General features: G+C 43.8%; 1 protein-coding gene across 1 annotated transcript; it reads right to left on the bottom strand.

Moving 5' to 3' along the window:
* Positions 1-27223: 27223 nt before the first annotated feature.
* Positions 27224-56884, bottom strand: WIPI2 (WD repeat domain, phosphoinositide interacting 2). Its single transcript, XM_067534359.1, has 12 exons — positions 56672-56884; positions 51369-51451; positions 46126-46295; positions 45134-45230; positions 44311-44408; positions 43730-43822; positions 42829-42899; positions 37204-37311; positions 36082-36246; positions 34911-35018; positions 33603-33733; positions 27224-32678 (listed from the first exon to the last, which is right to left on the bottom strand). The coding sequence occupies exons 1-12, from the start codon at positions 56743-56745 to the stop codon at positions 32566-32568; spliced, it is 1311 nt and encodes a 436-aa protein (XP_067390460.1). The 5' UTR covers positions 56746-56884; the 3' UTR covers positions 27224-32565.
* Positions 56885-72089: the final 15205 nt, after the last annotated feature.

Here is a 72089-nt window from a genome sequence, read left to right as displayed (position 1 = left end):
AGCACCGAAGCAGCTCTGTCTATTGTAGGCATTTCTGCTGTGTCCAGCTCCATAATATCTCGATGCTAAAGGTCCATCCCTATTAGACAAGAATCTCAAGGTCAACGACATGCACAAAGAACGGAGCATAGAGGGCTACATGCCTTTCGGCCATGCCCAAACAGCACAGGGGGCTGCGTTCTCTTGTGATTCTAGTGAGGGATTTTGCTGTATTTGCATTTCAGTCACCATCCTGCAGCTCCCTGACATTCAACAGGGGAGAGTTAAGAGAAGAGCGTCTGCTCTCTGCTGAGATTGTAGGCTCTTTGTTACGCTCAAAATATTTCAATGCCGGTGCTTCCATGGCAATTGTATTTTAAATTCCTGAAAGCTCTTCTGGTGCCAGTCACCCGTAGCCATCCTGTCCTGCCGTTCAGCAGCATTCTGAGTGGAGCACTTACTCAGAACACATTAGTGGTGAATTTACTTAGCTCTGTAAACAGAGCCCTGAATTTCTACCAAGTCTCCTTGATTTAGGTCCTTTCTATTCCTATGATCAACTCCACCTTGCTTGGTTCTGGCAGAAGCCTGGTTAATCTCTGGGAAATAGGAAGAGGATCATTCTGACCCTTCGATTTATTTGGATGAAAACACTATTGGATTGGGATTAGACCTGAGAGAAGAATCTGGTCCATTGTGTTTCACGGATTATTTTTTTCCCCTCTTTCTAGCAGAATTCACTTTTACTGATTAATAAAGGGCGGTTTTTCAGCTGTAGGTATCAAATTCTACGTTCCAAATGCCACCCTCCATTTATGCTGATGTGTTTTGTTCTCATTTAGCCTGATCAGTCATTTGTAAGGATCAGAGCAGAGCTGATTTCCTTAATGATTTCAGAGGCAGGAAAAAAACTTCTCACCTTTTGAGTGCCACTTGGCTGAAGGTAAGGAATGTTTCCGCTGGTGGGAGTGCTAATTAGAGCCAATTATAACTTGAATGACCTGCCTAGGCATTCACAGGCCTGGTGGAATTCACAATGAAGGTTTTTTGCTTTTATGCAAATGTCTAATTTGGGACGCTCACACTTTTATAAATCTTTGTGTCTGGATTGTTTGCATAAAATGATTAAAAGAGGGGATTACCCAAGGTAATCTTTATACCCGAATTCCACACATCACCCTTCATTTTCTGGGCACTCTGGTGAGCCCAATTTAGTTGCACCAACCCTTTTAGGCTCATGAGAATTCCATCGCGCCAGCGCGTGATTTTCAGAAGGACAGCCATGCTTTCACGTGACAGACGCTGTGCCGTTATTACAGCTGTGCACAACTGGCCATTTGCATATGCACTTGTCACAATTCCACACGTAGTCATTATAGTCTGTGCACGCCACTTACACGCCCAAGTGGATGTCTATTTGCACACCTAACCTTCCAAAAGAGATAAGATCTCTCCAAAATCATTTCACCCATCAGCCTCCAGGTGATGGTCTTGAGATATCATTGAGTGGGGCATGGGAGCTGTCATTTCCGAGAAGAGACTGCAAAGAATTGGACAGAACGGCTGAGCCTGAGAATAAGCAGCATGTGTGTATATACACACATACACTCAGTAGTTATATATAGTATTGTGAGTTCATATCTTCTGCATCAATTCTCTATTGGAAATGGAACACTGTGCGGCAAAGAAACTCAGTGTGCAACCCTCTCTTTCAAACTGTTCCTTTAAATAGCATCCTCTGACTTCAAATGCTTTCCCAGGAGTGTGCTCCTCCAGGGCAGCTCAGGCGAGTAAGCAGTACACACCAGGAGAAAATACCAGCGGCTCTTCAACAAAGCCAGTTTTGCAGAACGAAGTCTGAGATTAAACAAGAATGCAGTAGCTTGAACACAGCCGCGCAGAGTTATTCAGGGATTACTGACGCCTGCAAGGAGCACAAAATATCCAGAGAATTTGTTAAATGCAATTCACCTCCTCTGCCTGGGTGTTTGTCAGAATCCAGTTCAGAGGGGAACAAAAACCCAGTTCAAACCAGGAGCCATAAAGGCTTGTGGCATTAACTGTGTGTTTATCCTGGGCTCGCAGTTGGCTTTGGACCCAAGAAGAGACTGGGATGAAACCAAACCCCAGATCTTAACCTCCCTGAATTTTGGGGCTGGTTGGGTAAGGGCTGGATGACTCTTATAACCATAATGAGCCAAAGTAAAACCCCAGAATGGACACACCAGATCCTCATCCAAAATGTGTGGCTCTGGTCCATCTTCAGTGACAAGTGGAAATGAGCATGACTAGTAAATGCAAGGCTTTGCTGTTTAGCTGAGTTCTCTAGCTGTGCCAAAGCATTTCTTCCCATTATTTATCAATGATTATTACTGTTTTTGTATCATCGGAGCCCTGGTCATAGACTAGGATCCTCTTGTGTTGTACAAACAAAGAACAAAGACAATCCTATCCCCTCCCCCAAATTATGCCTAAATTATTTTAGGTCCTGCCTATGACCAGAGATTTCCTCTGAGTCTGGAGTGTCCTGGGCCCCTCAACCGCCCAGCAGTAGAACACTGGGGACAGGCACAGTGTATGGGGCTCATGGAGAAATCCACGTTGCAAGTTAGATGGAGGGTCCCTGCCCACGACCACAGATGGCGAATTAATGAGACCGAATGAATGGAAAGTCCTGTTTATCTTTCTGACATACTCGTAATTCACCCAGAATGAAGGTCAATGCTCCCAATTAGTAGATAAGCAGAATCCAGGCTGCCTCCCCATACCCTGCAGACCCACCAATATCGGCCACATTTAATTTTGGAAAAATCCTGGAGCAGGTCCTCGAGGAATCCATTTTGAGACACTTGGAAGAGAGGAAGGTGATCAGGAACAGTCAGCATGGATTCGCCAAGGGCAAGTCATGCCTGACCAACCTGGTTGCCTTCAATGATGAGATGACTGGCTCTGTGGATGTGGGGAAAGCGGTGGATATGATATATCTTGACTTTAGCAAAGCTTTTGATGCAGTCTCCCACGGTATTCTTATCAGCAAGTTGAAGAAGTATGGCTTAGATGAATGGACTGTATGATGGATAGAAAACTGGCTAGACCATTAGGCTCAACGGGTAGTGATTAACGGCTCCATGTCTAGTTGACAGCTGGTAACAAACAGAGTGCCCCAGGGATCGGTCTGGGGCCGGTTTTGTTCAACATCTTCATCAATGATCTGGAGGATGGGGTAGATTGCACCTTCAGCAAGTTTGCAGATGACACAAAGCTGGGGGGAGTGATAGAGACACTGGGCGGTATGGGTAGGATACAGAATGACCTAGACAAATTGGAGGATTGGGCCAAAATAAATTTTGGGGGTGGGGAAGGGGCAGTGGCATACTGTGGGTCTCCAGTGCCCGGGGGCAATACTTATATTTGCAGCCCCCATTGTGGGGGGGAGGGGGATCTTCAGGTCCGTTTCCTGCTCTCCCCCCATTCCCTCCCCTGCTGTGGGGGCGGTGGGGAGCAGGAGTGGGGGAGAGTGGGAAACGGGCCCGCAGACCCTCGCCCCTGTGGGGTGCTGCCGTTGATGGGGGAGGGGCACAAATGTAAGTAGGAGTGGGCCACTCGGTGGCGACGTGATGGGCTATGCCCTGGAGCCTCGCCTTTGGGTGCCCGGACCCTGCACAGCCGGGATTCCCGCGGCTCCCTCCTTGCAGTCAGCGCGGGGGCGGAGAGGCCAGGGATGTCAGCGTGCCCCTCCTCCCCCCCTTGGTATGCCCCTGGGAAGGGGCATCTTTCTCCCCTTATCAAAGAACAGGCGAAAGACAAGAAGGAGCCCTCTCATCCCGCCATTAGGTGTTACATGAAAGCTTGCCAGTTTATGTGATGCTGCTGATATGGTGTCAGCTGCCCTGCCCGCAACACAGTGCTCACAATGCAGTAAAACCTGACCTAACCCTTCCTTCCTCATTGCTGCCTTAACTTACCATCCACCCAAAACCTCAGCCTGAGCTGGCTCCCAGGCTTGGCTGTTCCTAGGGTTTCGCAATGGTTATTTCAACCCCTGCTTCCCTCTGCATTAACTCAGTGCCATTCTATGCCCCTGAATTGCAACAAATCAGACGTACCTGGTCTGTCTGCCAAGGTGAATCAGCAGAAGTGCCCTGCATCTGTGGGCAGGGTCCTACCACCTGACACCCTGGCATATGGAGCAAACTCAAAACAGGAGTCACCATGGTCTTAAGTATCTAGTGATGCTTATGCCCAGCCAGCTTATGGCTCACCGGTAATTCTTGGTGACACACTGACAAACTCTGTGCATTCCCAGATAAAAGCGCATGTGTCACAGTAATACATTTTACACCTCTGTAGCACCTTTCATTCCAAGAGATTCGATGATGCTCTGGACATAGGGTATATACAAGGCCAGCAGCACCACTGAATCATACCCCCCCCCCCGGAATGGAGGGGGGCCAAACAAGCCAGAAACCACTGCATTGGACATCTGAACAGCCTTTCTTCTCCCTGGCTTTTCTGTCTGCAGAGCTGTCAGACAAACAGAGAGAATATGCTTTGGGATTGCTATTTTGTTTCCTCAGATCACAGAACAATGCATTTCAGAGCTGCATTTTTTATGCTAAATACCACCAGTCTGATCATTGTTTGAAGAGCGATTGCATCGAATCCTTGCTCTTTCTGGAGCCTGGAAAGGCAAATAAACCATGGCCGACTTCATCCAGTGATAGTGTCCCAGTGGAAATCTATATCATCCACTGGCATGATAATGCATCAGCCGATGGCACAAATTCCAAGAGTGGCTAGGACCTGTACACTAGGAACTTACCAGGGAGCTGACCAGTGCCCTATGCTTTCTCATTTAGGCAGATGCTAGCTGTAGAAAGTGCGGCTGTCACATGAGTGGAAGAATGGCATCAAGGAGTTCCATATGTGCACCAAGATTTTCATACAACAACTCCCAGCGTGACCCACAGGCACTCATTGGAAAGCAAATTCTCTCTGGGATCTGAGACTCAAGCAGGGGTCCTCATGGAATGTGTTGACTATAGTGTCATGCTTAGACTGTAAGTTCTTTGGGGCAGAGTACTCTGTGCTATGCGTTTGTACAGTACCTAGCACAATGGCACCCTGGCCCCAAGGTGCTACCGCAATACAAGTAATAAATAATGGTCACCAGTAACAAAAAAACAGCTCTGTAGCTGAAATTTAAGGCCAACACTTATACAGTGAGTCCAGGGAGAGAAGCCAGGGCTGCGCCTATGAGTCATCAGGACACGTAGGGACATGCCTGTGGTCAGGGGACTGCAAGTGCTTTTTTCTGCTGTGAGCTTGCATTTGAAACAAGCCACATGGCAGAGCAGAGACTATAAAATGCAGCTGCACCATCTCTATCTTGTCTTCATTCCTGCTTCCTACTTCTGGATCAATTCATCTACAACTGAAGCTTTGAAACAAAGGACTGAGTCCCATCCAGGTACTGGCTGTACACCAGAGGAACTGTACAAGCCTGAAAACTCCCACAGTTCTGCTGAGAATCTGATATATATGGACTTCAAAGTCATTTGTATGCATCTGATTGCTTTGACTGTTTAACATCTCTCTTCTTGTTTCTTTCTTTCCTTTTATAATAAACCTCTAGGATTGGCTGGCAGAATGGTATTTTGGGTAAGATCCAAACTTATATCGATCTGGCAATGTGGCTGACCCTTTGGGGATCAGGAGAACATTTTGGTAAAGGGAATAGAGTTTAAATAACTTATCTCTTACTGGACTCAGTTGCTGATTGGGAGCTAGAGACTGAAATGCAATAAAGGGGGATGTGTATTTCTTGTTGTAGCGACTTGATAACCAGTGTGGGGAATAAGGAGCACTGTTTGTGACTGGTCAGGGAATCTAACTTCAGTGTTACCCACCAGTTCTGGGAGAATCTGCTTTACTTTTTCATCCTACCCTGACCTTGGTATTTTCAGGAGGGCTGCCCTAGGCACGGACGGGTCACAATCAGAACAAAGTGAAGAGGCCTCTTGGAGACTTCTTAATGCCCTGGTATCTGGCTGCTCAAAATTAGCTGTAACTTATCCACTTCCAAGCCCCACGCCTGTGGAAACTTCTCTCCCTTTGTCTCACAGATATTATGGAGCACACAGCATGCAGTGATAACAATGGGGATATTTGCTTTCACTGAGGTCTAACCTTGTAAGCAAACTATGCCAGCAACCCTTTAAACACCCAAAGTCACATTCCACCACCATTCTGCACTTGCTTATTGCTGAACCACTCCTTACTGCTGTCCAGGGGGATGGTTTCATGAGTCACAGGAGTAAGGGGCAGTCTGGGTCTCCCAGAATCACTATTGGCATTTCAACATCATCAATGGTTATTTTACAATCTGGAAAGAAAGTCCCTGATTGCAGCTTTTTGAACAGACCTGTGTTCCTAAAGATGCGTGCGTCATGTGCCTTTCTTGACCATCCACGTTGATGTCTGTGAAACACCCCGTGATCCACCAACACTTGCAACATCATTGAAAAGTATCCCTTTTGGTTTATGTCCTCTTTGGCAAGGTAGTCTGGTGCCAAGATAGGGACATGAGTGCCATTTATCACCCCACCGCAGTTAGGGAACCCCATCATGGCCAAAGCATCCACTATGTCCTGCATGTTGCCCGGAGTCACTACCCTTCTTAGTAGAAGTCAATGAATGGCCCTGCATACTTAGATCACAACTCCAAATTGATTCCCCACTGATCAGTAGCAATCTGGCTTTGCAAGCTTCCACAGGGTGATTGCCACTCGCTTCTCCACTGTCAGAGCAGGTCTCATTTTAGTGTTGCTGCGCTTCAGGACTGGTGAAAACGCTGCACAAAAGTCCTGGGAAGTGGCCTTCCACATTCAAAAGTTCTGCAGCCACTGCTCATCATCCCATAGCTGCATAATGATGTGATCCCACCAGCCAGTGTTTGTTTGCTGGGACCAGAAACAGTGCTTCATGGTGTTCAGCTGCTGCACGACTGCCAGCGGCAAGCAGAAATTGTTTCGTTCTACGACTTGAATGACATTGCAATGTTCCATGCGACAGGCTTTCAAATAAAGGCGTGAAAAAGTATGGCTTGTTTGCTGTTGATATCAGGGTAGGGAGGGAGGAAACTGCATCATGGGAGGCTAAAGCCATGTTCCCATTCCCCCTGCAACAATGTTTTGGTCCCATGAGACTTTGCAAGCCCTTCCCAAAACCCCTTGCAGCTAGTTGCACAGTGGGATAGCTACCCACGATGCACTTCTCTGTGTGTTAATGCAAGTGCTGCTAGCGAGGACGCACTCCGTCGACACAATAAGCGTGGTGCGGACATGCTCGACTGACTTAATTACTGCGTCGGCTGGAAGTCGATTTAAATTAAGTCTACTTAATTTTATGGTGTAGACATGCCTACCTCAAATAGCCACAAGGAGCCTGTAGTAATGGCAATAAAACTAGAGCATCAAAAACAATGTAGAAAACAACCAATCCAGGCCCTTCTCTAGAGCTTCCCACTTGTGAATCTCAAAGTACTTCACCAAGAGTCTGCCAGGGATGAGCCTCACAGATAAATGGGATTATCCCCATTCTACAGATGGGAAAACAAAGGTGTGGAGAGATTAAGTGATTTGCCCAAGACAGTAGCAGAGCCAGGCCTATTACCCAGATGTGATGGCTTCTAAATCTGTGTTTCAAACACTAGACAATGCTAAAAAATAAAATTTCTAACCTGGCCGATACTGCTCATAGAACTCCTGTGTGTGTCACAGCCATCAGCACAGTCACTTGCAGCACCACACGTGCGTGCACACACACACACATGCACGCAATAGGAATATGTTGATAAATGAACAGAAAACACCCAGAGCCTTTTTTGTGTTGCTGAAACTGATTGGCATCCCTCACTAATTAATACAAGATGAGTAGCTAATTCAGAACCTTGATTACGGCTTTGCATAATTAAAAATAAAATGACAATCAGCAGCAGGAGAAGTGGAAGAAACCTGCTAATCAGAGACGGTGTCTTGATGGGCTCAGTGCTTGGGCTCACTCCTGCTGATCAAGGCTATTTAAAGAGTTGGGGTCAGGAAGGAAGACTGGCTTTGAAACAAAACAGTGAAGAGCTTGGTGACATATAACAACACTCTGCCCTTTGCTAGGGCTTTACAGGCCAGGCCCTCAAAGCACTTTACAGGCACTTATGGACGTAGCTTCAGAGGAACTCCTGGAGGCACATTACAGATGGGGAAACCAAGGCATGAGGAGGTTAAGGTGATTTGCCTAACGACAAGTTAATGGCACAGCCAAGAACAGGTTTCATGTTACACGGTACCACTTGTGTTAACCCCCTTATGCGTAACAATCCATCCCAACTTGTATTTAGCTCACACTCTGATTTCCTTCCCCAGACCTGAAGAAGAGCTCTGTGAAGTTGTACCTTCACCAACAGAATAGATCCAATAAATGATCTTTTAATAGTTCATGGGTCTTTGTTCTGCAGAGAACTCACAAAACATGCAAACAGGTGCTTCAGTGCAGGACCATTCCCTTTGAAGCATCTGGGCTAGATGGACCATTGATCTGATCCAGTATGGCCATTCTTATGTTCTTAGGAAATCATAGTTGCCCACCACGTTATATAGACATTCGCACATACTGTGCAGCAAAACACATCCTAGCAACGTAGCTGGAGCTGGCACACTGGGCTCAGTGATAAATCAGCCAGCCTAACATGCAGGATTTTAAAAGTCTGAAGCAGCCTTTGCTGTCTCAGCCAGCCTACGTCCAATCTCATTTGAAAACATGTCTTTTCTCCCTTGCCTATGGCTCTTATGTTCTCTTTCTCCCTTGCCCTCTCTCGCTGCTGTTAATTATTAATTAACAATGAAAAGCACTTTGGGGATGCAATTGGTGTGAACGCTACAGCCCCAAACCAGTGATTGGTTCATCCAGGTAGACCTCTGTGCCCAGAGAGAGCACCACTGACTTCAGGAGGGGGTCCCCCCCACGCCTCTTGGATCCAACTGCAGGTCTGAGGGCTAAAATTGTGTTGTATTTATTAAAAGGGAATCAAGGAGCCTGAATGGCTCCGGTGACGGGTGCTGAGCTGTAACACTTGTACCTGTTAGCTGCTGGTTTAAATCCAGCCCTGATCAGTAATGGGTGAAAACTATTCCTCATCTGTTGGTGGTTTGGCCATTGCTGGCTGTCCTGCTGCGGTGACTGTTTAACAACAGACTTCTCTGGCTGTTGCTTCTTCTGTGTTGGACCATCATGCCAGGGTTTCTTGTTTGTAGCAGGCCTGACTCTCGCTAGGTCTTACACGTTTACTCATGTCCTCGCTTCCCCCACCGCTCAGAGAGGGTGAGTCAGAACTGAGCCTGAGTAACAGAGTAGATCAGGTTCCAGAGAAATGGGAACAGCAACTATTGCGGCTGGCGTAGCTCTAGAACTCATCATACGCAGCAGCACTCACCTAGTCCTCCACCCGCGCGGTCTGCGCCATTTGCATGGAAGCAACACTGTGGTGACCGGCTCCCGCTAGTGGTCCCCTGTCAAGCCAGTAGAGAAGGGCCTGGGAAAGGAACCTTGACTGAAGTCCAAGCGGTGCTCTGCAGAAAGACTCCAGCAGGCGCTGGGACACCTGGGGCAGCTCGAGTCATCTTTGCTTCATTCCCCGCTCAGCCCATCTGAAAGGCCGTTCAAGGCTACTGTGCCCGACACCGCTCACTCTCCCCCAGTCTCCCTTGTGGCTTTGTCTGGAGGGCAAAAAACCTTTGCTTGTCCGGATGGCACTTGGCCTTGCACCAGACCTCCGAGGCAATTCGTTTGTCCCCAGCCTGCTTTCCATCAGGCTCCCAGCATTGGCAGGTTCTCTCCCTCAGACGTTATTAGACATGCGCAGCTTGCAAAGGATACAGAGTGCAGAGGTCGCTTCCGAAAGAGACAACACCGCCCTCATGCTCACATCAATGTACAGCCCAGGACGTACTGTGCATCCCCGTGGGCTGGGGGAGGGTAGAGTCGCCCAGGATCCCATTGAGGGGGTCCCGATAAGCCACACTGCCAGATATTCTGGTGTCACCTTCTCTGGTAGTCTTGAATGGTTGCCATGAATCCCACACCCATCAGGAGGTGAGTCAGGGAAAGGGGGTTAGGGTGAGGCTGAGTGAGGGTCACAAAGGCTGGGGGTGTCACTCTTCCTAAGGAAAGCAGCTCCCCCCAAAGAATTACCCCTGGTTTAGGTCCAGCCTGGTACAACCGAGCCTCCACACAGCACCGATCTGGAGCGAACGGCAGCTTTATAAGCACTGACTGTGGGTCGCTCCAAGCTCCTTTCTCCTAGCACCGCCTGCGTTCACAAGGAGCTGACAAGGAATGGGACAGGGCTTTTCAGGAGGAAAAAGTAGTGATTCAAACAATGGATGCATTGTTTCTGCAGCTGGCCACTGGTGATCAGTGGAACCAGTCGTCTGTGGAGCTGCTTCCACTGCAAATGGGGAAGCACCAGTTAGTTCTTCAGAGGGTGGTGGCCAAGATCTCTGTTAGCATACGCCAACCTCTCTCTGCACCCTGTGTAGCTGCTTCACATCTTTCTGTCTTGGGCACTTCTTCGGTAAATTCAACTGGGATCCAAAACTTGGGTGACGCCAGAAGTGAATGAGTAGCAAACACACGGGAGGACAGAGTCAAACTACACCAGAACCTACAGAAGTTAGAGCAGCAAGGCCTGGAGCCTACAAGAGGTGCTCAGGTTCTAATAAATACTAAAGTCCTGATTCCTGAACCTAGAGAGGAGAACTGAATGACCCAGAAACAGAAAGTGGGGTTGTAAGCAAAAAGCATCACCCAGTACTGCAGTAGAGTGGGATTACTTTCATCTTGCCCCTTTAATACTGACCTGCTAACATGTGATATTACTGAGCATTATAATCCAGGGCCCCAAATATTCAGGGATGAGAGAAGTCAAAATTCTCCAGCAAGGATTCTTGGATTCTGTAGAAGCTTCGGGTCCATTTTTTAAATTGAGGATTTTATTGAGTTAAATACAAAAATGCATAGTACAGCCAGCACAGTGGTCCCCATGCTATTTCATTATTACATTCCATTCATTGATGCTGTCTCCACAGTTTTAGTTTTCAATAGTCCCCAGATTGTCATCATTAGGTTTCAGAATTAACAACCGATTGAGATCAAGGGGGTGGTTCACACCTTTCAGAGCCATTGTTTCAAGCTACCTCCATGGTGGATTCTGGAGCTGCAGAATCTAAAACGCACAGGGCCCTGGCTATAATGGCCACAGGGAAGGTGTGGGCTCAGGGTGGGAAGGAAGAATGACCTGAAGTAATGATGCATGTTTAAAAAAATAGGTTGGAAAATCACAGCAAACATAACAAAACAAAAGGAACCACAGAGGATGCTGGGTAACATTATGCAAAATGCCAGGCTGATTTCTTAAAAATCCCCAGCTCTGTCAGCACTATTGATGGGAAAATCTGCTTTTCTGCCTCTCTGACAATTTGCAAAGTAGTCCCCATCCTGTCCTGCAGTTCCAGTTTTCCTTATTAACGTATCCAGACATCTTTCAGGGTGGGGCAGTCAGTCCCCATAACTAATGTGTCAGTCAGCTCTGTCACCAGGAGTGCACCTGGCGGACAGGAGGATTTTACCCTCTGATTTCTCCACTGGGATCTTGGCAGAACCCCTTCTGCTTTGCAAACAAGCCACTGCAGGTTTTTTTGTTCTCCTTGCTGCCACCACACATATTCTGTCTGCCCGCCCCTTTCTCTCATGCTCACTCTTCGACAAGAAATCCTCCTATACATTTTAATGCCAACGAGTATTAATGCATCTAACTGCCCCCTTTGAGCTCCTCCAATAGCTGAGTGACACACCAGGAAATAGACCCAGACAGGTCTGGCCTCAGTTCCCTATTGAAATTCCTTCATATATCAGGAAGATTACAGTGCAAGGAGAAGAGGCACTTTCAGCAGAACCTTTCCATCAAAAGAAATACAGCAACAAGACAGGGAGATTTAATCAGGAGCTCCACTAGCAAAGACAACTCATAGAAAGTGGCTAGCGCTGAAGAAAAGCCTTCCTTTTCCAAGATCTGGTCCTGTCCCCCAATCTCACTCAGTCAGGGCATGCATGAAGTATAATGCTTTTTTGGAGATGTCAGTGCTATTAACACACGCAGCGCATTAAACGCCTTACTGAGGATTTGCATAAGTTGGGGAGGGAGGAAGAGCATTGAGGAAAGGTTCAACAATGGAAAACCGAATGTGCTAAAGGGCTTAAAAAAAACTGATAAAGGAAATAAACCAGTTAAGAGAATACATTACTCGCACACCAGTTTATTCAAATCCTGCTTTACTGGAAATCCTCTTAAATGATCACCTGATCATGTGTTAAATTCCTAATTGAATGATCTGTTCCTTACATATTCCTTTAGACACAGACACACACCTGGCAAGTGGAGGAGACCGATAACGTAAAGATCTGTGGTGCTCAGTCTTGGTGGGAGGAGTTGTCCGAGAGACAATTATAAGAATTGTTTTGGTGAAACTATCACTAAATTGACCAAATGTCCCGAATGGCGGGAGGCAGTCTGAAAAGCTTAGCCACGCTGAAAAGAAAAGGGAGAAGATTATAAAATGCAGCGATGGGCCAAATTTGCTGAGTTTGGATCTGGATCCTGATTCTACTCTAATCCACCCAAAGTTTGGGAGCATTTGGATCTTGTGCTCTGAGCCATACCCCATTAGAGAGACAGGCTTACCCTAGGAAATTCAGGATGCAAAGCTCTCATTCAGTTTGGCCCCATCCTCAATATAGCACTCCCATCTTTAAGGATATGAATTTTGTGTCAATGCATTGCTACTTGGCAGCATGGCTAGTAATCTGTCCTCACATAAGAACCTCAGAGAGGCTTTGGAAGGGAACATGCCCAGCTCTAGTGATAGCCTCAGGGCCACCCATGGGAGAACACGCTCTGCTTTCATTGGCAGAAAACGAGATCACCCTCCAGCTACCAATGGCCTTGTCCTTAAAGGAAAAAACACGTCTGCCGCCCATCCACACCGCCATCCCAGCATGCATGTGTGTCCCAGCAGATAGCCATCCCCAGGAAGCTGTCTCAAAGACTGTGCTTTTGTAGAAGTTAAACACATTATGCACAAACTTCAGCGACCGAAACACCGTCACCTGCACACACAGAAAATGAGCAAAGACAACGGCACTTAGCAAAATTAAATAAAAAAAAATGTATTCAGCAAAAAGCCGCACCCCAGATTTTACAGCCATTAGGTAGCAACAGCGCCAACTCGGCAGCTGCTCAAGCTAAAAAAAAACCCACTGTCAGGCAGCCAAACCAACGCAAAGCAGGCTGCCAGTAACAGGATGAAACACACTGACCACGGACAGCAGTGGGAGACAGCATGTAACCATGAACACCCTGGGGTTATAGCAGAGGACGTATACACCTATATCCATACCCTACTTGGGAAAGGACGTATAGCAGAGGACATGTATACCTAGATCCATATCCTCCTTGGGAAAGGATACCCTCTGGCATTCAGCGGTCATTGTTTTACACCAGACCCTATGAGATGCTGAGTCCCTCCTTCCCGCATGGTGGAGCACAAACCCCACTGACATTGGGGCCCATGGCCTCGTCTAAACCTCTTCAGCGTCTCCTTGAGACAAGTCTCCTTTTCCCTTCAAAACCCTCATTTGGAGAAGAGAAAAATCAGCACTGGCTCACTGAAATGCAAATCCTTCTCCACCCTCATATAGCATGAGAAGTGTTTCCCAGACACTCATCCAGATTTTCATTCCCCCTTGTCTTCACCCTCTGCTGCGTTGCTCTGTATCTAATACTTGCACATGGCAACGCTGATCAATTTGATGAATCCATTCTGGAAAGCTACTGAAAACACTCAGGCTTGTCAGCAAACACTTGAATGCCAGGGAGGAATTGATGACCAAAAAGCAGATGGGTGACACCTCTGGATCTAGAACTGGAATAAGACGCAGTGCCATCAAATCAACATACTATTCTGCACCAGCTCCAAAGACCTTCCTGATATTGGAAACAAACCCCAAATGAAAGCTTCCCTGGGCTTGATACCCACTCCCAGAGTGCCTCCTAGCCACGACGTTACTTTCATTTCATAGTGGGTCTAGCATACATACTGTCTCCCCAAGAGCTTCACTGAGTTATATTATACAGTTACAGAGAAGCCAGGGAAAGAGAGGAATCCAGAGGTACACACATGGGAGAAGAGCTATAGGTATTTATTTGACTAGTGGGCCCGTGCACCCCTAGAAGAATCAGAACTGCTCAGCTATGAGCCATTGCCTTGTACTACTAACCAATACGACAATCAGTTGCGGAGGGGAGTCAAAGATTTTGCATGCTATAGATTTATATTGAGGAGGTTCAACACCAGCTATTTTTCGCTCTCCGGAGATTCATGAGTCTGCTCCTGGGAGGCCTTTATCAAAGCACATGTTTAAGTGAATAATAAATTATATAAAGGGATTTTATTGATCCTGCCCTGCTGCCTCAGCGAAGAGGGACAGCTCCTGTATTGCAACCGCCCCCTACTTCCACAAATAAGGTAGGACAGAGCTGGGAGCAACCCCGACTGTTTTGTCTGGTCTCCAATTAGTTATCATGATTATTACAGTCGTGTCTAGGGGCCAACTGAGAAGGAGGCCCCATTGTGTTAGGGACTGTGCAAATACGGTCTAACAGACAGTCTCTATGCTGAAGAGCTCACACACTAAATAGACAAGGCAGACAAAGGTTAGGGGAAAAGGACACGACAGACAAACAGGTTAGTGCTTCCCAGTCCCTTTCATTAGAATAACAGCAAGTACAGACTCTTTTATTTTTCAGGATTTCCAGTAGTCTTGTTACAGGCACCTTTCCTTTTCATTTTAGGTCTTTTCAAAACCTGCCATAACCCAGGAGTAAAGGAAAGCCCCCTGCTCAGCCTCACTGTCTGCCCCTTGCTCCTTCCACCAGCAATTTCTCTGTGCTCAAGGGGGAATCTTAACTATTGAGTCACCTTGGGGAAAGGCTTCCCTGGTCTGGGCACTGGGACTGCCTTTCCATCAGTAATAGACCTCCTGTGCTGTGGAACTAAGTGTGACTGAATATAGTCCGTATTCCCACCCCACACGCTACTGTAATAATCTTTGTACAAAATATGCCTTGTGTGGTATCGTTTGAAAACTAATATCTCACTGGTCAATAGTATCATGATGAAATGTGTGTAGCAATATTATATGTAAAGGTATGAGTTCCCTCTAAATGATAGTGGTAGCACATGTTCAAACCCACGTAGCCCTGATTAGGCAGGACTGGTCAAGCAGGTCTTAAACACAGGAGTGTGCGTTTACCTCAATTTACGTATAAGTTGTAAACAGGGTCCTCAGACAGTGAGAGGGGAAAGACAGGAGACAAGGAAAATCTGTATTTCAGCAAACAGAGGTAAGAAGAAACAGCATGCATCCCCTCTCACTACTAGACATATTGCCTTCTTTAATGTTTGAATTAATTTTGCTTTGAGGGGTAACCTTCAGAAACATGCATCACAAAGGGGAACTAGACTATAAAAGTGAGGGGCAAAAACACCCCAAGTTCTCTCTTCCTATCCATCTCGCTCTTTTCACCCAAGAAGACAAAAGAAACAGCCACTGGACTTTGGGAGCAGACCCTAGACTGCAAGTTTGGTCAGCAATGTTGGTGGAAATGTCGTAAGGGACTTCACCATGAACCAAGTCTAGTTTGTTAAGTTTAGAAAGCATTTTCTCTCTCTCTCTTTTTTTTTTAACCATTTCTGACTTTCATACCTTATATTTGTATTCACTTAAAACCTCTCTCCTTGTAGTTAAATAAACCTGTTTTATTCTTTAATTGAAACTAATCCAGAGTTGTGAATTGTTTGGGTAACTTCATTTGAGGTAGCAGACAGCTGTATGTTGATTCCCTTAGGGGGGCAAAGGACTTTATAGATCTGGACTATTCAGGAGCGGGCTGGACTGTGCAGAACACACATTTTTTTTGGGGGGGAGGGGAATTCTGGGACTGGGACTGTGTTCGGGTCACCCTGCAAGTAGTAACTCAGGCTGGTGGAAGCCAGAGTGTGGCTGGCCAGGGCTGCAGCTGTACACAGAGACTGAGGGTGTGACCTGCATGCTGTTTGTGAATGGCCCAGGTAAGAACTACAGCAGCAAAGCATTGTGAGAAACACAAGGTTGCAGGGCAGGTGGTGACACCCCCCCCCACTGGTCTGGGTTGCACCCCAGAATGTCATACTGAGCTGGATTGTGATGGTGTTGAATGGATTAGGCAGGAGGAGGGGGGCCACGTAAGAGAAATCACTCTCTTTGGATACAATCTCCCACCAGAGGCAGGGAGTGGAAAACGAACTGGGAAGACAGGATTTTGGTGAAAGCATCTCTCAGAGAATTGCCTGAGTACAACAGCAGGTTCCTTAAGGAGAAACAGTGCCTGTGTTTGCTCTCACACTAGTGTACAGCAGGAGTAACCCCACTGAAGTCAATAGCTACCTTGGTGAGAGGAGAATCAGGCCCACAGTGTGTTACCAAATTTAGTTACGTAAGTCCCAGCACTGTCCTCTTTCCGGCGACTTGTTCAAGGCCTCTCTTCCCTCCTCTTATCTCTTGTCTTTTTTCTGCCTGTCTTTCTGCCCCTTCTGCCCTTTTCCCAGCGAGGACTGGCTCTATTACGTCCAGATGTCCTTCCTTCCCTGACCCCCTTGCTATAAATAAAAGCTTCCCTTGGCATGCAGAAGGTGAGTGGGGAAACGAGGCTGGCATTTGCCATAACAGTCAAACCACTGCTGTATTTTAAAGAAACAAGAAGAGCTAAAATTAGCCACAGGCTTTTTCCCAGAGATCAATTTTCTATCAGGCAGTCTGGTTTCATAAACAGGATTTTTTTCTTGTTCTCTCTCTCTCTTTTCACAGCGTCACAGAAAGATGATGGTCTGCCCATCACCACCACCGTGCATGTGTTCTAAAGCAAGTAAAACAGCTTCATCACTACAGAAACACTTTGCATTTCTATGGCGCTTTGCATGTAATTGAATATCCCAGAGTGCATCTGCTAATGTAAACTCTGTTATCAATCACAGCCAGTGGCGAGGGTTGTGTGTGTCTGGAGCAGGTTTTACTCTCCAGTGAAATCACCTATCCTTCTCCAGCCGGAAGAGGTAAGCTGGCAGAAGAAAAAACAAACCACAGCCCCTGGCAACGAAAGGTTTGTGCCTCTCTCTTTCAGAGCAGAGGCGCTGCTGGGGGCTTTTTATCAGACACAATTAGATTGTTAGGGCCAGTAAATGAGGCAAGTAGGAATGATCAGACGAGAAGGCTCTCTGATGAGTATTCAAAGTCCCTTTCTCTGCAACACCCTTTTCTTCACCAGACAGCAGACTTTGGCTTGCGAAACATTATCGCCAGGGTAGAGGGACAGCCCCTGCGTAGCTGAGGTTCCTCACAGAGGCAGGGTGGCCATTGCTAGAGTCAGGCACTCTGTTTGGCACAGCCTTCCCTCTTTGATCTGCTGAAATTGCTCGATACCTTCAGCACTCCTCGGTGGAAGCCATGATGTTCTACCACCCCCATTGGCTAGTCATACACAAGCTAGAGGGCAGCCGCTGGCTTCTGAACATGCTTTACCAGCAGGTGCCATTTCTGCAGAGAACGGTTTAGGTTGTACACATACCTGACACTTGATGTCACACCAGAGATGTTGGTGACGTGCCTACTGATAGATTCATGTCCCTCTTCAAAAGCAGGCTTCCCAACGGCCCAAGGCAGCTCCTATTTCTAATTTGCTGGCATGCTGGCAGTGTTTGCATCTGTACTTGGTTCTAGATTCCTTTCCAATACAGTCTCCTCAAACTCCTTGGAATAGCCAGGGAATCTGAGGGTGGGAGACAGGAGCTGTCAAAAAAAAAAAAAAAAAGCCACCAAATGAAATTAATTTAGAGAGAATTTAGTAACCTATTTAAAATGGGGGAAAAATGCAAGGAATAGTTACACACTGACCTCTTGAAATGCAAATTGCCTTTCGCCTTGGGACACATGAAAGGCTGTTTCAAATATGAAATTTTACCAAGTCTTTCTATTCCCCCGCCTCTTTATTTTTTGAATTGTTTTCAGTGGAAAGGAGAACAGAGGCTCAGTGTGACTTAGCTTTATTTGCTGTCTTTGCAGAGTAACCGTTTGCTTTGTTCCTTACTGCACAGAGCTCTTCAAAGGCAAACCTCTCGCCGCCAGCAAGGGCTCCGGGCACATGCCAAGCCACGCAGCACTCAGCCGAGGGAGCTCAGCAAACCGGCGTGCGCCGTGGGGTTTGGTCCAGTCGATGCGACAAAGGGCCACCAGCAGCACAGATGGAAAGATGAACTGGAAGCTGGGGGAGGATCCTCTCATTCCCAGCCTGGGATTCTTGGCAGCAGGATGGTGAAACTGGAGGGCACAGAGAGGCTGATGTTGCTGAAGAAAAAATGTCACGTGGACAACAGGGGAATAATGCATTTTTATCATGGCTCTTCCCCACCGTATCCGAGCGCCTTCCATCCAAGACATGAAGCATGCAATAAATTAATAAATGTCGGTGGAGCAGGCGTTATCTCCATTGTACAGATAGGTGAAACAGGGCAGAGAGAGGCAGTGCCACTGGATCACGCTCAGACAGCTAGTCAGAGGCAGACCTGGGAAGAGAGGCAAGATTATTAGTAAATACTTCCATTGCCATAGCACCCAGAGCCCCCAATCTAATTGGGACTCCATTGTGCTAGGTACTGTAAACACACAAGACGACAAACCGAGTCCTGTGCTTTTACCATGAGAACATGCTCCTCCCTGCCTCCACACCCCGCAGTGGCTTGGAAAGGAGAACCTGGTTATACAGAGCAGAACAGGTGAGTTATCCCTTATTCTTTAAAAAAAGTCACAGAATCTTTACCTCCTACCAGAGATGTTTAACTTCCCTTCTGAGCAGCTCATCTGACGAGCAGCACCCTCTGCTGGCAGACGCCATAAACTCGGTGTCCTTGTCAGTCGTGGGTAGATGCCCAACTCCTAGAGTTAAGCATGAATACTTCTGATGAAGGAGGCCCTCCTTTAGGGCAGTAGTGGCACTAATCCTTCCCCCTTCCACAGCGGCAGTTAAACATTACTGCTCCTTACAGAGGATAAAGCCTCGTACCAATATTCGACCTTTAATGTGCATATCACAGTGTGACAGACTGTTCCCCTATATTCATCCTTTTTACAAGACATGGTAAGTTCTTCACAACATATGCCACGAGAGGGATCATTTGAAAACTCATATCCTGCTGAACATTATTCTCCTGGTAAAATATGTGTATCACCATTGTATGTAAAGTTATAAGATTCTACTCTATAACATTGCTGTAACACGCTCCAAGTTTAGAAAAACAGACACAAACCAACACCTTAGCCAGGTGTCAACGAAATCAATTGGACAATCAACTAGGTAAGTGGCCATTCTTCGGCAGGAAGAAGGGTGTAAGCAAGAACTTGACATATTGACAATAGAACAACTTGGGGTTCCCGTGTAAACAGACTGGCTCTCACCTGAACCCCAGCTGGAGATAATCCTCAAAGAAGGGAGAATGGTATAAGAATAGAGCACAAACACAACACAAATTATCTCTCCCTCCACACTTCTCTGCTCCACTCCTCTCTACTCATGGCAGCAACAACATCCAAAGAAATACTGACTTGGGGAAGGGGTCCGGGTCTGGAGGCTTTCAGTCAGTAAAGATTGTAAAGAGCATATGGTGAGAAAAGCCTTTGCTTTGAATGCATTTAGCTTGCACAGTTAATACCAGTCTGCGTTTTATCTTTTATTTTCTTTGTAACTAATTCTGCCTTTTATGGCCCTATACTTGTAATCACTTAAAATCTCGCTCTCTGTAGTTAATAAACTTGTTTTATTGTTTTATCTAAATCGGTGTGTGTTTGGAATGAAATGTTGGGAACCTTCACTTAAGCTTACAGAATATGTGCATATCATTTTCCATTGAAGAAATGACAGACTTTCTATGACCTTGTGTTGTCCAGAAAGGTGCTGGGCAGTACAAGATGCACATTTCTGGGGGACGGTCTAGAACTTGGAAGTTGCTGATGTCACCGTGTATGTATGAGTGACTGGTCAAAGCATTCATGTAATTCAGCTGGGAGTGATTTTACATGTTAAGAGAGCTGTGTGTGAGCAGGACCAGGTGTGGTTGCTCTTACAGTGATGCAGTGTAAAAGGCATCCCAGGTTGGAGATTTGAGGGGACACAGCTGTCCAGAGTGTACCTTGGGGAAAGTCACACAAAGTCATGCTACATTGCTGGTATTGCTATAGGTCATCAGGGTGAGGCTACAAGTGTCTTCATCTACACCTAGGAAGGTAGTGTGGCCTGGGGGCAGGAGCACTGGGCTGCAACCCCCAAGACTTGGGTTTTATTCATGGCTCGGGCCTGCTGGTTGACCTTGAGCAAGTCACTTCCCCTCTCTGTGCCTCAGTTTTCCCATTTGTAAACTGAGGGATACCAAACTGACCTCCATGGTAAAGAACTTTGAGATCTATGAATGAAAAGTGCTCTAGACAAGCCAGGTGTTATCTCTGCTGCAGGTAGTCAGCACTGTACTCAAAGATTGGGATAGACGCTGTAAATATATAGTGATGTGGCTGTGTCCTTCAAACATCAAAAGAAACTGCACCTAGTGCTAACTGGGCTGCAGAAACAAACAGCAAATACCGGCTTGCACCGAGAGGGTAAAATCCTGGCCTTGTTGAAACCAATGGCAAAGCTCCCTTTGACTACAACGTGAACAAGATTTCACCCCACACTCCCTTTATGCATCTATATCAAAGCACCCTACGCAGAGGGGTATTGTTCCAGTTTTGGAAACTGACGGACAGTGAGATGAGCAGGTAACATAGAACAGCAAGAAAGAGGGTCAAAATCCTTGTTAGCCAGGCTCCATTGAGGGCTGTGGAGTTGTCAGCAGAAAGCAGGGTCATCAGTGCTTGCAGTGCTGCATTCTTCCATATCTTCTACTAACACAGAGAGCAGCAGGTTGCAGGTTTATGTTCCTTGCTGATGAGAGAAAGTGAGACATTTTCCTCCTGTGGTGCTAGGAATAGCACTTGTGTCCTTGGTCCCTGAGTTCTGTGCCGCTCTCTCACAAGCCTCCTGTTGTGATTCTCTCCCGACATTACCCTTGGCAAAGCTTCTCTTTGCTCCTATGATGCAACCACTCCCTTCCCTTCTTTTACAAGTCTCAGCATCCATCAGAGAGCCCTTCCCAGGGAAGGTCCTTTTGTGAGGCTGCAGTCGTTTTTGATCAGGAGTGTTGTACCATCTACTGGCTGTACAGCGAATTGCTAGACAGGAATGGGAAGATCTAATTAACAGCTCATTAACAAGTTCCTATGAAGTCCTCTAGCAATCACCACTATCTTATTCAGGATCTGGAAGGGCACGTTTCAGCAGGGCCTTCTCTTGTTGGACTAAGTTATATTAGGTTGTTGTATGCAGTGTTGCTGGATGTTAGAGAGACAAGGCAGGTGAGGTAATATCTTCTATTGGACCAACTTCTGTTGGTGAGAGACACAAGCTTTCAAGGTTACACAGAGCTTGAAAGCTTCTCTCTCACCAACAGAAGGCGGTCCAATAAAAGATTTTACCTCACCCACCTCGTCTCTCAAGTTATATTAGGCACATTTTTTTTAACCTATTTGGTGCAGTTTAGTAACAAGATCATGAAATGAAATAGGATGTTTGCAGCCCTCCTACCCCAACCACCAGTCAGTAGAGAGGGCTCCTTCTAACCCCAGCCCATGGTATTTGTGACCAGCCTGGTAGGCCTTATTTTCAACCCTACCCATTTTTACAGATCAGGTTAAGGGAAAAACCTCCATGGTTCAAAGCCCCAGGCTATGAAACTCCCTTTCTATCTATGTCCGCCAGATTCCCCTCTTCAAGGCCCAATTGAAGTCTTTTGAATCAGGTTATATTGTCTTTCATCATCAACATTTTTTATGCATTGTCATCAAGACTCTGGGCACATAATATGCACAGTGATTATTAAAGACAATTACCGTCTGCTAGTTGATTGACTTCATGCAATCATGATAGCCAGCCTTACAGCCAGATGTGAACAGATGGCTTGTCCTCCAGTTTGGGGCTGTTGGGTTTTTCTTAGTTCTTTGAGCCGAGTGGCTACTTCTCTCCTATTATACATCTAGTGATTGCATCTACATAGATGGTCAAGTCAAATGTATTAGCCTAAGTGTCTTAATCATTCAATAGCTGGGGGAAGGGCATTGTGCAAGTCTGAGAGACAACCAGGCAGGCCTTGCTGATGGGTGCAACCCGCACGTAGGTGGCCTCCATCAAACTAGCCACAGCACCACAGAGGGGAGTCACAAAGGCCCCAATTATAATCATTAGCAGCACATCTGATCACTCCACATCGGAAACAATTGAGCTTTACCCAGATATGGCGTGGAAGATCAAAACCAGGGAGCGGGACTGGTGGATCTGTCATGAGATAGCCAATGCCTAAGTTTGAAGCTTGTTCTTGCCACTTAGTACGTAACAGTGAGGTTCCTCAGGGGAACGCTCCAACTAGGGTGCCCTGAGCTGATGGGGTAGCTCAGAGAATCAAACACATCTTTAAACAGGAGTAGATGTAGCATGTTTTGTACCTTAAGGAGCAGATTCTGCACAGTGACTGGTCGCCCGATGTCAGGATGGGCAATGCCGGACAGAACGCACAGCCACACCAGATCACTCGGTCTCATGGTGTCCGTTATAAAACGCATGGTTTCATTCAGCCAACTAGCTACTAGTCTTGTGTGAAAAGAGCTGAACCGCACCCAGGAGCAATACTTTGCTGCAGAGTAGCACAAGGCAAGCCCAGAGCTTCTTAGTATCTATGCACTGGCGCCTCAGGTGAAACCAGCTAGTTTGCTGATGAGGTTGTTAATTGATTTTGTTTTCTGCAAGGTCTTGGTAAAGAGTTCTTCAGAAATCAAGGTACAGTCCAGACCACCACCTAGATACGCAAGCTTTGGGTCAGGGTCCAACCTGCGTCCATTCAGGAAGATGTTGAGCTGGTTGTCGGCCTTTGTGCGGTATAGATGGAAGCGGCTGGAAACCGTCTTTTTGGTACTAAGGTGTAAGTCTGCATCTTTTACAATAGTGGGCCATCTCTTTCACGTCAGCATTCAAGACTTCTTTTAGGTGACTGAAATCCTGTATTGCCAGACAGATGAGGTCTGCATAGAGAAGATGCATGGCAGTAGTGTTAGGAAGGTCATTTGTAAAGAGGCTGAAAAGTGTCAGTGCCCAAAATGGGAGCCCATGGGTAGATGGCTGTCTTGGGACCTCCTGGTGCTTGTTTTTCTGTCCAAGTGGAACTTGGAACTGGCAGCCTCTCAGCAACATCTCCACAGCCTTGACAACCCACTTTTGTGGACCAATGACAGTTTTTACAGTGGATCTGCATGCCATATTGTGTCATATGCAACAGTAAGATCTAAGAATATTGCACCTGTCTTCTGTCTGGGCTGGAAGCCATTCTGAGGTAGGTTGGAAGCCATTCTGATGCCAGACTTGATTGCAGGTACTGCAGTTTGGTCTGAAACCCGCTTGATCTACTCTCAGATTATCAACTGTAGGGACAATTTTTTGAAGGATAAGCCTTTGAAGTAATTTGTACATGCAACTTGGCAAAGAGATGGGGTGCTGCTGCACGTCAGCGACCTTGCTCAGGTTTTGGCAAAGATATTGCTCTGTGCCAGATCTTAGGTATTTTATTCTCCTGTATAAATCTAGAGAGAAAGACAAGGAGGGTGAGGTAATATCTTTTACTGGACCAACTCCTGTCCAGTAGAAGATATTATCTCACCCGTCCCCTCCCTGGTCTCAAATATCCTGGGACCAACAGGGCTACAGCATTGCAAACAAGGAATCTAGATTGAAAGATGGGTAGCCATTGTCTGCTGATTTTTCCCAGTTCTTCAGAAATTCAGAAAAGATATCAAGTCCGCAGGCTGTTTTGATCTTACTTTCTATTTCATCTGCAGCGAAAGACTGTTTTTCAGTTTCAGGTATGCACTCTTTGCATTGCCACCGTATCTTCTTGATCTCTCCTTCAGATTTTTCATCCTCGTACAGCTAGGTTCCCATAAAGCATCCTGCTCCAGTAGAGAAAACCAGCAGCAGGCCAAATATTTCAGATCGTGGCCCGCAGAGACTCTCATGCGATCTCCAGCTCAATAGAACCAGCTTTGTTTTAATTATTTTTACCATTTAGACAGCAATCAAATCCACAGCATTGGACTATGTGAAGAAATCATACACTAGAAGAAATGTGAAGACTATGTGAAGAAATCATATTGATGGAAGGGTTAGCCTGCAGTGGTGCAACAGAGAGGAGAAGGAACCGGATATTACAGCATAATGGCCTAAACCCGCAACTCTTACTTGTGTGGTGCTATTGACCTTAGTGGGATTCTTCATGAGTAAGGTTTTCAGATCCAGGCCATCAGTTTGCAATCTCATTAATGATCTCACTCTAGGCTTTAGTAGATGATATCCATAAAACAATCACTGGTGTAATTTTATGCCCTGTGTTATGCAGGAGGTCAGACTAGATGATTGGAATGATCCCTCCTGGTCTTAAAAATCTATTAATATAACCCTACTCGGCAACTTGATATTCTTAAAAACTTACCAGTAAAATATAAAAAAAGATACTAAAACAGTCAGTGAAGTGTGTGTGTTTTAAATAAACTAAGGAATGTGAGCATGGAATACTATTTAATTCACATTACTTCATGAAATTAGCTGAAGGAATCTCGTGCCTGGCAGAAGTCTGTCTAAAATCTGGGCACAGAACTGTCTGTGCAGAGGGTCCCAGTATTGACAGAGGCCAGGGGTTGCTGGTTAGGCATGTGGTATAGAGAAAATGACAAACACTACACCATACTAGTGCTCAGAACATTCAGCAAAAATTATCTATCTAGCTATACCCAATAAGAATGCAGGCTTTGAATCTCAGCACGAATATTAGAAGAGTAGGCACAGGCAAGCATTGTGCCTTAAGTTCTTCCAACACCTCCCATTTTTATTACCATCTAAGCTCTGTGAAATGTTTTTATGTTGCATTAGAAGAGGTTTCCTAAACCAGAGCATTTGCAAGAATAAGACTGATACCATCATCCTTGGCTTTTCCAAACCTATACTTTACCCATTGTTTAATATGCACCTCACTGTTACTGCACATTCCCTAATTCCCCAAGAACAGCCTTTTCACAGATGTAGCACAGTATGTACAACTGGACTAATTTACAGCCTCAGCAGTTGTATTGCCCTGAACAGATTTCATCCTGGACTCAAGAGTCCTCGGGCTCAGGAAAGGACAAGCGTAGACATTACGGAACAGAACCAAAAACTCAAAACTACACAGGGGGAGGGTAGGAATCCTCAAAATTGTATTCCCTCAAATCTGCCTAGAGACCATTAAAGGTGAGAATGAAAGACTAATTAGCAGTGCAAAGCAAGTAAAATGTACTTCCTAAGACTTGACTTTTGCTCATTGTGATAAAATAAATCTGAGACTGAAATATTCTCATCATCTGCCCTGGGAATTCAGATTTAATAGGCTAGATTCAGTAATGCCGTAAACAGGAGCTAAGCCAATGACTTCAATGGAATTGCTTAATTCAAGAGCTGAATTTATTTAAAGTAATCCTCCCCAGACTGCCGAATGTGTGTCTGCACAAACTCAGAACTGAAACAAACAAACGCGCGCACGGACGCACACTCTTGCTTTTTTGTAATTTTGTTTTGGGGAGGAAGGAATGCAGGCGGGAAGGAAGTGGTGGCAGAGGTAGAATGAGAAAATGGAAAAGCTGCTTGCAAAACAACAATGCACTTTAAAGAGCCCTGGTAAGGCCATAGTTCAAAATGGATAGCTGTGTGCTGCTAAGGCTTCTGCAGACTTCCAACAAACCTCCTGGATGCTTATCTAGTGTGAAAACATTTTTACAGTGTCCAGGAGTTTGATACTTGGAAGACAACATCCTTTGTTTCTCTTAGCACATCACTCCAATGTTGAAAGCACAGTTTGCCCCATTGAACCTAAGAAATACTGCATACAAGAAAAACAAAGTAATACACTCCAATCCCCCCAGAAACGTTTGAGAGAGGCCACCCTTTTAATGCTATTGTATCCAATGTTTTTATTTCTAACTTTCCCTTCAGGACAGGCATAGCCAGAGGATTTTGGTGGGGGTGGGAAGTCGGATACACACAATTATGGCTCTAAAAAGGAACAGCATTTGTGTATTAAAATGGACAGTATCCGCACACATTTGGCTGAAAGTTCCATACTGCAGATGGTTAAAACAAGATAACAGAAAGCTACTTTTTCCTGGTTTCTCTTTGTTTGTGCTTTGGACCATGCTCTGTATATAGTCAGTTTCCCTCCCTACTCTCCTGCACCAACATAGCATCAGTATTTTAAGACTCCTCTAGAAACCCAAGAGCCTGTTTTTCTCCAGGCTCAGTATGTTTAGGGTTTAACTATGCAACAGTGACACTGCAGCTGTTACAGTTTGGCTGGATGCCACTATGTAACCATTTCTCATTTAACAAATGAAGCTGTTTAATTTATGAATTTCTAAATATAAATGTAAATGTGAAAGGGGCCTAGGTTGGAGTGGAAGAGCAGCCGGAGCTGCCTCCTCCCCTCACACACAAAGGTCCCTGTGTGGAATCAGGGAGGGGAGCAGAAGATGGATTCAGAGGATGTCTCACCACCACACACTTGCAATGAGTTGGCAGTGAATGTCAGGCAGGTTCTATCCCCTGCCAGGATTCTTCTAGCTGAGAAAAGCTAGGGCAGAATAAAAGTATTTAAAAAACTGCCAGGAGATGAAAGTTGCCATGTGTCTCTGCACTCTTTCACAATGATCTTTGCAATGGTTTGTAAAAAAGTTCAAACGGACATTGACGATATCCCTTGACAGCAAATACATGGCACAGCATTAGCTGTAGATTTATCAGAACGAGAGCTCTTCTCTTTTGTACAAAGTCATGTATAGTGAACAGGCCGCAGCTTCATGAAACGAATGATAAAGAAGACACAAAATACATATCACAACACAGGTTTAATTTCTTATGCAATTATAAAATTCAAACAGCAATGGGCTAGCAATAAGAGCCGGACACTTGGTAGTGTGGAATGTTGACTGTGAACAGATTTTTCCATTTATTTATACAGACATTGAACAGAAGCATATTGGCATTGCAGGAGGCAGTTTCTTCCAAGTGAGGAAGTAAATCTGAAAGGGAAAGATCTGACTGGGTGGAGATGGCTGAGAAACTCCATTAAATTCAGGAGCTGGGGATTAGGATTTGACTCCCCACGCTAGCAATTATCAAATTCCCCACCCTCCCACAAATGAATCAAATTCTATACAAAGGAAGCAAGGACTAATGTGCAGTTACTTCAACCATATGATCAACAGTATAGAGCCAAGACACCCACAACAGACATGGAAAAGTAGCTACTTGCAAGCCAGAGTGAAGACCTGTTGTCTGCTATTTTACTGAGATGGACTGTGCCAGTGAAGTACTAAAGATGCATAAATGAAAAGTTGCTAAGTGCCTTCAATTGTGCAACTGCAATTTGAAGTGAGTTATTCACACACCAGGAGCCAAACTCTCTTGCTTGTGAGCACTTTCCCAAGCAGCATTAGCATCTTAAGGGTCTAATCTCCCTTCAACACATGGCGTAACTCCCAGAAACATGAAGAATTATGATTGCACATCTAGAGAAGACACTTAAGCCTTGACCTCAAGTGCTAATAGGTTAAATCAAAACTTTACAGCACTCCTGACAGTTGGATTTTGACTGTAAGGTGTAAAACTTTCAAAGCAGTGCATGGTTTTTGAGCTGTGCAACCGCAGTGATTAAGACCACAGACAATGCTTTGGGGAGCTGGACGATATGATTATTCCCCAGACAGTAGCAACTGGTCTGCATATAAGAGAAAAATATGCTGGGTAGCTGAGGTGACCCTCTAGGAAAGAAATTCTAAAACCTTACTTTATTTTGATGTACATTATCTTTTGTGCAGATGCCATTATTAGAACTAAGGAAGCACAGTGTGAGATTCCCAGCAGAAAAATGTTCTGCTGATCAGATTCATAGTCCTAGGCCTCTGGCTGAATTTAGTGGCGGTGGTTCTCCAGTTGGTCTCCTTTTTAAAAAAAATTTAGTTGTAAATTAGTCACAACTCCCCTTCAGCTGGAAACTCCTGTTATTATACTTAAGGTTCTTAAGGAAACAGCTTCAGGTTCCTACTCCAACTGATGTTTAATTGCAGTCTGAGGCAGTTCAAAAGATACTATAGCTTTTCCCTACTCCTTTATGGTTAGTCCTAGGATACTAGTCCTAAGCAACTTCTCACCTAAGAGCCAACTCAGCAAGGTGCTTAAGTTTGAGCCTAACTGATTTCATTGAGACTACTCATGTGCTTCAGTGCCTGGCTGAATTGGGACTTTAGGAAAAAGTAGCAGCTTTTACAAGTCTCCTGCCATTTCATGATTCTACAATGCTCTCTTCTCCCCTCTGCCATAGCCAGCTACTTTTTAGCTGTTAGATTTACCTACTGTTATACTATGGGAACAATGCGATAGGGCGAGTCCAAAGCAAGCAACATCTCCTTGTTCAGAACTCAACAAAAAATAAGCGAGAAAAATTACAAGAATTGGCCAATCCCAAAGCAGCCACAGAACAAGTACACTTGCTATCTATGTACACATTAACAGAAGGTAGCTGAAATGCAGTCCCTCCTCTATCTATGGTACTCAATGGGAAGTAGTAACACTAGAACCTAGCAACACCTGAGTTTAGAATTCCAAGTCTACACACATTCTCCCCCAAGCATACCATATTTGGTCATACATTTTACCACACTGACACTTTACTCAAAACATTTTACTGTTAAAAATAAGCCTTTGATAAGTGCAGTATTTAAAAAAAACATGTAGGTGGAGTTATGGTGAGAATATATTGCCCTCTAGAACATTAGAATAGAATATGAGCCCTACAAACACACTAGAAACTCAGGAAATTCACAGTTCAAGATTTTACCACCACCTGCCCGGTGCAGCGTAGGAACTCCAACAGTACACTCCTTAGTCAGATGACAATACATGATGGAAACGTGGGTTGTCACTATTGGGCAGGTCCTTGTATACCTGGGATTAAGCCCTATGTGGAAGAGAACTCCTAAATTTGTCAGCAGCCAGTTTCCAATGGCCAGGTTCCCTTTTCTGTCGGTGCAATGTTTAAGATCCAGGCTGAATGGGGAATGGAACAGGAGATGCAATGGGTGTCTCTCAACCCCTGAATTGTTTACATCACGATGGGTGACTGACCTACGTTTGGGCCAGGTGGGAGATATGGCCGTCACGTTATCTGACAGAAGAGGTTGCTAAGCAGGACCTACAGGCAAGCCTCCCCTGGGGATAGAAGCAGAAGTAAGCCATCCCCATAGTCAGAGGCATTACATATTCTAGAGTCTGTGACCAGGTAATGTGTGGAGTGGTTTGGGTAAAGATAGATCTCTTGAAAGTGGCTTCTTTGGAAGACCATTGCCCCATTGGACAGGTAGGTACAGCACTGATGGTGAGTGAGGTAGGTTAGGCTCTCTGGCCCATAGGGGTATGCTGGCCGAGCGAGGACAGTCTCTGGACTGCACAGGAAGTTGGGTCAAGATACTAGAAATTATCACCTTCAGCCTGTAGCAGAAAGCTAAATTGGCTGAGTATTGAGTCTCTGGTGGGCAATTCACCTATCTGTATGAAGAATATGGGTGGAGCTGGCAGTCTATGGCATATATAGGAAACAGCTAGAATGTGTGGGGTCTCAAGCTTATAGGCCAACGATGAGCAGAGGGGCAGAGCTAAGGTTGGTGCTGAAACCTTAACTATGAACATCTTGAATTTCTAGTATTTTGTGAGTGTTGTACACAAGCACTAGCATTTTTTTTTTAAAAGGGCATTATTGTCAGGGAATTCCCTTAGTTTTTATTGAAATGGAGGGTAGTATTTTTTGGTGCTGTAACAACTCAAATGCTGTAAAGCTTGTACTTTTATCAGATCTATGATACATCAGTGGTGCTCCTCTTCTGATGGAACTTAGAATTTATGCCAAGCCTCCAAATGGGTTATCAAAACTGGCATGACCAGAACCCATTTGAGGTCTCTTGGCAGTTATAAGGCTTACCAACAAAACCCGCTGAGCTTGGATTTGTTATAAGACTTGCATTTTCAGGTCTCACTGAAGTTGCAAGTTCCACAGCAAAGCCGACAGCAGTTCACAAATGTTAACAAGCTCTATTCACGGTGCTTAGTTTTCTGACAGAGCTAGAAGTTCAGAGATTTAATGAGATTTCAACGTGTTTCAGAACACAGAGGAGACCACTGAAGAGGCCTAAACTAGTTGCTCCATTCGACATATCCAGAACAGCAGAGGGCTCAGAAAGTGGGTAGAGGCAAACCTGACACCTCAACACATGAGAAGATCTGGGGCATGGGAGAGAAGGGTGAAGATTCTCGTCCAGGAAGTTGATTTGACTAACCGTGCTTCATTTTATAATGACAGCATGACTACAGATAAGATTGTACATGATATGACTCTTTGGAAGGGCCTACTGCCATCATCTGCTCTCTTAAAGGAAGCAGAAGCCCAGCTACCCACGCTGAGCTCTAGGGATAAAGTGCCACTGCTGGCCCCTATTCAACAGCATACATAGTAGCAAATCCTAAATCTAAGCAGCACCATAGTCTTGTGTGATCGTTAGGGAAGTTAAGTTTGTCAAAGCACTCAAGGAAGTCCCAGTTCTGTTTTCTCTCAAGACTTACGATTTCCCCTTTTGCTCCAGTCAGTCTGGGTTTTTGTTGTTTGTTTTAAAGAAGTGCCAGAGGAAGAGATGGGTAATCAGTTTCACTATCTGAAAGGTAAAGGAGTCTTACAGTCTAAGGAAAGCAACACTCACACTCAAAGGCTCTGGTAATCATCTTGCTCACCTAATATAGCCAAGATTTAGCAAAAGGCACATTATAAATAGATGGAAGCATTGCCCCACCTTGTTCACTCCTACCCAGGGTCAGAGCAGTTCAAGAACAGTCATTCCAAAGCTGCCAAAAGGACAACCATCCCTTTCAGTGCATCAGAAGTGTTCCTCAAGCTGATGGAAATGGAGGCAACACACAGAGTAGTTTAGTTATCCAATGAACCTGTGAGAGAAGATTAATAACTCTCAAAAGCTGGAACACAGTGAATATAAATCCACATCAGCATTCCATAATTCCTGAACCTTCATTATTGAGGCAGCATGCTCAGATCCAGATTAGATGGAGGCAAGAAAAAAGAGGGGAGTGTTGTATCTTCCCAATGCAAAACCTTAAGGCCATTTAAGGAGTAGGGCTGACAGATTCTGAAGTAATCTCTATCCAGTCCTCGGCAGGAAGGGTGCTGGCCTTGCTCTGAGGGATTAAAGCAGGTATAAAATGAGAGATTATTGCTGCTCTGACAGGACATAACTGATCTAACAGAGGAAGGGAGAAAGAAAGTGCTTTCCAAGTTATTAACCTGAAACACCTCTTCTAAGTCAGCACATTGGCTAACTTGGCTTAAAGACAGACAGCTCCAAATAGCGAGGATAGATGAACACATATCACAAAATAGTAACTGTCTACCTCTTCCTAGCTTTCTTTCCCTTAAGATGTTTTCCTACACAGGCACTTTCTATCTTACATTTTCTTGGGGAAAGAAGAAATTCCAGTGAGGAAAGAGGCCTCCCATCCCAACAAATAGAACACTCCCACAAATAAGCAACGTTCAGAAGGAATTTTAATTAACCAAACGGTTCAGGGAAGGGGAAACCCAAGAAATAGGACATTGCATCTTAAAGGTTGCATGTCAGTCATTAGGCATGCCTGCAAGCCAATGCACAGGAAACCATTTGGACCTTTGTCAGTGCAGAACCAGCCTCAGCATCCAGAACCACTTTTCCACTCCTTCCTTATATATGTTCAGTATTATATACATATATAAAAATACAAACTTGAGTTTGTTATAAAGTGGTTTCTCTCTCCTATGCTTGCTTGGCACATGATTGCATGCAAAGCTAGTAGGTTCTGAGGGCTGCACAAACAGCAAGTTTTGGCAACAACAAAAAAAAAAGCAAAACCACACAGCTAAAATAGATAAGCAAGATTAAAAGCCACTGAATTGAAAACCATATATTTTCCCAATAGTATAGAATTAGGACTACAGCTACAACGTTTAAAACTGTTTTTGGAGTCTGTCATCCTCTCTCCCAACTCATGCCAAAGTTCATAGCAGCATAACACGAGATTCCTCAAGAAACATCAGGCCAGTGTTCTCTGCTTTAGGAGTGAGTTCACATGTCAAAAGTTCAGTCAGTCCGAAGAATCATGGGGGGATGCTCACTGTCTTCATCCAATCGCAGTGCATTGGTTTCATCTTCTAGGCAAGCTCCACCCACTGCCCCTAGATCTTCTGTATAGGCTGCAGAGACACAGTGACAGTGTTTGGAGATCAGTTACAAAAAATGAAGGTTGGATGCAAGAAAGCTCCTGATGCAAGTTTACAAGCTGACGTACAAGACACCATCTGCAAGAGCAGCACTGCCATTCTATATCTGGCTTCATCACAAGTCAGTGGTTTTTAAAACCAAGATTTGCTGATGAGGCCATATCAGTCTTTGAAACTTAAGCAGAGCTCATTCCCTGTTCTGAGCAGGTGGGTTGACAATTCTGACCCTCTCCCGAGATGCTGCTGCTGTCACTCCAGCATTCTCCCTGGGAAGGAGAAGTGTGTGATCTCCAGGGCTAAATCTTCTTTGTGGGTGGCACACTGGCAGGAGTTGAGGGTACTCATACTATATTAATTATATGCCTGGTTTCCACTCACTTAGGGAATCCTAAAATACTCAAATTCTGGTCTCCCCCAAGCCAGTACACATTTAATCTATATGTCAGATTGCTGCTGTCCCACCATATGTCACCAAAGTTCACAATGACAGCAACAGAAATATTGGGGTGCCTTCTGCAACTCTTACAAAACAAGGACTGCAGTCCAGATGATGTTAAGAAGCCAGTACCAAGTGTCTGTCCCAACACTAAGTTAGCAAAATGTCATAATCTAAGGCACGTTACTATGATATCCAAGTACAGTTAATATTGAGTTCTCTCCAGACTGTTCAGAAAGTAGCAAAAACAAATGATCTGTCCAGTGAAACTTCCAAAGTGGCTCTCAGAGTCACTTAACAGCTACCCTTTTTTCCCCACTATGACTAAAGAAACAAATACTTCATAACAGATTTACAGTCTCATAAAGATAAAGGCCCAAACTTGGAAGAGCACAAGAAACCATCTGGGATAGAGTCATCTTTAGAACCATATTCTCCCTGTTTTCCAGCATTACCCTTACCATGTCTTGTGGGTGATGAAGGCACATAAGTACCTTTCGTCACAGCAGCACCGTATGTTTGTGCTACTAGTGGCCGGTCATGTGATGCAGATTCTAAAATTTCATTGGCTGGCTCCATACTGCCATCTAGCCTATTGAGCAGAGAGAGAGATTAGATGAGCAGAAGTGGTTCAAGTAATTATCGCCAATACAACTGTAGCCGATATGCCCACAGGACAATTGTGCAAGACCTCCACATTAGGCATGTAAGAGCTCATACATGTGTAATATTTAAGATATTTTATTATTTCTCAATCTCCAATGCCACACATCACTTGCATAGTGACTGAGAGGTGTCAACCTTCCAGAGAATTGTAGGGAAAGCATTTGGTGAACTGCACTTCTCATACAAACATTAAAGACAAATCATCCAAATGATGCCAAAGGCATAACCAGGTCTAATGACTGAAAGCTGAGGCTAGATAAATTCAGACTAGAAATATGGTGCAAAATTTTATTTTTAAACGAGGATCAACCAGTAGAATAATTCATATAAGGAATATGATGGATTATCCACATCGTCAAGACTTTAAAAAAAAAAAAAAATCCAGTCATGATTTAAATAAGATATGCTCTAGCCCAAAAAGACTGTATAGCCCTGATGCAAAAATTATTGGGTGAAGTTCTACAGTCTGTGTTATGTAAGTGGTCAGATTACGTGATCATGACGGTGCCCTGAAGGCCTTAAAATTTTTTCTTTTTTAAAATCTCTGAATCCTTGCTATACTATCAGCCCTGATCGCTCTTGAACCAATCTACAGTAATACTACTAAATAAGCCATGGGGCTAGCCTACTGACAAGTCATTTTACAAGTAAGCCCATCCGGTGATATTACATATCAATGCACGAGCCAATTTCTGTATTTGTAAAATGGGGATAATGATGATTCCCCACCTTTGGAAAGTTCTCTCATCCATGAAGTGTGTTAGGTGTCACATGTTTCATATTCTTGTCAAAGTAACTGAACTACCAGCTGAGTGGCAGGAGATTGGAATATAGGCTAACAGCAGACTGATTCTTGACTGAAAATCAGACAGCATTAAGTTTCTGCTGCAAAAATTATGCTTAATATAACAGTTAAGAAGGAAAAAGCATGGAAATTCTAAAGGTTACTCACTCATGCAACCGGTCTTGAAAATATCAATAGAAAAACGAGCTCTAAGATTTGAGTTCAGCAAGTGGAAATAAGTTAAGAGATTTTTGTCAGTCCAATTATATTAGAAAAATGAATGTGACAAACACACAGGTAGGATCTAGTCTGGACTTACTTGTGCTGTTTCATTAGTGTGCACTCTCCTCCTTCCTGGGGGTCCAGGTTGTACATATAGAGATACCCATCAGAAGCTCCAACAAGTAAACGAGGAATCTTCTGGATTCTAGAAGAGATAAAGAGAGGAAACTGAAGATCAAGTTTTAGGAATGTGACCATTTTATATCAGCATAAAATAGTGGTTTCTAAGTGATCACTTTCCATTCACTTGCTCCCTTCTCTACTGCTCATAAGCTAAATATGCAGGGCTCCCATGATGACCAAAATTAACCTTGGCATAAAACTACCACTGGCATTAAAGGGAGCCATCTGTGTAGGTCTTGTGCACATCAATGAACTCTCACTTGGAGGCAGTGTTTAATGGCTAAAGGGGACAAGGAATCAGCAGACACAGCTCTGCTACTCACTTGCTGTGGCACCCAGTTTCACCATGCAACATGGTGATATAATTCCCTACCACACAGGCATGAGGTAAGGCTTATTTAATGTCTGTAGAGAGCTCTGAGATCAGATGAAGTATTATTAAATGTAAAATAAAAACTGTAACTGAGTAGATTTGCACAAATTTATTAATTCCCCACAAAACACATTTAATACTGCACAATATGTTTAAAATAGTTTAAAAATGATTCATGAATGCTATACTTTTACCCAAATTTAGGAGCTTGTCTTAGGCAGGTGCCAAATCTGGGGTCTGCAATTACCTTTAAAGTCTTCTATATTGGATACTCAGGACTGTCTAACACAACAACTTAATACCAAATGCACTAGCACCTCATTCAGCACTAAGGGGGAATGAATATTGTAGGTCTGAGTCAGTTTTTAAACACCCTTTCTTCACCAAGAAGGATTTCTGGAAGCTCACAAAATCCTCTTTAAGAAGCAATTAATGCCACAATAATCCTTGAAGAAACATTATGCCTTCTGTTGCAACTGGGCTATGAGAAATTAGTTTTCACACACTTCTTGAGCCTGAGGAAGCTTGGAAATGGTTACCAAATGACAATCCAACCCTTGATGTGTTCTATACGTTACTCATTTTGCTATAGGTGAGATGTGTGACTTGACAAGCCAGACAAGCTTGGAACATTATCTACACTGTCAGCACTTCCTTTGCTTGATACTGGCAGCCCACCATGTGCAGAAGAAACCCTCAGCTCCTTACTCACGTGGCAAGAGCACAGATGTTTTTGTGTCCACAGAATGGCAGGCGGACTGTAGCAAAGGCTCTGCCTTGGTTAAACATTTCCGTGACCTGAGAGGGCAGATAGCTTGTGGAGGCCAACAGCACTTTTCCAAAGTAACCTGTCCAGGTCGTGGGTTCTTCCTGAGGTCTAAGGTTCAGGAGGAAGAGAGAGAAAAGTTGAATTCTATTGGGTACTTTGACATTAAAAACAACCTGCAAAGAGAGGAGGATTGTTGGTGGTCTTTTTACTTTATGATGCATAAAGGCTCTTTTCCTTAGAAATAACACTACTGGTAAGACTGGTATTCCCTATTTTTGTTGGACTTCTCATGGGAAGTTGCATGTACTCTAAGCGCTCTTAGCCCTTTATTGAAGGGGTAACATGTTAAACTTAACATTTTTTCTATTTATAAATTGCATTAAAATGCAAAAACAAAAGTTTAAGCAACCTGAATATAAAAAGTCACTTCCATTCTCAATCAAGTTTTATTCTCATTCATCTAGTGTCATAATCCAACTACTATCCATAGAGTCCCTCAGAGACAACAGTAAACAACTTCTGAATTTCTAATATAAAGATCAATTTTTCTGCATGAAAACCCTTTTTAGAACTCCTTTATGCATCAAGAAACAGCAGACAGGGCACAAACCCAAATTCCCTTTGCAGGTCACCTTTGAAATGATAATCTAACTCTCTCTCTAGTATGCTCCATGGTCTCACCCACACAAATGATAAGTGTTTTAAGTTGCAGCCTTTTATGATACTGCATGCATCTGAATGTCAGTACTATGATGCATGCAGTTGGGGAAGAGGATTGACTTAGTATAGTAAAAGGCACATATGTAATTAAAAACATGTACATGCCCCACATTCTTCTCCTAAGGACATTCTAACTTCTCTTCAGCAAAAATACCTTTTCTATTTACAGAGACCTGTATTTCAGCAGCTGAATTCAGTCAGCTGATCCACAATTGTCTTACTATGCCCTTAGCAGTAAGGGGTTTTTCAAAAGAAAGAAGTGTCCAAGCTCCTGAGAATTCATCCAGATGGTCAAAAAAAAAAAGTCTGTTTCTTGAACAAATCTAGAGCATCTCTGAAACTTACTTTTCTTTCACAGTCTCGAGTTTGAAAATGTGCACAGTCTCTGTGTTACTGGACGCAGAGAGAAACATACCATCCATGCTGAAGGCCAATGAGCAGATGCTCACACACCTAGAAAAGAAAGTAACTGCATACATTTCTACATACTAGTGTTGTGCTAACAGGGAAATGGAGAAAAGTTATCATTAAGTCAAATAGAGCTCGAGTCGCCATTAAAATGGGAATATTAGTTCCCCACACTAGTATATAGGAGTTTTTGTCACTGAATATCTTCAGCCCTTTTAAATCATCTTTAAACTAAGTGCATTGCACAGACCAGGAAAAACTCTGGAAATGTTGCAGACAGGTAGCAAAAGACAGCTTCCTTGTTCAGTCTCGTATTAGAGACTTACAGATCACTCACATCTAAACCAAGGTCTCCAAAGGAGTTGCATAATCAGACTTAAGGCCTGTGTGCACTGCCCTCTGAGAGTCAGAAAAGGGAAAACATTTCTAGAGAGAACATTCTGAACTCTTTTTGCTGACATTTCCTGATTCAGTTAAGAATAGACAGAATCTCAGGCTTCTGAGTTTGGACTTCCCATTATCCACTCGACTTCAACTGAGACATCGGTTCAGCTCCCTAGCTATCTACCATAGATGGGAATCAGAGGGCATCGGAGTCCAAATTCAGTCTACCCATCTCTATATAAAGCCCAATGCCACTGCATGGCTAAGTATCACAGAAAGTGCAGTACTATACCATATAGTGACTTATTGGAATCAAAGTGGTTAGAGATTTGGAGAAGTGTGAAAACTAGCTGAGTATCAGCTATTTACATGTTGTTTTTCAATCATGAAATCGGAGGGTGCTCCAAATGTGAACTTGATGGCTTTCATGAAGTGTGTTTGGTAGTCTCAAGAGATGCCAAGGACTGAACGGATCATGGAGACCAAACACTTGAATAGGTATTGAAAAGAACGGATTCTAGTGTTTTATACCATAGATTAGTGCAGCCACACATAGTACCATAATTATACCAGACACTTTACAGTAATTGACCTGTATCAAATACCTGCACCAATGAATTTCTAATCTAAAGGCAAGAGCAAGTACAATACTGAATGGCAATCTTAGGAAAGGAGGGAGCCTAGTATACATTCAATTGGAAGCCATTCAAGGCAGAGAGGGTGGTATGAAAGAGAGCAAGAGTGGGTGAAGAATATGTGATGCTGGCAGACCAGATGCCAGTTCATGCCACGGGTCTCCATGTCTCAACTGAGCAATGAAAAATACATGGCTGGAATCACTCTGGCTCACCTGTGTGTTAAATATTGTTCAAATAGGCATTATAAGAATGTTTAGTATTTAGACTTTATTGAATGCTTGTGGAGCTGCTGCACGCACTAATCTCACTTATAACATCTGTATCCATACTGTACGGTAATATTTGAGCAGTTCTCTTGTGAAATCTGAGACTCCATAAATCACCAGACAAGAGATTAATTAGTGCAACAGCTGATCTTCAACAGAAGGTATTATGTCCTTCCCAACAGGAAATGTCCATTAATACCAAACTAACTATTGTGCGATGTTAAAGAGGACAAAAGAAGTTTGTTGTTCTCTCTCTCTCTCTCTCTCTCCCCCCGGTGAAGATGAGTCATTCAAGTGGATTCCTCCCATAAACTGAGTTTGCAGCTCAGAGAACATGGCAGGAAGCCCTCAAACAAAAGGAAATAGGTACCCCTATGCAGCTTGGACTCAGGAAGGCAAGGTTTTTCCAGGCATAGGCAAGCGATCCTCAGATGCTTAACCTGGGTTAGCCCCTAAAAGGACATACAGAACTTTCTGATTATAGAAACATCTATTAGCTTTTGAAACTTAAGATTTTATACACACAAATGAGTTACATTTACCAGCTTTAACTTTGTAAAATAACTCTGATTTCCTTTTCCTATTTAATAATTCTTTATATAGATTATTATAGGATTGGCTACAAGTGTTGTCTTTGGTGTGAGATATAATGCTTACCCAAGGTCAGTTGCACAAGTGGTCCTTTGGGACTGGGAGTAACCTGAATATGGCAGTGATTCCTGGTGTAAGGGACCATCTATCACAGAGGTATGCTCACCTGGGTGGCAAGACAGATTGGCGTACCCAAGGGGACTGTATGTGACTCCATGTTAAAGCTGTTATAGTGCCTGAGTTTACAGTTGATAATTGGTTGGTGAAATCTAAGTATAGAACTCTCAACTAATTTGGGGTTTGTGTCCTGTTTCCTAACAGTCTGCCCTGAGGTTGGTACTCATGCTCTTGAGTCACTGTAAGCAGCATTACACACAATGAGGGAGAATTCAGGAGACAAGCTTGAGTAGTCTATAGGGAGGGGTCGTTGGAGCAATGAGTAAAGAGATGCAGGCAGAAGTGGAGTAATTAGTGCTTTGAAGAGATACTTGGACTTAACATGGGGAGGGGGGATGTCTGTTCAGGGATCTGGGGCTGGAAAGAGATGGTCAGATCAAAGAGAAACAAAACAATCCTCCCATTTAAATACACAGAGACAGGGAAAGGGCAGAGTATAGGAAGGTTAGAGGAGAAGATTACAACAGTCAAAAAAGAAAGTTATCAGAGTATGGCAAGTATCTTAATACTGACCAAGGGACAAATTTTGGAAACCTTGGTCTGAAAGGCACAGTGTGAAAGGGAAAAGGGAAGAATGGAAGAGGTCACCAAGATTGAGCCTGGGCAATTGAAAGAGTGGCTTCATCTTAATTGGGTTTGTATCTGCCACAACTGCTACATAGAATTCAGCTTCCATCTAGTCCCTGTGGATATTCTCAGTTTAAAATGGACACAGGAAAGCAAAAACTAATTTATGAAAAATGCTCATTAATACAATTAAAATCTAAAGGACCCTTTGACATCTATAGTGAATGCTTTATGTTTACACTCAGTTTCAGAAAAAAGTGTACTTCTAATGTTGAGAAGTAAGGGAAGTCAAAATTTATTTTGAAGGTTTTGGAAGTCTACCAGAGCCTTCAATGAATGCCAGGTTAAGTATAAGACTTTGTTTGTCATTGCTGTAAAAGACAGACTATATATACACAACTGATAAGCATTTTTAGTTAGAAGCTTCTGGTGACATTGGCGAACAAAAAACCCTGCTTGAATATCTTTGAGCTAATAATATATTAATACTTTATTATAATGTACATTTGTTATGTAGGTGGAGAAGTCTGAGGAAAGGAATTGCTCCTTAAAGTTCCCTGCTTCTGACCTCTTGATGAAACTGCATAAAGCAGATTGTCACCTGTTCATAATTAATGGCATCTGAAAATTGAGTGAGATTTAAGTACAATATAAAAATTACATTGCATCAGCAGTGACATTACCAATCAAAGCTATGAAATTAAGATTCTGCAGTTTATGAAAACATGTATAGATCTCAAAATTAAGACTTTCAATTAAAGCCAGATTCCAGTAAGACTTCCATCACTGTTCACTTATGTTAACCCCTGAAGGCCTACCAAGTACATCTGGAAAGAGTTCAGATCCATCCTTAATATTCTAAAAATCATAAAAGGTATCACAGATTAGGGATGGAAGGGACCTCAGGAGGTCATCTAGTCCAACCTTCTGTTCAAAGCAGGACCAACTCCATCTAAATTATCCCCAGCCAGGGCTTTATCAAGCTGGGCCTAAAAAACCTCTGAGGATAGAGAATCCACCTCCTCTCTGGGTAACTCATTCCAGGGCTTCACCACCCTCCTAGTGAAAAAGATTTCCCCCACTGCAACTTGAGACTATCGCTCCTTGTTCTGTCACCTGCCACTACTGAGAACAGCCAACCTCCATCCTTCCCCCTCCCCTCTTAGGTAGTTGAAGGCCCCTATCAAATCCTTCCCACACTCTTCTCTTCTGCAGACTAAACAAGCCCAGTTCTCTCAGCCTCTCCTCATAAGTCATGTGCTCTATCCCCTAATCATTTTCATTGCCCTCCGCTGGACTCTCTCCAATTTGTCCATACCCTTCTTGTATTGAGGGGCCCAAAACTGGACACAATACTCCAAATGTGGCCTCACCAGTGACGAATAGAGAGGAATCATCATTTTCCTTGATCTACTGGCAACGCTCCTACTAGTGCAGCCCAATATCCTGGTAGCCTTCTTGGCAACAAGGGCACATTGCATAAAAACCACCACCCTCATTCTTCAAAATAAAAAACTCCCAAGTGATCAATTTACACATCCTCTGAAAGAATGTTCGGATGACAGCAGAGATACGTAGTAGAAGGGATGTATACTTAAAGTTCAGTGTGACTGCTCTTCCCACCCTAAGATTTAGTTCACTTTGCACTAGTTTAGTATTAACACTCAGCAATGTCTCTTCATAATAGGGAGTAGTTGCAGTCCAGTAACAAATTATTGTGAAGTGAAAGAGTACTGTTTTTCCTAAAGGCAGTAATGCAGCACCACACAAAAAGAGATCACCAGGTGCATGGGTTAAGCATCCAGAAATGTTTAACTTTTTTAATACTAAAAAAATACTAATTTGAATACTAATAAAAGGAAAAACTTAAAGCAGCTCTTCATCAGCTATGTATTGAACATGCACATTGCAGAAAAGAGTTAGGTGAAAATACGTTCTCCCTAAATGGGAGAACAGTTTGGGATGCTTTATAATGAAGTAAATAGAACAACATGTATGCCAATTTTTCAAAAGCATACTTCAAGATTTCTGTTTTGCTCCCTTGCATGCTCTATATTGCAAGTCTGTCGCATACTCTCTCTATTGCCTCAAGCTTTTAAAATAAGTTTTTCTCCTTTAGAAGTCAGGCCTTCGCTTCCTTTCCTCGTTGCAAGGCCTTTGGGGGGCTTGATACATCATTAGAAGCTGTAAGAGCAAGACATTTTGTGTTTCCCATTTCCTTTGCTCAACAGGAGAACACCTGGCCCAATCTGAATTTGTTGTATGCTCCAGTCTATTCTGATTGAGTTGGTAAGGAGCAGGGGCAAGAGATTAGTTAGAAATCATCCTAAAAGTCAGGACAGCCTAAAAATTGTAGTTGCAAGGAAGAAGAATGCCAACTCTAGCATCTCTTGATGGACTAGCCAACAATCAGCAAAACTGTCAGTGTTTAATACTAATCTAACTCTCTAAATATGGCTCAGCAGTCCAATGACTGAACTCAGTTTTGGACACAAACACCAGCATTAAATCTCTAAAGCTCTTCAGTAGTTCAGGCATCAGAACTAAACCTCACAATTCTTCAGTACAGGAAAGATTTCTTTCCTAACACCAGCTTCATTACCCCCTCACAAGCTGTAGTGCTATACCTGGCCTGGCTGGTTATGTATTGATACAGAGTGCCAGTGTGCTGGAGTGTCTTAGACTGGGAATGTTTCAGAGGTCTGCAAAGGGGGCAGGCTGTTGGTCAAGTCAAAAAGAGCTGCAGAGTACCATATTCTCTCTTTTGCTGTCTCAAAAACCTGGCCTGTAACTTTAAGGGATCCAGGCTCGATTGTAGTGAAGCATACACTTTACTTCAGTTACTATGACTCATGGCTATACAAAAGGTGAACTACAGAATACACTGGAAATCTACCGCAAGGAACGAGCTTCAGAGAATGAGCTTTTTTGAACTTCACCTCTTCACTCCCCTTCGGAATTCAAAGAGTTTCTGTCCCTCTGGAATGGAAAATACTCGGATCACTGTCCCCTATGAAGAAAAAAACCAAGCCTCATTCCTCAATTTAAATACTTGCTTTGTGGTTCTCACTCTAGTTAGCGTGCACAACGATCAGAGTTCCATCACAAGCAATTCATACTTTGCAATTCTTGTCACAATTGCTGCACACCAGGTAAGAGGCACCCAACACAGAACAGTCACATTTATCCTTAGGATTTATTTTTAGATGGTGGGAAAAGCAGAGAGAGGATGGGCTTAATAGCTGACCTACAAAGTTAAAGAGAAGGAGTTATGCATCATGGAGGAGCCTTTTCCCTTTCTGAGAATACTTAATAGTTTTTCTTTTCCTCGTGGAAAGGAAATGCAATTAGCACTACCATGTAGGCATGACATTGCCTGATAAGGATAGAGAAAATGGTATGCACTTCAGTTCAGTTCTGAGAGTGTAATATTCCAATCTAAAACAAAATGAGATGAGCCAGTGCTGATTTGTGCAATTCAGACAGAAGTTTTCTGCCTGTGCCAGATATAGGCTAGTCACTTCTCTTTATTCCACTACAACTTTTACTGTCTTGTTTCTGTTTTATGATTCTACTTTCCTAGCAATATGCAAGACAGCTAACCTCCAATAAATATACTTCATCACTGATGGGAGAATGTCAGATGTAATTTAGTTATTTAAAAAGCCTTGTTACCAAATATTTCACAGGATGGAAACTGTATACACTAATATCAGTATCTCCTAATTCAGAGTTTTAATGATACCACCAACCTCCTTTTTGGTACTTGTGAAACATGCTGAAACATTACAAAGTAAGGTTCACTCTGGTCCATATAGTTATAATTAAATCAACACTTACCTTTTCGGATGCTGTGGCAAGTTTAGTGCCGCTTGCATCAAAGGCCAATGCAGCCAACGGACTATCATGAGCTGGGATCATATTAGCAGCTCTCTGCATGAATAAGCCAATAAAATATAGAATTTAGTACAGTACAGACAAAAAACCCAAAACAAAACAAAAACACACATTTACAACTCAGGGCTAGATTTTTTAGGAGAACCCAAACTAATGTACATTATCTGTTTTAGCCTTGGTAATATACTGAAACGTACAGCTTCACTAAAACATTAACACCACCATTCATAACAAATGATTGACAGCACAAAAGATACCTTAAACAAGATTGAAATATTTTTCCTTATTTTGTATCTATAATACTCAACACTAAGCACTGGTCACAAATGTAGCATTACTCCTGTACTGTGTTCCGCTGCCTTCTGTCCAGCTTCAGTAACAGACCAACTACAGTAAAAGACCTTCTCTCACAATCATGATCTCAAGTAATTTGAGTTTCCATTAACTCCTCTTTGAGCCTATTAAGCCAAATCTCAAAAAAGCCCATTTTTAGAGGTTCCAGTAGCATTGACAAGGACTCTTACCAGATTGATGGTGTCAAAGACTTGCACCTCTCCAATGGTCGCACTTCCTGGGTATGCCAAATAGCAGTTGTCATTGTTTATTGACAACGCACACAAGCCTGTGAAGGATAAGCAAAGAAAAGGATTAAAGAAGCAGAGGCCAAAACTCACCCATCAGAGGTTTTTAGTTCTATATTCATTTTGAGCTACAAAAATATCAAAACTTAACTCAAAGCCAGTGTCCTCAGAAAGGTTTGACTTAAACGGGATAGGGGCTGGACAATCTTAAAGCCAACTGCCACCACTTTTAAAAAGTGACATATGATTGTAAGACAGAAATAGTAATATGAAAGATACAGAAACTGTGATGAAGAGCCAGGAATTTCCTGGGTTCACAGTTGATGATACCTAAAACATTCTCTTTATGGATGCATTTTGCTTGTTGCAATGAAAATTCTGGTGACATCTTGCTCATATGGTTTCTCCACTGTTCAGTTATGATCAAGTCTGAGTAATATCCCTAGGAAATTTTTCATCAATCCAGGAAAATAAGATACTGAATAAAAACAGTTTCACATAGAATAGCAGAGAGTTTCCCATTTGTGACTGAATGAATGCAAAGAAATTCTCAAAAAAACATCTAGTGTCACTGGGCAAGCTCAGTGCCCTTTGAAACTGCTACTTCAGGGTTTAACAGCTAACCCCCACTTTTAAGTGGGACTAAAGATGCCATTAATGAGAGTTCTACACAATTTTCTGTAAGGAACATGGAATTGCACACAATGAAAGAGATATACATTCCATGTGTTTCTTAAACTGAATATGCCCCTAAATAGATATTCACCTGCAGGGTTGGGCGGTGTCTCCCTGATTGTATGCAGCACCTTCATGTCTCGTATGTTATGTATGTACAGAGACTCTTCTAGGCATACTATCAGCCTCTAGAGAAGGGGGGGAAGAGGAAAATAAAAAAGACTAAATTAAATATATTAAAATAATTTGTATATTTCTTACAGATTACCACAACCTAACTGTGTCCAAAATGTATTAAGCAATTTCCAAACAGAGGCGAACAGTCCTTGTCCAATTCAGTGCTAACCATTTCTGAGTTGACTGGAAGAATTAACAGTAAGCTGAGTCAACATACACCTCTTTATAAGATTGGTCTACACTGAAAAGTTATAGGGGCACACCTACATCAACCAGGGGTGTAAAAGAACGACACCCCTGGCTGATTTATCTACAGCAACATAACCCTAAGTGTAGGTGCAGCTATGTTGACAGAGGAGAGCTTCTGTTGATATACCTAATTTTGTTGGGGGAGTTGGTGTTCCTACACAGACAGAAGACCCTGTTCTGTTGGTGTAGTATGTATCTACACTACGGGACTATGCTGGTATAGTCTCTGTAGTGTCGATATATTCTGAGGCTCAGCAATATCCAACAATTGAGTTACCTGTACTGACTTCTTTCAACCACACCCTGGTACTTATGATATATTGTTTAACTAGTACAGTCCTCAAACCTTCAAAGACTCACACAACTTCTGCAATATATCCCATATAGAAAGCATTAAGTTTAGGGAACTCCTACGTAGTTCTTTAATCAATTATTGAGAAGGAAGCCCTGGGGGATGGCTCACAAGAATGTTCATACTCAGCAGAATTTCACACAAATTAAGATGTTAATTACATATAGCCTTCCAGGGCTGGGAGCAGGGAAGTTTAAATTAGCAGTTTCAAACTGTTTTTTGCCACCAGAGGGAAATAGTAGTTGGCAGTTCAAAACCCCTCAGCCTGTCAAGAGACATCTCTACACCCAAACATTATTACTTACCTGTCTATTGAGTTTGACAGCCAGGATTGTATTGGAATAGCTGTAGTTGCAAATCTCAGTCCCCTTCTTAAAGTGGCAGACTTTCAGCTTGCGTGGGGCTTTAAGGCTAACTATGGCCACCAAGCTACTGGAGAACAGCCTCTCCACAATGCACACATCTTCTGTGTCAGCTATAGTTACAAAGGGGAAACAGAAGAAAGAAATTCCCTGTTAGAGAAAAAGTAGCCTATTGACCACACAAAAGATTGAAAGCCAATGCAACAAAAAGCAAGCACAATCTTCATTTGTGAACACAACTTCACACAGTGAATTTTGATTTACAAAGCCCCTTCTTCAGATGCCATAGATTTTACATGTGTGTAAAATGTGAGGGGTTTTTAAAAATGGGTTTAACTGTTATTTGCATAGATGATATTATTAACAGGATACTGAATAGCTGCATCAAAATCCATAACAGGAAAGGATCTTACATTGTGTGGCATATAATGAAATAAACAGATGATTATATAGATAAATGCTAGATAAATTAAGTACCCCTGTGCGTGTGAAAAGCTGTAGTATGCCGTGTAACCTGGAGTTTATGCACAGATCAGAAGAGAGAGAAAAACTATTGTACTCAAGGCATTTGGTAAATTGGTTGTTCTGAAACTGTTACATAATTGTAAGATACTAAATAAGGCACTGGCTGTATCACCTCATCTGACAAGCCCCTAAAGCACCTTTATACAGGAATCATTTCACCCATTGCTGAAGCATAGCAACAGCACACAAGCCACACTACTCACCCATTTTTCATAGGACATACAACCATAATGACAGACTGAAATTTAAAGAGGAGTTTTGGTAATCATCGCAACTGGAATTTGTGCAAGACACCAAGGGCAGACTATGGTCAGGACAGCTGGCAGAAAGAAAGCACCCCCAACAGCATAATACCACAGTAAGGTGACAGGCGATAAGGATAACATGTCAGAGTGCAAGGATCACCAGCACTTCCAGTGGCACTCTAGTTTTCCTCAGAGGGCTTGCATCTGAAAACCAACCAGGCATGATCTCAAACAGCTTGTAAGAACAGACATGGGAGCATTCTGAGCCGGGCCTGAGCATTGAGATAAACCAATGAGCCACAGAAAGCAGTGATTCCTTTTCCCCTGCTGGATCAATAGTGGCATTTTTTAGGACAGCCGGCTGTATATATGTATTTAATGTTAAAGTGGAAAGAAGAAATGAAGCTGTTAAGTGTCAGAAGATAACAGGAAAGGGCTTATCAGATGCCTACAGCAGTTCTAGAGATGTAAATAAATATCTGCTAAAAGCCTGATGTTCCATTATAGACTCAGTCAAGACAAGCTCCTTGAGCCTTCCTGCCTCAATCCATTATTGTAAATCTACCATTTCAAAATCAATATTTGGATTAGTGCAATGCTGATGTTTTGCCAAACAGGAAAACTGCCAGAAAGGACTTTTTCTGAGGGCTTCAGATGCATCTGTTGGCTCACTCAAGCAACTGATATCCTTCTCATTGGCAAAGCCAGAAGTTCCCTAAAAGACTGTATTTATCTGTTCAATCTGTCTAGCATATGAACACATCCAATATCCTGCACACCTGTTCAGGATGAGTGAATTTTTAGCCAATTCACCTAGCAAATATTTTTCAATTTTTACCTGAAATATTTAGAGGTCCACAAGTATGATGTGTACATACTCCTTACCACAAGAAATAGTCTCAATACCCAAATGTGCTATAGGAAGAGTTTATACCAAGTATTTTCATTATTAAATGCAACCTTAATAGATGAAGAATCCTTACATTTTAATCAGAATTTCAGATCAACTAGAGCACCAGGAGTGGTATTTAACTTGTTAATTGCCTTGTAACAATTCAAACATGTTTACACAGAAAAACTTCCGCCCAAAGTATTTGAGACAAATATAAAAATAATTTGCTTAAAGCAGCCTTGCAAAAGTCTATTCACCCACTTTTCTGGGCCAAGTAGTCGGGTATGTGTTATCTGTGTTTTGTTTGTTTTTTTTAAAACCATACACAGGGGGAATGGGTGATTAATTTTTCAACATGTGAAGAACAAGCAAGTAGTTTTTGTGCCTGGGCTAATAAATTTCTTCAATCATGATTTAAAGCAGTCATTCTCAACCTTCTTGACACCAGGGGAAACTTTTAAGAAAAAAAGTTAGACCAATCATTTATTATGTCAATTTTTCACAATTCCAAAAACGATTAAATCTAAAGTGGTAATGATGAATTAGACTTTAAAGCACAGAGGTCACTGCTTAATGTGATCAATTTGGTGGAAGTAGTAATTGACAGTACAAGTTATACTCTTAAGATGTACTGCCATGTCATCCCAGAGTGCTTCATAGTAACTATAGCATTTTTACGACAGGAGGACCAGAAAGAGACTACTTCTTCAGGGGGTTCTGTTCCCTTCTCCCCTCTGGTGAAGAATGAATCTGCTCCTCCTCCTCCTGCACCCAGCCCTCCTCTGGCACCTGAAGGCCTGGAATGGGAGGTGCTGAGAGGTTCCCACTGGACCTGCCACTCTCCCAATCCTGGGAGTGGGGTTTAAGAACTTCTAGGCAGCGCAAAAGAAGGGTTGTTTTCAGGTGCAAAGGTACATGTGGACGTGGCATTGTGTATAACTCATATGGGGTTTAAGGGAAAGAGCATATGTGATCATGGTCAAGAAGGAACTGACTGGAACTTCCGGCAGACAGCAGATGCAACAACCATTAGGGGGACCAGCTTACATGCTACCCAACTCCATGTGATCTCAAAAGGTCAAAAAACCTTGAGCTAGGGCAATTATTTCAGTCTCACAGTAAACAGCTAAAAGACTGGAGTGAGAATCGCTGCACACATGGTAATTTATACAGAAAGGAAGATTTTGTGATGGGTTTTAACGGAATTAATCACTTTAAATATTCAGGGTGAACCTCAGTTCCTAGTCTATATTCCTTTGCATTTCTCCTCACAAGTGATACAATCCCTTCACTGCTGCCAAGTCACATGTGCTTACTACTGAACATCCATTCAAATAACTGTCAAGCTACATAGTACAAGATATGTCTGGCTGAACTGGATTAGCAGTATTTTTAGATGCACTGGGTAGATTGCTCAGTAATGAAGCAGTTAATCCCATCCACCCTCTTAATCTTTTCTATTCCTTGCTATTTTACCTTACACAAACACAGAAAAATACAGGCCCAGAACACAAATAAGGTACCAAGCGCTTTAGCATAATCAAAATTCTACAAGAACTACAAACTTTGAATCAAATACTGGACAAACAAATTAGCAAGTTGATTTGTGTCACAAAATCTGTTTGAGAAACACAGGAACAATAAGCAGAATGGTACCATAAATTGATCTGTTCAACTGAAGGGGTTGCAGTGAAGCGGGAGAGCGTGAAGAAAAAGGCATCCATGGTAGGGTTACAGCATCATAACCAGCAGAATGTAACATCTCAGACAAGAGCCGGTTAAAACCATCTAGGACTTTAATCATCTGTATTTCTATTGCATCTTTCATCCAAGGACATCAAAACACATTACAATCATTCACTAAGCCTAACATCTCCAGTATTCAGAGGGGTAAACCGAGCTACAGAGGTTATGTGATTTACATGAAGCCACAGGACAAGTCAGTGCTGGGAGCCATGAATGGACCCCGGGGGGGGGGGAGGAAGAGACACACGACCAGCGGTGACTCCCAGTTCCCCTCATCTAATCAGAAGATGTATACTAGTAAGTAGTGTACTTCATTTAGTGATCTACTTAAGAGTTTGCACAGTTTAATTCTACAGTAGAAAAATACAATGGGTACCAACAGAGTATGAATAGCACAGCATGTACACAACACTGACTCTGTCCAACTTCTGTACTAGAGAAACCACAAAATGCATTTCTGTAGGGTTGAACTACACTGTGCACAGGGAGTCATTATGTAGAAGTAAAATTAAGATTTTGTTAAATCTGTTGCCAAGTCACTAATTATTTTCCCTCCAGTTATTTAGCAAGTAATTACACATATACAATGGAAATATTTTGATTTATTCTTTACTTCTCTATTCAGGAATTGCATGCTCCATGGGTGGAGGTCAAGTCAGGCTGGCTCACAGCAGCTCAACAAGCTATCGCCTTTTCTTTTAAAAAAAGCTGTTAACTTGCACTGTATGCTTTACATCTCTAGCCTTTACGTTCTCAGAAGAAAACTTTCAAAATGTGAACAGAGAGAGTATAACTAATGTACACAGTCTAAAGCAATTCCAAGATGTGCTGGGAAGCGCTGTGGTCCACAGGATAGGGCAGTGTCCTAGGAGTCAGGAGATCTGGATTCTGTGGGAGTTCTGCTGTGTGACCTGGGGTAAGTCACTTTATACCTCTCTGTTTCTAACATCCTTGGTCTGTCTTGTCTATTCAGATTGTGAGCTTTTGGGGAAAGTGACTATCTTATGTATTTGTACAGTGCCTATCACAATGGGGCACCCATTTCCACTGATGTCTCTAGGTAGTACAGGAATATAAATTATTTAGTGTTAACTTTTTGTCTTAATGGTATGTGAACTCTGAACTCTATTACTAATTTAAATGTTAACATTATTAGCTGACGTCACTGCCTACAAAGCATGCAGCAAAGAATGCTCCTATTATGAAAATCTGTACAATCTAGCATAAGTGGTATCTCAATGGAGCCTACAAATGTATCCTTTTTAAAGTATCCAATTCAGCTCCAGACTGTTGGGAATAGGATGGCGGTGGAGAGAAGGGGATTGGAAGGATGCAGACATTTCATTGCTTTTGGTGAGGAAACCAGAAGCTATTGAGAAGCAAGATCTTGCAGTATTCTCTTTTTACAACTTTTCCCTGTAGCAAAGACATTGGGATGCAAAATGAGGCTATTAATTTAAAAACTAAATAGAGTAAAGGATATGCTAACTGTGGTCACCTATCCTAAAGGTCAGGAAAAATGAAGACCCCATGAGATCTCCAAATAAGTCACATCGCATTATGCAGTGACTGATTACAGCAGCCAGAAAACCAATACCTCCTTAGAGCAATCCAACTGTTTCATATACATGTGATATTTCACAATAAAATTAATTAAAGCACCAGTCTCATAACATTCAAGCCAGCATTTTGGAAAACGGTGAGATCTGGCTTAGTCTGCCAGCCAGTCTAAAAAAAGTCCAAAAAAAAAAAAAAAACCAACAGAAAAGGACACTTACTGCATTCATAGATCTGCTCCAATTTGTCTACAGAAGAAAAGGAGAAGAATTTGTAACCTGACTTACTGCCAACAGCTAGGGACCTGAAAAGAGACATCAGATTAGTCCGTTAGGAACAGAAACTGAATAGACTAGAATACAGCAAATTTCAAAACTGACATCTTGTGATCAGATCAACAGGAACAGTGGTTAAGAAGCTTGATAGAAAAATTAACAGGAGACATGCAATACTCAGTTTTCTGAACAGAGAGAAAACTAGATGATTTCAGCATTTGCCCTAATTGTGAAATCATGTTTCAGATATTTAACAGGGCATACCAAAGACTCTTTCCTACAAATTTTCTGCCAGTTTTTCCACCTGAGAAGTTATGGAATGTCAACTGTGGTCTTCCCTGGTTTTGCTGGAGACTCATTGGGGTCTCAGAGTTGTTAGCTCTGAACATTTCAACACCCATACCATCCTGTATCTTCAAACAAAGGCTTTCTTTCTCCAAAATGCTTGTCACTGATGTTAAACAGATGTTAACAAGAGCAGAACAAAAAGTTTTAAACAATTTGACTTAAGCCCTTTGCTCCTTCCCTGTGCTCAGTTTTCATTCTTAGCTCATAATGTATTTCATTATTTTTCTAGAGTCTTCAAGAACAAAACTTGAATTTTTAATGTAAAGAATCCACAGCAGAAAAACCTTTGAAGATTCATCTTTCAGTTCTTCATATACACCATAAAACAACAGAAGACGACCTGCCCAGTTCCCCACTGCCCCATTTCAAATTACTTAAAAATTGCCAGAAAGACTGGAAGTGGCCAGTTAAAATAATTTTACATAAATATCCCACTACCCTTATAATTCATACATTTGGTTAACAATGTGAACATGTGGCAATTCAGTTTGTACATTCCAGTAACCTAACCTCTGACCCACAAGCCATATAAACTCTTTGGACAGATATATCAACAAGACTTGAAAAAGTCACCTCAACTATAAGCCCAAAGACTGAGCCTATTAGCCCAGGTGAAGAATACCTCTGTCACCATCACTTTAAGCCTACAGGTCCTAGAAGTTTAAATGAATAATATACTTCATTATGTTTAATTGTAATACATTAACAATTAACTTTATCATTAACATTATTTTAAATGCAATTTACTATGTCTCTTGCTCTTATTATACATCCCTTTCCTGATTTCAAAAGCAAGCCATATTTAAGTTACAAGGGTCCTAAAAAAAGTTAGACACCAGCCCTGAAGTTTCAAAAGGAGCCATTTTTAACTCCTCTGAGCTCTTAAACTATTAAACAAATTTACTTCCATCTTCATAGAAACTTAAACCCACAGTGGAAGTGATGTAATTTCAGTTAAAAAAAATCTTTTAAAGTAGAAAAACATGTTAATTAAACCAAAAAACTGCCAAAAAAACTGTCACTACCAACACCTTTAACAGCTTTGTATTTAAGCAGTCAGGGAGAGGCAGCAGTAGTAAATCTCTCCAGAATCAACATTCTTATTAAGTCAGATACCTTTAATAGAGATACAAGGTGAATGTAAAAAGTTTAATTTCTTTTTGTTGCCATTGTTGATGAAAACACCCACAAACACACTAAATTTACTTTTGACAAAACTGAAAATACATTGGACAAAGAGCAGATTGCATCAGATAAGTTTATGAGATTTCTTTAATTTTACTGTCTACAAATCTTAGAAGGGTGAGTCACTGAATGTTTGTCTGGATTCCATGAAGGCATTTCAGAAGAAGCTCATATTTAATATGCAATACCCTAGTAACTTTCTATATTATATTTATGCATTTTAAATGGACACTATAGCAGATGGCTGTATCACCATTCTATTGACAGGGCTACAGAAACCAGAAAGTGTAGTTCTACTTTCGCTTTCATTTGGATTACCCGTAGTTTTCTCTTTTAAAAATAAATGGCTTTAAATGCTATAGAAGTATACAAAACACACAACGATCCACTTTTCCAAACTGACACGGATTTCATGAACATCATGGTTACGGGAGTTCAGCCAAAAACTTGTGGGTAGGTAACATATGGAGTGGTAAAATCAACAAAAAAAAATAGTCAGAGCCAGAAGGACACCATAGAGCTGCCCTCCCATCACCAGGTGGGGACCTGGAACAGATGATTGTTTTATTGTATCTTTCTGGGTCCACAGTTCGCAGGAAAAGTCACTAAGGGCTTGTCTATATGGGAAAGTTTCACAAGTAAGTCTGGTATAACTCCCTGTGTGGATGTTCTGGATACATCTATATAGGAAAAAATCACCCATGGCAGCGAGTCGCAGAACCTGGGTCAACTAACTCAGGGCTTGTCTTCACTACGGCGCTAAATGGGCACCACTGCCATCGATTTAGCGGGTTTGGTGAAGACACGTTCAGTTGATGGGAGAGCGCTTTCCCATCGACTCTTGTAATCCACCTAAATGAAAGGCGGAAGCTATGTCAACGGAGAGTGTCTCCCCTCGACATAGCATAGTGAAGATACCACAGCAAGGTGATGTAAGGTTTGTCTACTTAAGTTACATTACATAACAGCTAAACTTAGCAGTGTAGATGCCCAGTCTCCAGCCCAAGCCCAGGCTTTAAAACCTGGTAATGGGGAGGGAGGGAAGGATCTTGGAGCCTGGTCTCAAGCCCAAGCCTGAACTTCTGCACTGCTATTTTTATCCCCATAACATGAGCCCAAGTCATCAGACCTGAGCGCCGAAACTCGCTGCAACAGGGTTTTTCTTCTTGTTTTTTGAAGTGTAGAAATACCCTCTTATTCCAGAGCACGAGTGACTTTTTCAGCTAAGCTCAAAAACATCCAAAGTGACAAAATAAACAAGAAAAAGGCCCTCTCATAATGGAATAAGAATGTCTGCATGGGGAATTACAATGGTATAACTACTGGTTTAAAGTCCATTAGGAAAAAATAGTCTCAAAAAGCAATCTGCTAAACAAAGCTTCCTATGCTTAAAAAAGTTCCTGTAGCAGCCAATTAAACATTTCAAGTACAACTGCACAGGAAAAAATATTGAGGTGGGGAGCTCTATCACATTGCTATTTTCTGTTTTCTTCACTTGCAAGTCACAAGAAGCTAACAAGTCTACAAATATCATCCTGAAGGCAAAATCATCATGAAACAAAGATTTTTCTTTTAAATACAAGTTGATATGATTTAAAAACAAACTCAGGGGACATTTATTAGAAAAAATTTTAGTGTTAAGGAGGGGAAAGAGTAAAGTTTTTTGGCCTGTCCACTTGGACAACATATTTTAACTTACAAAAAGTTAGATATTAGTCCTTTAAAACTGCAAAAGAAAGAGGTGATGAAATAATTTCTAGTTTCTTATCCTTTGACTTGATTTATCTAGTGGCTGGTAGAAAAAGTGGTGTACTTAGTATTTAGTGAAAAAAATGTGCATATTCTGTATTCCGAGCTGTATAAGGTACACAATATGATGCCCCAAAGGAAGCTGCAGAAACACATTTTGTTTGAGACAATACAACAGGAAGTTTATAATTTACTTAAAACATGCTTGAGACTATTTTCCCTTCATATTACTAGTTACACTCCCCCTAAATCCCTTGTTGCAAGTCTACTGTTTCCCCACACTATTCTCAATGCAATACAGCAGCCAAGTTCAGTTTCCTACTCTTTCAGAAGGTCCCAAAGCAGTATTTCCACTCATTTTATAGAGCCACGCCAGAGAATCACCACTCCCTTCACAATCTCAGTGGATTTTCCACACTTAGCCATACATGCTGAAAAGAGATAAAGAGACTTGAGGCTGCTGCAAGGAAAAGATTTCTTACTGTTCATTTATAAATCTACCAAAGAACAAGTCATTAAAAAATAGCTTTTCTCACTCTCCCAACCCCAGGTCATTTCCTCTTACTTCCCAAGATAAACTCCTCCCTTCTCAATGCTAGATTTCCCCCATAACTCTAATCTCTCAGCCATTTACAACAGCCCAATTCTTCTTTCCATAATTCATATCACCTCTGCTTCCTCTTGTTAACCATATTTAAACTGAAGATACTAAACTTCAGACATGCTTCCCAATGTTATTTTTTTTATATGTATGGATTTATTTCTCTCTATCACATCAACCACCACTTTCTGTGAATGTATATTACAAACCCAGAACAGTGCTCCACAACTAAGGAGACATACACATACACAAAGCTGAAAAATTAAGTGACAATGGTCAAATAATTTGAGAGATAAGTTTGGTGCGAAGTGTATTATTTCTCTCTAGAACTCAAAACAGACGAGAAATAAGTAAGATTTTTAATGAACAGGTTCTTAAGAAAAAGGGGATGCCCATGCTCTTTGAGAAGAATAAGACACTGAAGGGAGCATGTGCTAGTAAAGTATCTCTGAAAATTATTACATGTTATTTCATCATCACAGAGAGAGGGTTAAGGAGCCCACGAAAGCTTATGCCTGCTGAAATTAAATTTGTTAGTCTTAAAAGTGCTACAGAACTCTCATTGTTTTCACTTGAAAATGCAACCACAATGTTTTGCAGAGCCAAGCCTCTACCTCTTTGGAATCCCATCCCTCAATCTCCCCAAAACACCACCTTTTCCTAGAGAACAGAGAAAGTGAACAAGGGCTGACAACCCAGGGAGACCAAAAGGGAGGCACATATCTCAGAGAGAACAACTAGAAGGTGAGGGTAACCACATCACAGACCTGGCAAACTTGGTGTTATTAAGAGGGGGCACTTGCCAAACACCTCTACTTAGATGTTACCCTTCAAGACTGCATATGACAACCTGGGTATTCTGCCCGCACCTGTCACAGAGTTACTGCATAACCATGAAAAAAGGCATTAAGCCGCTCCGTGCCTCAGTTTCCTCAGCTGCAAAACGAGACTGTTACTGACCCAGCTCTGACCAGCCTTGTGATCTCCGGACCAAAAGCCCATGCAGAAATAGTATTTTAGGCGTGGGGGAAAACGAAGAGAGACTCCAACCCGAATTGGGGGACTGAGGAGCTCACGAGAAGGGCCACTCCAGCTGCCCCGTCCGATGGGGGAGAAGGGCTGGCTAGGGAGGGGGCACACTGCAGCGTTGCCTCCCACCTGGGGAGGCGCTGTGGGCGGAACATCCCCGCGGGGAGCGGAGCGAGGCCGGCCACGCCCCTCTCGACCCCCAAAGGAACGAGGAACAGGCTGCCCCGCCCCCTTCCCCAGCCGCCCTCCCCCCACCTCCAGGTCACGCCCACTACCGACTACACCCCCACGCTGCCCCCCTCCCCCACCGGCCGCTCAGTCACTGCGCCCCCCTTACGTGTTGTCCTGGTTGAAGTTGGCGAAGAGCAGCTGGCCGGAGCCGGCTTCCCCACTCTGGCTGGCCAGGTTCATGGCGCCTCCCTGGGCGGCGGGACCCCCGGCCGGCGGGGAGCTTGCGGGCGCGGGCTCAGCCTCTGCGGCTCGGGCCCCCGCTCGGCTCCGACCACCCCCTCATCATCCCTTCCAGCGCCTTGTTTACGCTCCGGTGGTAGCCGGAGTCTCAAGGCGCCTGCGCCATCCCGCCCCCCTGCCCATAAACCCTCAACCTGCACAGGCGCTGTCGGGGCACAGAGGCAGCCCGGCCACCGTACTTTGGTGCGCATGCGTCTGTGTGCCGGTGGGGGGGTCTCGCTCACACTAGAAAACGGCGCATGCGCTGTTGTGGCTAGGGCGCCTAGTAGCTCGCTGAAGCTAAGTGGGGTCTAGCTCGGTCAGTGGGTGGATGGGAGACCTGGCGCGTTGTCGTTTGTACTAGGGGAGTTGCTTCCCTCAGACTCTGTCAGTAATGGGGGCATTTTACTCCTGTTTCTCTATTCTCTAATGCTGGGTGGGTATGTGTCCCAATCACCAATGCACCGTGTCCTGCTGGGTGGGTATGTGTCCTAGTCACCAATGCACTGTGTCCTGCTGGGTGGGTATGTGTCCTAATCACCAATGCACAGGGCCCTGCTGGGTGGTGCCCCAGACAACCCCTGCTCCGGTGGTTGGGGAGCCCGTTATTAATGACCCCTGGGCAGATGGCCTGGGTTCCATTCCTGGCTCTACCACTCACCTGCTTTGTGGCTGACGAGCCCGCCCTCATTTGAAGGGACCGCACCTTGTTTCATTGCTTTGCCCCGTGGCGCTCTGGGCCTCTCTTTTCCCTCCCGCTCTCTCTTAAGTGGTTTGTGTGCTCCTCAGGCCAGGGGCTGTCTCCTTCTGTGTTTGTACTGTGCCCAGCACCGCCGTGCTCCTGTCTCTGGGGCATGGGGAGGGCTTCTAAGTGCCACCAGAATGCAAGTAATAGAAGTTCATCTGGGTTGCTAATATGCCAGTGAAGAACACCCAGCCGTGTACACACTGGTTTACTGAACCGTGGGACCAGGAATTCATGTTTACAGCCCCCCAGTTTTCTAGAAATCTCCCTTGACCTTGCTAAGATTGTGGTAGAAGCCATTTCCCTGGGTGTTAACTGCAGCATTGATAACAATAGTTAGCTCTTCTATAGCCATTTTCATTTGTAGGCCTCAAGGTGCTATACAAAGGACAATGAATATTACCACATTTTTCAGATGGGGAAACAAAGGCACAACACTTGCCCAAGGTCACATGATAGTTCAGTGGCAGAGCTAGGGATTGAACGGGGGTATCTTGACTCCCATGCTAGTACCTGGTCTACTAGACCACAGTGATGCTTCGACAGAGATCATGTATGAGTAAGACGTGGCTTCATTTTCTTATCGTAATAGTATTCACCAGCTCAATGGCAGCTTTGGAGTCTGTCATATTCCTCTGCTTTCTCAGTGGCTTCTGCTATGGGCTCATTTCAGTGCCTAAACACTGGTATATTGGCAACCCCTAATGTTAAAAAATCATGAGTCAAACCCCCAAAAGTCAAGAGACTGAAAATAATAATAGTGTTTTAGTTCTTTTTCTTTGTCTCCTGGTTTTCAAGCCTTCAGGGTGCAGTCAGATCACATTTTCAAGTTTTTGTCCACAACGATGAGGTACAGAATTTACTTTTTTTTTTAAATGAAGCCTGGGGTTTTCATGTAATTGTTTGTCTCCAGGAGCTGGGTTTTTAAATAAAATACCAAATGTCAGAAAGTTTTGAAAACCAAGGTGGTAATTCTGAATTGAAGTAAAATTCATTTATACCTAGAGTTCTATACACAGAGATGTGTTAATGATAGGCTGAATGGTTGGTGTCCATAGCCAAATTTAGCACTGGGTTAGACTGGGCTCTGGTTTCAAAGCTGAATCAGGTCTGAAAGCATACAAGATTTCATCCCCAAATGGTGGAAACCTCACAGTATCAGCTGGTCTTTCAAGATTTCCAACATCTTGAACCAAATTTAGAAAATCAGCTCCAACTAGATTTAGAGCCAACCCCAAATCAAAACTGAAGGGTAGGTTTAGATCTGGAGATGACACCAAACTATGCCCTCAAAACTAAGAGGGTTTGAGGCTCTGGTTTGGATTCATTTATAAAATAAGCTATTTATCTCCTTACTAAAATTGAATTCTTGTTCGTTCAGAACTGAGCTTAGATGCAGGTTCTGTGCTTCCAGCAAGGTGCTTGCTTTTGATCTAGTGTTTTCAGCTAGGTTGACTAAAGCACAAGGAGGCTGTATGACTTGTCTGAGATCACAAAATGAGTAAGTCACCCACCTGGGGTGGGAAGTAGGGTTGGGATGTTCAGAAGAGAGGGACCACAACTGGGGTCAGGTTTTCAAGAGTGCAGCACGTCAGGTGCATGTTAATTACTGAGCCCTTTAAAAAATATGTCTTTAATGTCAGAGTATTTGGTCACAGGAAAAAGTAGCCAAAGGATGGTTTTGAAGAGGCAAGATCAATTTAGTGTGATGGGCATGCCTGCCTGGTTACATTCCTCTGCCCCTCATTCTGTATCTCTGCTGTTCAGATCTTTTCCCAAGGTGGGAGGCTTTAAACTGATCAGGGAACTCTCCCTTTTTCACTGCTGCCCTTGTTGCTCTTCTCTCTCCAGGTCACTTTGCAGTTGGTGCAGTTCACCCATGTTTTTTGTTACCGTCCCCCTTCCTGTTTTGATGCCATATTCAAATTCAAATTCAAATTAACACCAAAGGAATACCTGAAAGAAGCTGTGCACAGGGCTTGCTTTTCTGAGGGCAGTGGGTCAGTGGAATCTCTGAAAATACCAAGAGAGTCCTGGACTGGGCCAATATTGGCAGGTGTAAGGCCCAGTGTGTCTCAAACCCAGGCCTGCAGAAGTAGTTGCCAGGTAGTCAACACCTCCACCCAGCACTAGCTGTGATAACCAGCTAGTGCTCCCCTACCCACAATCCACTACAGACCTAGACCATAGGAAGCCCCACCTCAAAGGGTTTGACAGACAGCAGCCTCATTGACGTCCCGGCCTAAATAAACCCAAGGGATGTTCGAGGGAGTGTCTAGGTGATGATGTGGATTGCTAGCTAGGTGCCTGCTATGACCACCCTGTTCTTGAACTCCCAATGTTGACCATGGCTCTGACTTGGGCCTTGACTTCTGCTTGAATTCTACAACCGCCACATATACCTTGTTACCCGGTATTGACCCTTGGCCTGATTCCTGACCTGTCTGGCTCTGCCCCTTAACTTGACCCTTGTCCTAACAATTGACCCTGATATTGACTCTGCTCCCCAGAGATTGTTCCTGTCCACCAAGCTCTTGCCACTAATCCTGCCTACATGCACCCAGGATCCTGACTGCAGGAGATATCAGTGCTTGAAAAATGCAGTAGGCTTGGCTATCATGGCCAGCTCCATGGACCGTCTGGAATTGTAGTGCGGAATACCAGTGGGCCCACAGACCACAGATTGAGAACCATTGCCCAATTATTAGCGATAACTATTATTTATATTACAGTAGTACCGATTGGCTCAAATCAAGGATAAGGACCCCACTGTGCTAGGCTCTGAACAATTACATCATAAAAAGACAGTCCCTGCCCCAAAGATCTTACAATCTAAAGAATTGCTCTACCAGCTTAAGGATCCATGGGGCAACTTTAATTAAACCAGCTCTGCCAACTTGAGCTGGGCAGGCTTTGCCTCTGTGCCTGGCTCATGGAGAAACTAGTTTTTTAGACAAGATAAGCCACGTAAGAAGAAAGCAGTTGCATTTCCAATCCAAGCAGTATTAAAGGCCTTTTAGCTTTGGTTATTATAGCTTATTGCTGACTGACCTGCTTTCTGCGCCTCGAAGATGACTTCCTTCCTGCCCCTGCCCACATGATTGATTTTACAAGGCAAGTCCCTGCCACCCCTATGTCATTCATTCTGTTCCACTAAATTCTGCATGCAGTGCTGGCAGTATGTTTAAATGTTTCGGTAAACTTTAGAGCTCTCTTATTCTATGGCAGCTTCATGGCCTTGTTTGCTTCTGTCATATGTATTATTTATCAGCAATAGCTCTTCGAGATCTCTCAGCAGATCAGATCCATCACTTCACTTGTTCTTAGAATATGAGAGCAGTGAGACAAAGCGGGGCGGTTCTGGCCTCCAAGGGAATTGCACAATAACACACCTGACAAGCAAGACATGTGGCAGGGACACCGCTGAGCTATTGCCTTTTTCAGTTAGGGTTACTGAGTCAAAGGCAAGGAAATGTCTCCCTTTAGACACAGCCTCAGCACAAGTGTCATTTGGATGGGATGGTTTTAAAATCTTTGTGGCTTGTATTTTAATACTCTGCCCTTCTATCCCACCTTCCATCCAAGAGTTTTGAGACTCCTCACAAGCACTAGTTAGATAAGCCTCACAGCACCCATATGAGGTGCATTAAGTATCATTACCCCCATTTTACAGATAGGGAAACTGAGGTACATGTTGATTAAATGATTTGCTTGAGGTCACAGAGCAAGCCAATGGCAGAAATATAGGTCTAACACCCAGCTCTGTGCTTTATGCACTATTAATTATTAGGTATATTACAGTAGCATCTCAAGACATCAGCTAAGATCAGGACCTCATTGTCCATATGGCACTGAATACATAGTAAGAGGTGGTCCCTGCTCTGCTAGACTTACAAGCTAAATAAGACAGACAAAGGGTGGAAGGGAAATAGGTACAGAGATTTCCCCCAAGCTCACACAGCAGACAAGGGAGTAGAACCCCTGTCTCCTGACCCCCTTCTCAACTACTGTCCTAGCCACCAAACCGCTCATGCAGCAGACCTTCTTGCCTACATGTGGCTTTCAAGACTGCAGATGAGCATGCATGTGCATAGGGCGGATGATCTGTGTTTGATTGGCAGGAAAAGAGTTTCACGAAAGGGTCAATTTCCCCATATGTAGCTTTCCTTTGTTAGCATACGGCTCAGACACACAGAAGAAATGGGATAAATAGGCATGTTTGTATAGATGCACAGGCCGAAGTGTGTCTATGTGTGTGACTGATTTGCAAGTTTATATACAGCAGGTGTCTATGCAGTTCTGCTTTATACCACGGGAGGTCACTGAGGCTTAGCAGATTGGACAGCGAGTGACAAGGTGGGTGAGGTAATATTTTTATTGGACCAACTTCTGTTGGTGAGAGAGACAAGCTTTCAAGTGAGTGACCGTGTGCAACATGCTGTGCTTTGAATCCTCACAATTCATACTTCGCGGTGTACAGACTCATGATCAGATTGCTGCTGGGTGTAGGCAGGCATATGCCATGTACGCCAGACAGTATAATACATTCTCAAGGTCAGAGTTACTCATGGCAACTGACAGATTTTTTTCCAGATGGGCTTGTGTTAACACCACTACAGATCTGTGTCTATCTGGGCATGCTTTGTTGTTATAATTATTTAGTGTATGTCTTACACTAGCACTGAGAGGCTCCAGTCAGGATCAGAACCCTGTTGTGCTGGGTGCTGTACAAACATCAAATAAAAGGCAATGCCTGCCCCAAAGAGCCTACAATCTAAACATAGTTACCAGTGATCCTATTGGGGATAATGGCATGCCTGCCTAGGGAATTAAGGGTATGCTACAGGTGAGGTAATAGCTATGGATTGTCAGTGAGGGCAAAGATTTCAATTTACTAGCTATACTTCAAACTATAAGACAGAGTTAAAGCCTAGTAGAGTTAGGCACAAGCTTTTTCTCGGTTAAAGAAAAAAGTATGTGAAGCAGGCTGGAAAAATCACAAGGATTTACACTTCAGTGATCGTTGTCAGGAAAGCAAATATCCAGGACCCTACATTTCCAAGTGCACCAATACTAGGGTCAGAAACATGCAGACGATCTAGGACCACAGATACTAAAGAGTGCAGGTACACAGGGCCACAGATAGCTTGGAGTGATGGTTTTCAGGTTCAGAAATGCCCCAGATCACAGATACCCAGCTCCCCCTGTACACTGGCACAATGGTTGAGTTGGATTTGCTCACATTCCCTCACTGGTCACTGAAGAGCCAGGGGGACGGGATGGAGTTCAGTGGAATGTACCGCATTGTAGCACACATTCACGCTCATGGTCCAAGTTTGTTAGCTTTCAGAACACTTCTGGACACTCACCTTTTTTCCCCAACCTTTGATGGATGGTTCTAAACTGCAGCACAGCCTCTTACTCCTTGCTTTTCTGATTTCTAAACTGAAGATGATTCTCTGCAGCATCCAGATGCCAGAAGTTATTGAAATTAGATGCCATCATGCCATCAAATGATCATTTGAAAGGAGGAAAGGTTAAAAAGAGCTGGGCATATTTAGTCTTCAGAAAAGAAGACTGAGGGGGATCTGATAACGGTCTTCAAATATGTTATCGGCTGTTAGAGGATGGGGATCCATTGTTCTCCATGTCCACTGAAGGTAGAACAAGAAGTAATAGGCTTAATCTGCAGCAAGGAAGATTTCGGTTAGATATTAGGGAAAACTTTTTAACTCTAAAGGTAGTCAAGCTCTGGACCAGGTTTCCAAGAGAGGTGGTAGAATCCCCATCACTGGAGATTTTTAAAAACGGGTTGGACAAACATCTGTTAGGGATGGTCTAGGTTCACTTCCAGTGTAAACAGGGCAGGGACCTTCTCTTTGTTCTGCGTCTGTACAGTGTCTAGCACAATGAGGTCCTGGTTAATGCTTACGGCTCCCAGGCACTACGGTAATACAAATAATAATAAATCATAGATTTAACTAACTCAATAAACACGCAGGAATTCACCTGTTCCAGGATATTAGTGCTGACCATAACTTCAGGGGGAGTTACTCAGATCTCAGGGGTGGGGTGTGGGAGTGGAGGAAGTGAGACTCCGGCCCTAGAGCACGAATATACTGGGGACAGGGGAAGACACCTGAACATAGGGCAGGGGGAATAAGTCCATATGAGCTGGCCTGCCCTGCTCATTTGATCACTTGGCTGGGAGGTGAGTGAATTTCTCCATTTCCAGCACTCGAGAGGCTGTTCAGTTCAATGCAATTATCCGGCCATCAGAGTCAGCGGGAGATCTAGGTCTGGAGTTATTCCGCAGTATGAGTCGTGAGATTTTAGTTGCTATAACAACGGAATTCAGGCTTAAAAAATAGTAGCTTATTTTTCCTTCAATTTGCCTTTTGCCCTCAAAACCCAATCTATTTTGGTCCTGACAGTTCATTTCAGGTGTCCTTTCGCAATGAACTCTGCAGCCCCACATACTGCTTCTCATGGGGATGGGCTCCTGCACTTTCACGGGGACTGCACTTTCAGTTCATTAAGCATTATTTGTCGCCTTTTTTCCTTCTCTGAAAATGCCTATATCATGTCTAATGAAAGGTAAAGGAGCAAATAGCCCTGGAAAACTTTCTCCACAGTCACGAAGGCTGGAGAAGCAATTTGAAAGAAATCTCCAAGTGTGAGCAGCAGGAGTCTAGGAGCAGTTCTCAGAAATGACCTGAATGCGAGTGTCAGTTTTGGACCTGGTGCCTGGGTACCAGGGTGCTGGCTGCTAATGGTAGATCAGAGAAATAGATCAGAGAGATGCTATGGATTTACCCCTTTTCCTTGCCCCCTGACGTGTTCCATCTAAGGGCAAGCGGTAATAAATTTGTCTACTCTGTCCCCTTTGGGCTGTGCAGGATCCGGCTCCAAATTTAGCAAACCGACACCACTTCAGGTATAGTGCTTTGGGCAGTAGGTCAGAAAGCCTTCAGGAAGCCACACCATTGAGTCAAATAAAAAAAGAAATCCAAACAAGCAGAGAAATGTTGTGCAGAATCATCTGCTGTATCCCTTTGTTTTCTCTTTCTTGACCACTGGCTGTTGCCCCTTGGGTCATGCTGCCCCAGTTGTTGACCAATAGGGAAATACATCCTGGCACAGAGATGAACCCCCCCCCCCCCCGGGAAACTATCCACCTCACATAGCATATTCTCAGGAACAAGAAACCTGGCTTTCCTGGCCACACTTCCTTACTGATCACAGCCAAGGTCCCTGCTGTGATTCAAACAACTGAAAGGAATTTGGATTTCAGCTGGAGGTAGCTAGGTGACACGGTGGCTTAGTGGAAGCCAAGGTTTAAATCTTCCTGATGTCAACAGTTTAAATCAATTTGAAAGTCTCAGCATAGTGCTTAACACAGTACTGCATCACAAAACCGCCATAGGATTTATCCTCGTTAGCAGACTCTGCTAAGAGACGTCTAGGAATAAAATATCAAGGAATGCTGCATGTCAGGACTAGAGCTACGTCTACACTTGATTACATGTTCTGTTCATTCCCTCTGAAGCACCTGGCATTGGCCATTGTCAGAAGACAGGATACTGGGCTAGATGGACCATTAGTCTGACCCAGTGTGGCCATTCTTACGTTCACCACTTTAACTAAAACTTCTCTACAAATTGATTCACAGTTAAATTGGCGCAAACCCCTGTGTGGACCTGCTTACATCAAGTTTACATACAACTGGTTTATGTCAATTTGCATTCATACATAAAAGCAGAAAGACCTTGTGCCAAATTCTGCTTTGTGGACATCCCTGTACATAAGGAACTCAACTGGAGGCAACAGATGCGTATAAAATTGGTACCAGATGAGAATCAAGCCCATTAACCATTATGTTTTCCTGGAATGTCACTCTGGAATCAGAGCAAAACCAGGTCATGTTTTAATCCTGGTTGGGAGGGTGTGTGCCTTTAAAACCCTGTGCGCCAGCAAAACGGACCTCTTTTGTTGAATGGAAACACACAGAGCTACTCCCCCTCCAGCTCTCCTCAGCCTGGTTCCTCCTATTTGTGGCTGTTTTTTTGGGGGGGTGAGGGAAGGAAAGACATAGGTAAGAAGAGGAGTGTTGCCCCCTTCCTCTCCCCCAATGCATCGTTTAGGGAGGAGACTGCCCTATCTCGGAACACACTCCTTTCTTTTCTCTCTCTTATTGTGCAGGAAGAGAGCAGAGCTAGTGGCGTGGTGTTTGAGTGGAAGGCAAATCTCCAGTGCATTCAGCCCAGGCACATCCATTAATGCACATTATGTGAGCTAGTTGGGGGGAGGGTTAGAGACCCAGAGGAGGAGCAGGCACAGAGGGAAGGGAGAGGCAGAGGCCTTGCATGAGAGGCAGAGGGAGGGAGGTGGACAGAGGGGAACAGGAGCACCGGATCAGTGGTCTTGTGCAGAGCCCTGCTTTGCTAACTGTTGCACGACTTCATCCCCTGCTCCCATGTGCTGTTTATAAATAGCCCTGAGGCTCCCTTACAGCTGTTGACCTTCCTTGCCCTATTTACAAAGGTGCATTTAGATCAAAGGGGGAGAAACATTCCCCACCCCAGCTGAGGCCGCTCAGGGAGACCAGCACCCCTGGAAGCGCAGCTTGACATGTCTCCAGCGCCTCCTAGCGCCCTCCAGGACGCCAGGACGGAAAGGCACCATCCCACCAGCATCCCAGCTCAAGACAGGGAAAGGGCCCCAGCGTGGCCCTGGGGGAAGCGTGAGCCCTCCGCAGAAAAGGGTCACCTCGCCAAAGCACCTGCGAAGGCAAGGAAGGCCATGCCCTCGCCAGGAACAAGCGAAGCTGACTAAGGGGACCAGGTCTGGGGAAGCACTGAGTGATTCTGCCCATCATCGGCTGTGTTCTCCCTCTCCCCGCACTCTGTCTGTCCATCTGTCTGCAGCTCCTCCCTCGTCACACTTTAATTACATTTTCAATTCAAATCTGCTGCTATTTGATCCGCCGGGTGTATTTATAGCTCCGCTCAAGCTGGCTGTGTGGATAAGGCAGGTTGGGCAGGTTGCTGTGACGTGGGGCAGGATGGGATTGCTTGCTTGCTTTCCTTCTTTTCCTCCTTCTCATCGGATTATTATTTTGCAGCAGGACCCATGTACCCTCCCTCCCTCCCTCCCTCACACACACGCTGGCTCTCTCTTAGGTTGCTTTTGTTTTTATTGTGTTATTCTCTTGTGCAACAGGGGGCAGGAGAAACTAAGGGTGGCCTTGATTTTCTCTTTAGCATTTTAAACACACACAGAGTGTTGGGGTAGAGAGAGAGAGAGAGAGAGATCTGGTCCTGTGAGTTGCTACCTCCACATGTCTGAGCCAGCAGACAAAGCAAGCGTGGATGAAGTTGGTACGGTTACCCCGTGGCTTGCCGTTTCCTCCTTGGGTCAGAGACTCCCCTGCCCCCTGTCCGCTACTGAGCTGAAAATCTGCCTCTGGGATTTAATCCGCTGCTCCTGAATTTCCTCCTCTCCTCCCTGCCTCACTCTGCTTCTTCCTCCCACTTTCCTCCCCCTTCAACACTCTCTGGACCAGAGCTGGATTCTGATGGAACTGCCAAGATGTTCATGTCCAGAATCCTGGATTTTCAGAAGACGAGATATGCAAGGTAAAGCCAAGTGGCTGTGTTCTTAATTCCTTTAAGTTGAACCATTTTGCATTGTGTTTTGAAACCCTCCAGGATCCCATCCAACCCCTGCCTTTCCATAGAGAAAGCAGGGAGTGAATTCCAGGGTGGTGCTTGCAGGACACACTGAATTAAGCTGCCAGTGGGTTTTGAAAGATTCTGAGCTCCTCTGGGCACGGGGCACCTGCACGTCTGACACCCTTGCTTTGTTTTCTTGGTGTAACAATAATCCTTTGCTCTTCCATGGCACCTCTGCAGACATGAATGAATTCAGCTTCACAGCAACCCTGGGAGACAGGCATCATTAGCCCCATTTCACTAATGGAGAAACTCAGTCAAAGGTGGCCACTGGTTTTGGAGTGTTTCAATATCTGGGTGCCCTTCTTGGGAGACTTTGACCCGTGGCCATCATTTGGAGTTGCAGGTGCTTAGCACCTTTGAAAAATCAGCCCCCCACTTCAAGGTGTCTCAACTTGGACAACCAAATATTGGGGCAAACCATTCCCCCAGGGCCAAAAATTTGGCTGTAATCAACTTGCCTGAATTTGTCACAGGGTTAGGAATAGGTCTGCAGTTAGCTAGCTTCCAGATCTGGGGCTTGACTTCAAGGCCATCTTTCCATCCATGGGGGACCTAGAGCTCAAAGAAGATACTAATGGCCAGAAGAGTTTCCCAGAAGGGCACAAACCATTGTATCAGGGACTGACATTTTTCAGAGTTGGTCCCATAACAAAACCCCCATGAACTTGAACACAACACTGAGGGAACTGCAGGATTTTTCTTCCCATTCTATGGCTTCTATTAAGGGCAAGCAGGGATTCTGGTGGATCGTGGGGACTTTGGTACTGCATATGGGAACGTGTGTGGATTCTGGAAATGTATTGGTGGGACTGGCTGTGAGCGTCTGTAATCTCACGGATCCAAAAGGACAGTTTGTGTCATCTGTTGTGATATAGCTGCTTCCTACATAGTGCTGGATTGCTGATCCTTCCCTTAGTCTGGGATAGGTTCCAATGTAGCATAATTTCTCACAGTGGTGGAACTTGTTTTAATAGCTCAGCTGTGTTGTGATCTATTATAGCGGCACCTGCTTAAGAGGACACCTGATGAATGGACAGTCCTCGTCAAGGAATGCATTTTCTATGCATCCAACCAATATACAATGAAATTCAGGGCATCACACATGTTCAAGAAAGATGAATTCAGACTGGAATAGGTGCAGAGAAGGGGCACTAGGATAATCGGGGGAATGGAAAGCCTATCTTTCAAGAGGAGACAAAGAACTTGGCTTGTTTCACCTAGCAAAACGAAGGCTTGTTCTCTAAAAATAAATTCAGGGGGAAAACATCAGGCCAGGATAAGAGTTATTTAAGTTAAAGGACAATGTTGACATAAGAACAAATGTGTATAAACTGACCATGAAGCCACTGAGATGGGAAATTAGAAGGTGAGATTCTGGAACAGCCGATAGGAGTGGTGGGGGCCAGGAACCTAACTACTTTTAAAGTGGAGCTTGATACCTTTTTGAATAGGACTATATGACGGGAATGCCCTGTGACAGCAGGAGATGGGACTCAGTGATGCAGGAGATCCCTTCCAGTCCCACGTCCTAAATTCCTATGTAAACTGCAACAGAAAGCTATTGTCAGGCGTCTGAGCTAGAGGAAATGCAGTGTACTTCTGAATCATGCCTTTTAGGCCTGAAGGTAGGCTTAGTGAGTCAAAGGGAAAGTATAATAATTGACGGAGTATCACCCGGAGCCAAACATAATGTGATGTTGCAATGGGAAGGCTCAATGAGACGGTGTTTGCAAATAGAAGTTCTGTAGTGAGTTCAGTGCTGGGGAAAGGCTGATGGCCCTCCAGACTGAGTCCTTTATGCACAGAACTGGGATTTTACAGGCAACGGCAGTGCAAGATTCCCGGCACACAGTTCCTTAGCCAGTGTTTCGTAGGAAGTACTTGAGAGAACAGTTCAGTCTCCGTATCTGTTCAGTCTTTAGCCTCTCTCCCAGTTGCTAATGTCAATTCTTGTGGTGGGGTGGTTTCTGTGATGTGGAGAGAGACCTGTTTACTTGACAAATTCCAAATGGTTATCAGATTTCCATCGAAAAGTGGCTTTCATAGTCAGTTTGTCTTAGGAGCTGAGTTTGAAGCTGATGTACACAAATCCTGAATGAAGAATCTCTTCTTATTCTTCAGATGACTATTTAAATGCCATGTATTCCTACTGAAAAAACATTTTGAAATTGTATTGTTCTCTCTAAATTTGTGTGGGAAAATGGATGTTACATGGCAACTGTGTAATGCTTTGTAACCTTGTCCAGTACAAAAAAATTTTTAATAACCAAAAGCATGCAGAGGTGCAATAGGGAAGTGATCAGATCAGTTAAATGATGTAGATTTTCTGTGCACCAAACCAACACGTATTTCAGAAGCCACTGGCGTGAGCCCTCTTTAGAAAGTCCCTCTCTTTTCAGTTAGAGAAAATGATCTGCTAGATGTAACTGAATGCACTTTTTGTGCAACAAGTGTTGCATGTTGACTGGGTTGCTAAGAGTCCATTGTTAGGACGGGAATAGTGGGGGATGTGAGTAGAAGGAGGCTTACTCGCTGAAAGAAGGTGCAAGACTCCTCTCTGTCATTGCTTTTTCTTCTCCAGGATGCAGAGAAGATTTGGGAGCTGGGGAATCAGCACAAATGAGCAGCATTGGACCTTTTTGCATGTTAAGATGAAGCTCCTCCCACATGTAACCTAAGGACCCGACTTTTGTTTTTCAAAGTCTTTTTGCTAAAGTCTTTTGATTGTTCTTCATGGAGCACAAATGATAAAAAATATATCACGGTTACTAGCCAAGTGCTAGAACTGGGCAGTGCCAGGCTGAGCAGGAGACCTGAGTTTTATTGTCCGGGTTGGTAAGATCTGAAAGGGCTGGGGACCAAAAAAGGAAAGTGTTGTACTTCAGGGATTTCAGTGTAGTGACCCCTCTCAGGATATTAAGGATTGGTGTTGAAAGGGAGCTCTCCATCCATTGCTCCTTGGCTGGGAGTTGGAATCTGAGTTGAAGGATTTGTGGAGAAGAATATTTAAAGTGCAGAAAGGGCCAAATTATATTTCCCACCACCACCCATCTCAGTGGGAGGCGAGTGACCTGATGGAGTTGCCTTGATTTTTTTCATGAGGTGATCATGGAGGAAACAAGAGATGCAGCTTCCCAGTCCCAGAGAAGGGAATTATTCTTTCCTCAGAGGGCCAGCTCCCCCGCAGTTCTTTCGTCCCACTCCCCCTCCTTGCAGCATGGCTCCTGTTGGTGCTGTTCTGCCCTCGGACTGGCTACCCACATGTGCAGACATGGAGGCTGTGTTACCGGTGCTTCAAGCAGCTCTCTATTCTTCCAGGAAGAAAAATGCCCTGGAGAGCATCTGTGCCCTTGTACAACATGTTCCTTCTGCTACGTGGTCTGGGGGATGGAGCATGCGAAGGAATCAGGATCCACTGGGTTCTGCTACGCTGCGCTCATATAAGTAACAGGCAGCATGGGGCCCAAGGATGGTGGGAATCCTTTGAAAACCCTTGCTCTGCCAGACCCACGCATTGTAAAGGAGATCATATTGCCCATAGTGCTTCACACTCACTCTTCCATCCACATGTAGAAATGCCACGGGGGAAATGCCACGTTTCCCACCATCATCAGGTGCATGCCGTTTCCAGCTGTGCCCCAGGGAGCAGCGTTGTGGTGAAGCAGAGAGGACCTTTCCCACAAACCCGAGCATGAAGCCAGCTGGGCGATGCGCTTGCTGTGCCTCTGAAAAGGAAGCAGAATCGCTATCCCGTGACAGGCAGCCATTTGCAGGAACACGCCACCAGCTTCAGCATCTCACTGTCACTTTACGGCAAAGGTACATCCTTATCAAGGCTGATCCTGTGAGATGCTGAGTGGCATCAACTCCTCTGAAGTCAATGGGACCCGAGGGCACTCGGCCAGCAGGATCAGGCCCCATAATTGTGAATTTCATTCACAGCTTAGCAGAGAAGAAGCCCCAGAAGGAATGGGGCCAGATGGCACTTGGCTGACACAGCTATAGGGAACCCAAAAAATGACCCCAGGCTGGTTCCCTTTGTTAGGCCCTTGGATTTCTTCCCCATAATCTTTTCTGCAGCAAGCATGAAAGGTGTGTCTCAGTGGTTCTCAGCCTCCTCCGGCAGCTTCCCCTGTTCACCAGCCAAAGGCCTTGGCCATTAGGATCCAGAGCCTGACACTGTACGTGATTACCTGGGAGTCAGGTTTGGAGTAGGCCAAACTCCACTGTGAGGTAAAACATGCACTGCTCAGTGGGAAGCACGCTGCAGTGGCACATGGAAACTCAGCACAGGGAATTATCCTTAATGGCCAGATTCTTTACTCACATCAACCCATACCTTCCATTAAAGGGTTGGAAAACACGCCTCACGTGGAAAACTCTAAGAGCTCAATGCATTTAGATTAACAAAGAGAAGTCATGGGGTGACTTGATCACAGTTTATAAGCACCTACATGGAGAGTAGAAATTTGATAATGGGCTCTTCAACCTAGCAAAGATCCAATGGCTGGAAGTTAAAACTAGATAAAATTAGACTAGAAATAAGGCATAATTGTTTAACAGTGAGGGGAATTAACAATTGGGACAATTTGCCCAGGGATGTGCTGGATTCTCCGTCACTGGAAGTTTTAAACTCAAGATGACATGTTTTTCTAAAAGATATGCTCTATTTCAAACAGAAATTAGCTCAGGGAAGTCTGATGGTTTCTGTTATACAGGAGGTCAGACTAGATGATCACAATGGTTCCTTCAGGCTTGATAATCTATTCATCTTCTTCCATGTGCAAGCCCATAGATTGCAACAGACCATTCTGTAAGTAAGA

This window comes from Emydura macquarii, unplaced genomic scaffold (assembly GCF_026122565.2).
Source record: "Emydura macquarii macquarii isolate MOO-44397 ecotype Brisbane River unplaced genomic scaffold, CSIRO-AGI_Emac_v2 contig_3390, whole genome shotgun sequence".
In the NCBI taxonomy this organism is placed as follows: domain Eukaryota; kingdom Metazoa; phylum Chordata; order Testudines; family Chelidae; genus Emydura; species Emydura macquarii.
This window is presented reverse-complemented; position numbering and strand designations above follow the sequence as displayed.

Bases quoted from the DNA above. Each gene is read 5' to 3' on its own strand.
- WIPI2 (XM_067534359.1), bottom strand. From the start codon at position 56,745: ATGAACCTGGCCAGCCAGAGTGGGGAAGCCGGCTCCGGCCAGCTGCTC. The intron at 42,900-43,729 runs GTAAGTGTTGAT...TTTTCTTCATAG, and splicing joins TTGCCACAGCATCCGAAAAG to GGGACAGTGATCCGAGTATT. The intron at 32,679-33,602 runs GTAAGGGTAATG...GTGTCTCTGCAG, and splicing joins TTCATCACCCACAAGACATG to CCTATACAGAAGATCTAGGG.